Here is a 70,825-nt window from a genome sequence, read left to right on the forward strand (position 1 = left end):
AGTATCTTCTCCCCCTGCCACTAAAAAAAGAAGAAATATCTTCCTCTGGAGATGACAAGTACACGAGTAGGATACTAGTCAATGTCTTTGAATTGGACATAACTATCTACTAACTGCTCCCATATCATACCCATCAGTGTAATCAATGTTGTCATAGTTGTCAAGCTCATAGCCTGTTTCACAAAAAATAATAAGAAAAATAATTTCCTTCGCTTGGGATTAGACTACCTGGACCACCGCAGCTGTATTTGTATCAGTTTTTTTAAACAGCACTGTTAGCATAAGAAAGGTAGTATCATTGGACTGTGGCTACATTTTATCATGTTGGTACTCTAGATTTCATCACATACTGTAACAAAGAGTTATGTTAAATCCATTCACAATATTTTGTGCAGCTGGTTGGGGCATGTAGCTCTGCACCTGTCTTCTGTGTCATCACTGAGTTCCTGCCTGGGGGCTCTTTGAGAGCCTATCTGCGCAAGCTGGAGGGCAAGCAACTTCCTTTGGAGAAGATTATCTCCGTTGCCCTGGACATTGCACGTGGTCTGGAATACGTGCATTCGCAAGGAGTAATCCACCGTGACGTGAAGCCTGAGAACATTCTATTCGACGCAGAATGTTGCGCAAAGGTCGTTGATTTCGGAGTAGCTTTTGAAGACGTTTACTGCAACACGATGGAAGACGACCCAGGCACATATAGATGGATGGCGCCAGAGATGTGTAAGCGCAAGCCATATGGTCCGAAAGTCGATGTCTATAGTTTTGGGCTCGTCTTGTGGGAACTGGTTAGTGGTTCCATCCCTTATGAAGAGATGACTCCTCTCCAAGCAGCTTATGCAGTTGTTAATAAGGTATTTGCTCTCCTAATTCACTTACCTTCCAATTTGTTTCTACCGTAGTGAGGAATTTACCAAAGAAACATTAAGTTTACTCACTTGACAATTCTGCGCATGAACTGTTTGTTAACGAAATTCTAATTTCAGAACTTGAGACCGGTTGTTCCTTCGAGCTGCCCGACACCATTGCAACAATTGATGGAGCAATGCTGGTCCGCTCAACCCGAGAAGAGGCCTGAGTTTACTCAGATAGTTAAAACCCTTGAAAATCTCAAGGCGACTCTTGATAGATATGGAACCATTGAGAAGACCCCAACCCCCAGTTGCCAGGAAGCTCAGGAGCAAAACAAGAACAGGCTTGCCAACTGGATCCTAAAGCTCTCATATAGCCCACCGGATTTCTCAGGGCCCCCGCCGCCGAAGCTGCTGTGATCGTGTGTCCTCTTCCTCCCAAAACGTGTTATGTGGAGTAGATCACAGCTCTGTAAATCAATTTTTCGTTGTATATAAACACAAACTACACGAGACACCTTTCTTTTTCTTTACAGATCACAATAAATATTTTGCTGGACTTTTAGAAGAAAAACCATCTCAGAAGAATAGACGAACTCTTGATTGTATGGTATCAGCACTGTTTTAAATAGCCCGTCATAGCACGCTATAGCATTTACAGAAGGTCTTGTGCTAAGAGACTTTGATCCAAACAAATGAACAAACGTTTTAAATAGCTCGCTATAGCTTCGTGTGCACGCTATAGCATTTAGAAAAGGTCCGCCGCTAAGAGGCTTAGCGCGCTATTTAAAACTATCGGTATTAGCCAAAACTTGACTACTACCGCGCTCTTATATTTCTTTACAGCGGGAGTACCATCTATTATTGTATGCTGAAATCACAATACAGGAGAAAACCGTTCAAAAAAAATTAAAAACCGTTAAAAAAACAATACAGGAGAAAAGGATTATGCTACAAACTCTTACAAAAAAATCTTATAATTAGGTTTGACGACTGTGATTAAACGGCCTTCTGCTGGTGTCGAAGCTTCAAAATCTCAACAAGGCTCATATACTAAGGTTCCTGTGTATCTTTTTTTTGGATAATCAGGTTCATGTCTCCCCCGCAAAAACAATAAAAATAAAAAAAACAAGTTCATGTCTATCTTGATAGAAATAGAATGCCCACAGCCCTCTTTAGAGTTGGTGGAAACACTTGTACGCGTGGCATGCGTGAGGTTCCCGTGCAGTAATGGACCTAGAATCTTAACGCTGGGGTGCCACGGTTTACATATATCATGTACACTGAACATAATTTATATGCATATCAATTCAAGATTTGTGAAAATGACACTGTAATAAAATAGTATAAATTGGTTAAAAATCGTCATAGTTGCAACAAATAGTCATAAAATAGCACTAAACTGCTAAATCATTGGTGTTAAGTACATAGTACAGGTTATTTTGCAGTTTTACAGGGGGTGCCTTGGCACCCATGAGTCTTGACACCCCTCTTGTTCCCGTGCCACTCTTTTGCCCTTCTCACCAGTGTTGGAGCTTCGGCGGGACAAACCCGGCCCTCCTCCCCCCTTTTGTAGATACTCCTCCGTACTGGTGTATTAGGCTAGTCATAATGGGAGTAACTTAGGTAGTAACATAGCGCACTTCGAGAAAAATTTTCTTATGTGGCATGTAGTTAATGAGAAGTGGTAACATAATATGTTACTGTAACATAGCGCTTCCCAAGACAAGATGAGTCTACAAGTCATTAAATGAAGCCACATATGGCACTACTAGTATGTTACTTTACACTATGAAGATAGTAATTTAGACTAGTGTCATATGCATGACACTAGTATAAGTTACTCCTCACTATGACCAGTGGCACGGCACGGCATGCCTACGCTTCTAGTTTCATATAGTCCCAATGGGGAACCTATATATGTGCCCAAAACACACTCCATTTTTCTATGTTAAAATCTCTAGAACTAGTCATCCTCAAAAAGAAAAAGAAAAGACATAGAATTGCTCAAGAAGTCAAGAGATTTTCCAACAAAGGCTGTTTTTTATTTACTTGTAATTTAGCATCAAGTGTATATGGCCTCTCCATGTCTACGATGCACACAACAAAATACAAACGCACACACAAATAATCACGACGATAAGCGAAAAGTCATACAAGACCGAAGCTTTGCTTGGACGGAGAAAAAAAATCAAAGCGATCAAAACAAAGATCGATGAAATAAAACAAAAATCATTGGCACCAACCATATCATGACAACAAAAAGACCATGAGATGGTTCTCTATAACCAACGCCTCCAGAAAGGGAATGATGCACAAGCGCCTTATGGCCGGATCCAACCACCAAAGGCTAGATCGATGGTTTTCACCCTGAAGATCAAGTCCGAGCAAAGCCCCCAACTTGGTAACCAGGCAACATCGCCATTGCTAGGCATAACCAACTAGTGTCAGACCTAAGATTGATGAAGTGACATGTCATGCAAGTGATGATCTTGCACGTGCCGGCGGTAGACGAGGGAGGAAGGCCATCGGTACCACCAAAATTCCCAGTTCAGGATGCTCTGGCAGTCCCATACTATCCTCCCAGATGGCAGTCGGTAACAGATATGAGCGATCTTATATTTCTTTACAAAAGGAGTATGAGACAACGGATAATCCTAAACACACGGCACCCATATGAACGACGAACTTCTTCCATCTATCTAAACCGCTCCCCCTGAATTTCAGCTAGGGTGGGGTCCTTCCCTCCCTCGTAATCCAATCATATTTTGCCAACTAAAACTAACCCTATAAAAAAGACCTCGTAAAGGCCGGTCCGAGTAGCATCAGTGATGAGACAACACCATCACACGCTGCATGTTGCCCCGTCGTCCTCGCTTTTGGCAGCAGATCAAACCATACATGGTGGAATGAGTCCGCAACGCAACGCAACGCAAGGGCAGACCTGTTAAGCTAGTAGAGAAGTTGTCCCGGGACACAAATCTCCCTACTAAAATTAGACTCATGCATACCCACTAGCTAGCTAGAGATGCTCCATATAACTACCGACCACTCCTCTGATTCGCTGTATTAAGATACTCAAATCGCAGTGCAGGGGTAGGTCGCTAGAGATCAAACCAAATATTGTTTTCAAATGATTACGGTCACACGTGTTGCACGAAGCACTTTGACCCTGACGGTTTTTACAATCAATGTTGCCATTCGAAAAGAAAAAACAACAAAAGAAACTAAGGTGGTGTTTGGTTCTCTAGTCATAGGACTTTTTCTAGTCCCTGAGACTTTTTAAAAAAGACTTTCAAGAAGGTGCTTCTAAGTACTTTTAGCAAAAAGTCTCACCCTGTTTGATTTGCTAGGGACTTTTTCTATTCCCAACATAAAAAGGTCCCTGGAACCAAACACCCCTAAAATTTGGCATCCGAACAAAAATGTTATCGTACTTGACAACTAAACATCCTCGCGTCACTAAATTTGTCATAAAAACATCTAGAGTTGCCATGTGTTCGTGCCACACGTGTGACATTTATCATCGATTGATCACCTCGGCTGTGGTCGATCGCTGCGTAAGAGATAGCTGGGTGGGTTGGTTCACCGGAGCAAAGATCATTGAGGCCAACGCCCCTACCCGAAGCGCTCGGTAAATGAAGGAGCAGCTGCATCCTTGGCGGTTTTGATCACCGAGGGAGCAAGCAAACAGTGTATTCCCACACGAGAATTCAATTCATAGGTATGTATGTATGTATGTATGTATGTATTCGTGGTAATTTCGCAGGCCGGCAGTTCACAGGTTGCAGCCATCTCCAGGTGCGAGTGTGATCGATCGCTCACGCGACCTCCACGGCGGTCCGGCCGCCGAAGTCGAGCGTCAGCATGGAGGCCCTGAACCTGCGCTGCTTCTCGCTCTCCGGGGACCCGGCCGCCACGGGGGCACCCGCGCCGGCGCCGGTGGTTGCCAAGAGGCGGTCCGGCGTGCCGAGCCACTTGGCCTCCATGTACCGGCGCTTCCTCCAGGGCGCCATGTGCAGGCTGCTCTCCCGCGCGCACCGCTTCGCGGCGGCGCACATGGCCGCGACCACGGCGCGCAGCTTCTCCGCCCTGCCCACGAACGCCTCCGGGAGCGCGGCCACCAGCGCGCCGTACCCGGCGCCGCCGCGCGCCATGGCGAACTCGGCCCGGAAGCTGGGCTCCACCACCACCCGCACCGCCCTGCCGCTCCTCGTCGGCACCACCACGTCCACGTAGCTGTGCTCCCCCGCGGGGAACTCCGCCGAGCGCGCCCACCTGGACCGGCACACGGCGCTGTCGTACCCGGCGTCGCGCAGCCGCGCCGCGACGGACCGGAGCGTGCAGCCCCGGCACCCACCGCCGGCCGTCGCGCGGGTCGCGCAGGAGGAGCAGACGCCAGCTGCCGCGGTGGCGGTGCCGGACCGCGCATGCCTGACGGCCTCCTCCGTGTCCGCCCGGATCCGGCTCTCCGCCGAGCTCATCTTGCCCAGCACCTCCTGCGTGTACGCATTCGTGACGGCGAGATTAATTTACATGCCGCCCGATGATGCGATGACAAACAGCCAAGCACACACGCCAACCAGTTCACGACGATCGACTCCATTAACTTACATGCAAATGGGAGAGCTGCTCCGCCCAGAACGCGCTGCTCTCGGCGGCGGCGCCGCCGCCGGCCCTCTCGTCGTCGCTGCAGCCGCCGTCGCCGACGGTGGTTTCGTCCTCGGGCCGCCGCTCCCGGTCGGCCTCCTCGTAGAACCCCAGCACCATGTTCGACAGGCTCATCTCGTCGCCGGCCTCCGCCACAACCATTTCCTTCTCTCGTGCTTGGTTGTAAATCTGGTGTGCGTGGCTCACGTTGCTCCGTGTGGTCAGCTGCGGGCTCCTTCCCGCCGGCTTATATACCCGGAGACGCGGCGGACGTGGCGAGGCGGCAGTGGATGGTACGGTGCTCGCGGCGGGACCCGCGCGGAGTGGATGAGGCAGTTCCAGATGGCGTGGGGCCCCGGTCGCTAGGGATAATTGAACAGCACGATCACACGTCGGTTCATGGCCTTGATCCTCTGCGGAGGAGCAAAAAATGCTAGATGCACGAACAGTTACGGGGCTTTACAGACTCCTTCCAATTTACTAAACGTTAATTTACTAAACGTTCACCGAGCAATGCTACACATACGCAATGTTTAGGGCTGCAAACAAGTCGAGTTCGAGCGAGTTGCACATGGCTCAGCTCAACTCATATTAAAATTCGAGCGAGCTCAAACTAAATGAAGCTCAAGATCGAGCTGTAGAACATGACTCATGCTTAGCTTGTAACAATTTCGAGTTGATCTCGAGCTAGTTTCGAGCTAAATGAGAGGATAAAAATATAAATCTATGACTATTATTCCAGCTAGATAAAGCACAACACCACATAAAAAAAGCACTAAAAATATTATTCCATCAAAATGATGATAATTTAAATTTCTTAGATGTAATTTGACTTATTCTCTCATGACTGAATGTCTAGAATCGACATAAGATAATGATTCGCAAAATATACTCCCATCATTGGGACCACCACCGCGGAGTATATAATTGGGAAAACCAAGCAGATGGTGGTCTTCAATTGAAGGTACCACCATCGCTTCATAGTCGGGAGAGCTCATCTTTTCTTGGACCAACAGATGGTGGTCTTCATGGATGAAAGAAAACAAAAAACAAAGGTGCATATGCTGGGAAACAACAGAATAGTTAACGCACGGCCGACCACTTACCATACGAAGGTAGAAATTTTCTCAGCAATTAATTAAGCTTCCATGCTTGCTTGCAAATAAACAAAGAAAAATCGTGAATGACATATATGGCATAAATTATCCTATTTTCATTTAATATCTAGCATGCTCATCTAACATAATAATATTATGCCGAGCTATCGAGCTAAAATCGAGCGAGCCAGTATTGGCTCAAGATTGGCTCATTTCTTGACCGAGCTACAAAAAATGTTCATACTCAGCTCGTTTCTTTTCGAGTCGATCTCAAGCCGAGCCAAAAAAAGAGTCGATCTCGAGCGGGTCATGATCCTCGAGCTTTTCTTGTAGCCCTAGTAATGTTACATTCAGATTCTACGTAAAAGTTGATGTGGGGTTTGTTAATTGGGCCAAGATTAGCAGCTGAGGCCCACCCCGGTTAAAATCAGGGGGGGAGAAGAGAATTTTATGGAAGGTTAAGTAAGCTTACGGAGAAGGTTTCGTAGGTGTAGAATTATTGACGTTCACCCCCCCCCCCTTGATTTTCATGGGGTGGGCCCGCTTCCACAACTAACCCCAATCATTAACGACCACGTTGAATCAGCCCCCGTAACACCCCGTAATCCTTCGTACGTGTAGCATTGTTGGCGGAGGAGCGCGGAAGATTTTCTTACATGGAGTAGCAAATGAGATTTTGCAAAGAAGTGAAGGAAGTGATGTACATCTTTGGGTAGGCCTCGGGACTGAAAACAATTACCAAAAGTCCTCGGTGATACTGATCAGACCGGGCTGAGGAAGATACAGAGAGGGTAGCCGCGGCCCTTCCCTGGAGGATTCAGAGTTTTCTGTGCAAGTATCTAGGGCTCCAGCTTTTGATCAAACAACTAACCCGCAATCAGTGGATGCGGTGTTGAACTTCCTGTCAAGATGGACGAGAGGCATGATTACAAGGCCGGACAAGCTGATCTTTGTGGTGAGGGCCAGGCCTACTCACCATCTTATCGTGGCTGATGCATCGAAGTTGGTGCTTGATAGCTGAAAGTGCGTTATATCGACTAGAGGGGGGTGAATAGGCGATTTTTATGAGGGTCTTCAAAATGTGGAAGTTATGAAGACAAACAGCAGAAATATGCCTATTACTATGCAGCGGAAGGTAGACTACACTAGGCAAGCCATGGTCAAGTATCAACAGAGTGAAAGCACAGTGACAAATGGCTGCAGTGTAATAAGGATCAGGTAGGAAGATATTATGAAGCCAAACAGATCATATACTCACGTTGTGAAGACAAAAGATAGAACAGACATGCAATGACTTCACAATGAGTAATCAGTAAGTAAAAGGAAGTGAAGATGAAACCAGTGACTCGTTGAAGACAATGATGTGTTGGACCAGTTCTAGTTGCTGTGACAACTGTACGTCTGGTTGGAGCGGCTAGGTATTTAAACCTTAGGACACACAGTCCCGGACATCCAGTCCTGAACACGCAGCTCAGGACACCAAGTCCTCACCGTATTCTCCTTGAGCTAAGGTCACATAGTCCTCGCCCAATCACTCTGGTAAGTCTTCAAGGTAGACTCCCAAACCTTCACAGACTTCGTTCACTGGCAATCCACAATGTCTCTTGGATGCTCAGAACGTGACGCCTAACCGTCTGGAGGATGCATAGTCCTCAAGTGTAATAAGTCTTCAGATCACACAGACAAGAAGACTTAAGTGATGCCCAATTCTCTCTGGCTCTGGGTGGTTAGGGCTTTATCCTCGCAAGGAATTCTCTCTCAAAGGCTTCGAGGTGGGTTGCTCTCAAACGACAAAAGCCGTACTCTCAATCTGAGCAGCCAACCGTTGATGGTTGTAGGGGGTGGGCTATTTATAGCCACTTGGCAACCCGACCTGATTTGTCCAAAATGACCCTGGGTCACTAAGGAACTGACACGTGTCCCAACGGTCAGATTTCAAACTCACATGGCAACTTTACTTGGGCTACAAGCAAAGCTGACTTGTCCGGCTCTGGACAAGATTCGCTCTCATTGTCTTCACTCGAAGACATAGGTTTTTGTTTTAGGCATCACTTCAGTCATTCTGACTGGTTCTCCTGGACCCCACTTAACAGTACGGTGGTTCCTATGACTCAACACAACAGAAAAAAGAACTACGTAAGATCTAAGTCTTCGAGCTCCATAGGCTTCATATCGTGTCTTCTCTTGTCATAGTCTTCAATGTGAATATCTTCATATACCACCTTTGACTTCAATGTCTTCATACATTTTTAGGGGTCATCTCTGGTAGTAAAATCGAATCAATGAGGGACTTCTACCTGTGTTATCCTGCAATTCTCACAAACACATTAGTCCCTCAACTAGGTTTGTCGTCAATACTCCAAAACCAACTAGGGGTGGCACTAGATGCACTTACAATCTCCCCCTTTTTGGTGATTGATGACAAACTAGTTGAAGTTTTCAACGGGGAATATAATCTATGAAATTGTAAAGGATAAGGAATTGTCTTCATAAGTTGCAAGGGCTCCCCCTGAAGATGTGCATATAAGTTAATTTGCTTTTGGAATGCAAATGCACATGGCAGGTTGTACTTGTGGAGATCCACTTCAGCTTATGATGACAATCCACTATGCATGTGAAAGTATATGAAGATAATGACATGCATAATGGAAAATGGACGTCTGCAGAATGAGCTAAGTGCGGAATTTATCGTCGCACATGCGGAATTTATCTTCGCAAAACAAGGTGGCAAACAAGTAGCAGACGACCATCTAGTTTAAGTGTTACAACTCATAAGAGCCAAATGTAGCAAAAAATGAGAGTTGTAAGCACCCGCCCATATGAGCCCGCTTGAAGACTATCAATATCTCATATGCTTCTCCCCCTTTTGTCAGTAATGACCAAAAAGATTTGAAGACATAGAGTCTCTACTCGTTCCCATGAGGAGTAGGTGAAGTAGCAGGGTTGTTGGTGTTGGTTGGCGGTGCAGAAGAGCTTGGAGGTGCTGAAGCATATGGTGGTGAAGTAGCATCGTATTCTTCCTCAATAATTCTGGCAGTGACTGTGGCAGCAGAGGAAGAGAACTCAGAATCTTCAAGGGATGGAGTTCCCAGCAGCACAGCTCTTCGAGAAGGTGTGGAGTCAAACTTGAATCTTTCAGTGAAGCCATCCTCTTGAAGATCAGCTTCAGAAAGCATCATCGTTAGCCCTTTCCATGTGCGGCGACAGGTTTCATGTGCAACGAATGCATTCTTGGTGGCAAGATTTCGGATGCGATTTACATCCACCAAGAGGCTTTTCATCTGTCTCTTTAACCAGCCATGATGCCTATCCACCTTTTGATGAAGGGCCACAAGAAGCTCTCGGTCGTTGAGAACACGAGTGCGCTTCTTGGGTCTTGAAGCAGTGGCACTGTCAGTGGCTTCAGTTGAAGCAGGATGTGGTGCACGTGTAGTGCCAGCCAAAGGATATACCCTGGAGATGGCTTCAACACCTTCAACGTTTTGAGTGAAGCTTTGGTGTTCTGCATTCTGAAGACTCAGAGGTTGCTTGGCAGATTCAGGATAAATGGCTTCAGCAGAGGTATCCACATCAGGCAAGAAGATCCGATGGTTGCGGGCTGAGGGCTGATACAAGATGGCGGAGTGAAGTTTGATCAGCCTCATTACCCAAGGAGCATAGAACTTTAAACCAAACAGATCTGAGCCTGATGCAGCTAGTTGGCGTATGAAGAAATCCTGTGCGTTGAAGCATTTGCCATGAAGGATACAGAATATCAGAGTCTTCATTGCACCCTCGATCTTGGCATTTGGAGAGTGTCCTTTAATGGGCCAGAGAGTCCGCCGGATGATGTGATAGATGGTCCTGGGCAGGTACTCAAGGTCTTCAACGAAGAACTCTGTGGGATAAGGAGCATCGTGGGGCAATGGCTTCATCATGGAGAGCATCTGACTCATATTCGGTTCAGGCCTCTGGAATATGCTCTCAATAGCTTCAGTGTGTAGCCGACAGCCTTGCTCGAAGAATTCGCCTGGAGTGGGCAAGCCAGTGAGCTCAATGATATCAAATGCATTGGCTTCGTGATGAACGTTGCCGGTCATCCACTCCAGGACCCAAGTCTTCGGATCTCTGTTGTATCCTTTGATGTGTAGTGTGGCATAGAATTGTAGCAGGAGCTCTTCGTTCCAATGCTCTTCATCAGTGACAAACTGCAGCAGACCCACTTGTTTGAAGCAATCCAACGCTTCCTCTAGACAGGGCAGACCAGCAATAGCTTCAACATCAAGGCACTTGTGCGGGAAAATGCGACCTTGGTTGTACAGTATGCAAGAGTAGTAGCTGCGCTGAGGATAGCTCCAGAACCTACCTGATGAAATCCTTTCCCTTGAATAGGGGTTCTTGGAGCTATTAAAGAAAGTGTTATCTGCCCTGAAGCTATTGATGTTGAAGGAACCAGGTGCTGATGAAGAACCTGGGAACCTTGGCAGTCTTGGGATTGGCTTCTGAACCTGAGGCCTGTGCTGAACATGGTAGTTGAATTGTGGACCGACAGCAGATTCAGGAACAGAAGTGTCAGGATCAGTAGCTTCGCTGTCTTCGGAAGCTTTTGGTGGGGAGGGCTCCACATTAGCTTCAATGTTAGGTGTGGCAGCCTCACGATTTGCTTCCTCCACTTGACGAGCTGGAGGGTCGGACACAAGCACGTTCTCTTGGAGAACTGCTTCTTGGTGGAGCAAGGGAGTGGGATCTTGTGGTACTTCATCTGCGGCTGATGCAGCCAGAATGTCTTCAGCAGAGACTTGAGGCCTTGGACCTTTGCGAAGCCTGCGGAACGCAGACGACGCCTGTGGAGTTGGAGTTGGTTGGGCCTCATAGTCTTCTTCCTCTTGAGGGCGATCCGCCCATGAAGCATCCTGTGCAATTGGCGTCAGTGGACGACCAACGCTGATGAGTTCGCTGTGTTCTAACTGAGGAAGGGCTGCATCATCTTCTACATTGTCATGATGACCAATGTCTTCAGCAGCGATGGGGTCGGCTGCTGGAATGTCTTCAGCTTCAGGAGCCTCTGTGGAAGCAGGCTCATGAACCGTCAGTTGACGTTCTGCGTCAGGGTGAACCATAGAAATGGGTTCAACTATCAAGGGCTCTGTGGGAGCAGCCCGAGCTTTCTTGATCTTTCGCTTTTTCTGAGTGGGGGCAGAAGGAGAGGCTTCAGAGTGTTTCCTCTTCCTGGCTTCAGCCTCTGCAGTTCTTGTCTTCTTGAGTTCTGAAGCTGTTGACCGGCTCTTTGGCTTCGAGCCAGTCGTTGCAGTTGGGAAGACAAGTGGAACTGCTTCCTGCCTTGGTGCCTCTGGTTCGGCTGGAACAGTCTTCTTCTTTTTCTTTGCGGCCATCTTGGGGTCGATGCCAGGACGCCCAAGTGCCTTGCGCTTCTCAGACTCATTGTAGGCTTGCACACATCTGTCAGCCAGAGTCTTCATCCGCTCACGTGAACCCTGAGCTTCTGCACACTTCTTCAGAAAGTTTTCCTTTAGCTCATGCATCATTGTGTTGAAGTTCTTCACTTCCTGCACGCTGAGCTTGGCCATGTGCTTCTTGAACTGAGCCTTTTCATAGTCAATCTTCTGCTTCAGTTCAACAATGCGCTGGGCAATTGCAAGTTCTGAAGAAATGGCGCCTTGGAAGGCGACACTGAGGCCAATAGGTAGCTGCAGATCTTCAAAGCTGATGTTTGGCGTGTCAAACCACTCGTCAATGAAGCTGTGGATGATGGCGACATCAAAGAGAGGCAGATTATTAAAGATTTCTGCTTCTTCTTTGCTCTTGATGAGCTGCTCAAGAGCGTCATCTGCAAGATCTTCATTACTTGACAGATCAATGGCTTCGCTTCGCAGGATGGCAGCAGCTGTGAGCTCTTTGCCAGTGTGAGACAGAGGCATCTTGGCCTTCTGGTGCCTTGAGACACGTGATAAGTCTTCAGACTGCACACTGTCTTCAGGAGGTGCAGTTGCCAATGGCTTCGCCTTTGAGATTTTTGGTGAAGGGGCCGGCTTTGAAGCTTTTGGCTTCTTCAACTGTTTTGGCTTCGGCACTACAGGCACTACAGGTGCTTCATCAGACTCAGTGTCAGCTGCAGGCTCATTCACTGCAGTCCCTTGAACCAAGATGTAGGTGATGAGGCCTTCAAGGTTGGCATACGGACCGATGACATTGGGCTCTGCTTCTCGTGTGCCATCTGCCCTTGGTGCTGAAGGACCTGGGTTGAAGTCTAACCCAAATTTCTTCTTGTTCTGCTTCGCTGAGTTTTGGGCAAACTGGAAGTTGCGCTTGAACAGATTGTCGTCACGACACCAGAGTAGTGACGACAGATGCGCATCATCAGGCTGTGGCCCACGAACCATGCATGGATAGAAGCTTTGGGCAATAGCTTCATCTCTGGACCTGGGTACAAGATTCTTGTATAAGATGTCTCCCCACGGTCTTTTGATTGCACTTTTCTCAGCATACTCTTGGGTTGTGAAGCGGTATTTGAACCATTGTTCTGCCCAATAGTGTCGAATCCATTGGATTCGGGTCTTGCGCTGACCATAATTCTCTTCAGGATCTGTTTTATACATTTTTGCCAGTTCATCAGGCAGATCTTTGGATGTTCCTCCACGTCGCTATCTGCCCCCCTTCCTTGCTGCTGTTTCTGAAGCCATAAACCTTAACTTGGAAGGCTTCAAGACGTTCAAAGGCTTCAAAGGCTTTCTTTTGCTGGACCAACAGGAACTGGCTTCAGGAGAATTTATGTGATGATGTAAGAACTCTGCAAATGAATGCAGACTATGAGAACCAAAGGATTCTCCCACGGACATGTACCTGTGACAGCATTAAGGTGCAAGGGAAGGGGAAGAGGTCATATGCATTCTCAGAAGATTTTGAAAATAAATCAGTTTAGAAGACATTGACCTCATCGTGCGAAGACATTCACTCATAGATAAGAAGTTGGTTCCAGATTTGTACGAATCCACAGATCAGTACAAGTGAGGAATCTAACTACTTTGTGAAGTACAAGTGAATATACTAGGCATGTTATGAGATGTAGATTGAGAGAGATCTAGTTTGTGTGAACAGAAACTACTTGTGGTAGAAAGTGACAGATCAATAGGATCAGTGGTGCTGTAAAAAGAGAGTTTTATTTACCACACTGAGAACCGCTAGACGGAGTGGGAGATGAGGCCGAGCAGTTCACTCGTCCGTGCCCTAACTTGGTGACGGAGGAGACCTACGGCGACGGCGGAGAGGACGATGTCCGCGGTCGGCGTGAAGACGGCGTCGGAGAGGTTGCGGCAGCGAAGCGCTTCGTCGCCGGCGTCATTGAGAGCTAGCGGTGGCGCTAGGGTTCGTGCGAGGGTGGAAGAAGAGATAGTTACCGCTGTAAGTGTGTATTTATAGGCACAGGGGCGGCACTGTGCTATTACACAGGTGCCCCTGGCGATTCGCATTTGAGTAATATGTGGCCATCATGCAGTATTTTGGGGGCAGTTCCATGTCCCACGCACGCCTGGATTGTCGGGTGGTCGTTCCTACTTCTCCGGATTTCATGTGGATAAATGAGCATTGAAAACAAACTTAAATGTCGTCTCTGTGTCTTCTGCTGACAAGGACGCAGAGAAGACATTCGACAGTTTCAATAGAATGCATATGACTTGGAGAGATAGAATTTTGAGATAGAGAGCATAGAGAGGTTAGGGTCCGATCACATTCACTTAGTTCAAAAGATTCAACGAGAAGACATAGCTATAAGTGAATGCTGTAGAGGACAGAACACTAGTATATATATATATCTATATAATCAACATAGTGAAGATAATCATGAAGACATGTTGAGATTGAAGCCAAACCAAATGTGAAGACATTGCAAGGCAACGCCATGAGTGAAACACTTCAAAATAGAACGTTTGGTGGTGGCGTTACCCACCGTATAGGAAGTATTAGACCCAGACACGGCGCACAATTATCGTGGCGCTCCGAAGTCAAATTCCACATTAATGTATTCACACTTAGAATGTGTGTCTTCATTGATTGAAGATATACTTTACTTCGTGTGATGCACATCTAAGTCATCAATATGCATAAGGGTTAGGATGTGTGCCTAATCACAGGACATTTGAGGATTCTAGGATATTCAGCTCACACCGTAACTTGCAAAACCTCTTCTCATCCAAGGGCTTGGTGAAGATATCTGCCAATTGCTCTTCAGTGTTGACGTGTATGATCTCAATGTCTTCCTTCACAACATGATCTCTGAGAAAGTGATGACGAATTTCAATGTGCTTTGTCTTCGAGTGCTGAACTGGGTTGTTGGCAATTTTGATGGCGCTTTCGTTGTCGCAGTAAAGTGGTACTTGATTCAGATGAATGCCATAGTCCTTGAGTGTTTGCTTCATCCACAGAAGCTGAGCGCAGCAAGATCTAGCAGCAATGTATTCAGATTCAGCAGTGGAGAGAGATACACAGTTCTGCTTCTTTGAAGACCAACATACAAGTGATCGTCCCAGAAAGTGACATGTGCCTGATGTAGACTTGTGATCAACTTTGTCACCAGCATAATCAGCATCCGAAAATCCAACCAAATCAAACTCTGAGCCCTTTGGATATCATAATCCTAGAGTTGGGGTGTGAGCCAAATATCGAAGAATTCGCTTCACAGCTAAGTGATGCGATTCCTTTGGTGCCGCTTGAAATCGAGCACACATGCAAACACTAAGCATAATATCTGGCCTAGATGCACATAGATAAAGTAAAGAACCAATCATGGAGCGGTATACCTTTTGATCGAACTCTTTACCATTGTCGTCAGGACCCAGATGATGTTTGGCTGGCATTGGTGTTGTGAAGCCTTTGCAGTCCTGCATACCGAACTTCTTCAGGCAATCTTTGAGATACTTCTCTTGAGATATGAAGATGCCATTTCGTTGTTATCGTATTTGAAGACCAAGGAAGAACTTCAGCTCCCCCATCATAGACATCTGATATTGCTCTTGCATCATATAGCCAAACTCTTCACTGTACTTCTGATTGGTGTAGCCGAAGATAATGTCATCCACATATATTTGGCACACAAACAGTTCACCATCATATGTCTTCGTGAAAAGAGTGGGATCTAGGGAACCAGGTATGAAGCCTTTGCTCTTCAGGAAGTATTTGAGTGTGTCATACCAGGCCCTAGGGGCTTGTTTGAGGCCATACAGTGCCTTGTTGAGCTTGTATACCATGTCAGGATGTTTTGGATTTTCAAAGCCAGGCAGTTGTGCAACATACACTTCCTCTTCAATCTTGCCATTGAGAAAGGCACTCTTCACATCCATTTGATATAGAAGTATGTTATGATGATTTGCATAGGCCAGCAGTATGCGGATGGCTTCAAGCCTAGCCACATGAGCAAATGTTTCATCGAAGTCAATGCCTTCCACTTGAGTATATCCTTGAGCAACGAGACGAGCTTTGTTTCTGACAACTTGACCATGCTCATCTTGCTTGTTGCGATATATTCATTTGGTGCCTATTATGTTGTGCTTCCGTGGATCAGGACGCTTAACTAGTTCACATACATTATTCAGCTCAAACTGTTGAAGCTCTTCTTGCATAGCTTGAATCCATTCAGGTTCCATGAAGGCTTCTTCAACTTTCTTGGGTTCTGATATTGAGACAAATGCGAAGTGCCCACAAAAATTTGCTAGTTGAGTTGCCCTTGAACGAGAGAGTGGACCAGGTGCATTGATGCTATCAATTATTCTTTCAATCTGCACTTCATTGGCAACGCGAGGATGTACAGAGTGAAGACTTTGCTCTTGCTGTTCATTGTCGTTGTTGGAAGGAATGTCTTCAGGCTGAGCATTGTCTTCATGTTGATCAGGTGCTGAAATGATAAGTTCTTCTTCAGGATGAGCTTCAGAAGGTATAATTTCTCCAGTTCCCATTAGCTTGATTGATTCACTGGATGGAACTTCATCTAGCACACTTGGCAGCTTCTCTCTTTGTGATCCGTTGGTCTCATCGAACCGCACATCCACTGTTTCAACCACTTTGTAATGAAAGAGATTGAAGACTCTGTAGGAGTGCGAATCCTTTCCATATCCAAGCATAAAACCCTCATGTGCTTTTGGTGCAAATTTTGAGGTGTGATGTGGGTCCTTGATCCAGCACCTTGTGCCAAATACTCTGAAGTAACTGACATTTGGCTTTTTGCCAGTAAGTAGCTCATAAGATGTCTTGTTCAGTAGCTTGTGAAGATAAACACGATTGATTGTATGACATGCAGTATCAATGGCTTCGGGCCAGAATTTTCTTGGGGTCTTGTATTCATCTAGCATCGTTCTGGCCATCTCAATTAGTGTTCTGTTCTTGCGTTCGACGATGCCATTCTGCTGTGGCGTGTACGGGGCTGAGAATTCATGTGTGATGCCCAAGGTATCAAGATATGTATCAAGGCCAGTGTTCTTGAATTCAGTGCCATTGTCACTTCTGATGTGCTTTATCTTGGCGCCAAAATTGTTGATAGCTCGATTGGCGAAGCGTCTGAAGACATCCTGCACTTCAGTCTTGTAAAGGATTATGTGCACCCAAGTATATCTAGAATAATCATCAACAATAACGAAGCCATAGAGGGTTGAGTAGTAGTTAGAGTTGAGTAATGAGTGGGACCGAAAAGATCCATGTGAAGCAGTTCGAAGGGTTGAGTAGTAGTCATGATTGTCTTCGAGGGATGTTTGGCCCTCGTCATCTTCCCTGCTTCACAGGCACCGCATAAGTGGTCTTTCATGAACTTGACGCCCTCGATGCCTATGACATGCTTCTTCTTCGCAAGGGTGTGGAGGTTCCTCATGTCAGCATGTCCAAGCCTCCGATGCCAGAGCCAGCATTCTGAAGCCTTTGCCAGAAGACATACTGCAAGCTGTGGCCCTGCTGAGAAATCTACCACGTACAAATCATCTTTTCGATACCCTTCAAACACTAGAGACTTGTCAGATTCCATTAGTACAAGGCAACGATATTTTCCAAACATTACGATCATGTTCAAATCGCAAAGCATTGAGACAGAAGTTGAAGCCAAGGTATTCAATAAGCATGACTTTATCCATGTGTTGATCCCTTGAGATTGCAACTCTACCTAGACCCAATACCTTACTTTTACCAGTGTCAGCAAATGTGATGTGGCTCTTGTCGGATGGACGTAAGGTTGAGTCCATAAGAGGACTTCTTTTGCCAGTCATGTGATTTGTACACCCACTGTCAATAATCCATTCTGAAGACGCTGGTGTCGTACCCTACAGTGCAGTTAGGGGATAGGCTTCACCAAGAGCATTGTGAAGCAAAAACATTTGACGAACCAGTGGGTTATGAAAGCTTAGATCCAGGTTAGGACTAATAGGGAGTGTAGCAAGTGATTCAGGTACGAAGTACATAGTAAGACCATTTGGGCATTTGATCTTGCGCCCTACAAGATGTTTAAGGTCCCCAGCAATAGCGTCAGAAGATTTTGGTTTTCTGCTGGAGACATTTCCCTGCAAAAGAGAGTTAAGCCTTCTTAACCACCCACATCTTCAAGGGTGGCTTAGAAGCAATAAGTCTAAGTGCGGCATCTGAGAATTTTGGCTTTGAAGCCTTACCAAATAATCTTGCAGGTGGACAATAGTACTCATAAGAATAAGCAGAATAGTTCTTGGTCGTATGAACATGGCGGTTTGATGAACCGCTCTCATATTCATATGCCTGAGTATGGTTTCCCTGCAAAATATTTGTGTTAGTGCGACTCAGGTGAGTCCTCTGTTTGTATGAAGCCTTTGGACCGTATGAAGCCTTTGGTCTGAGGTTTGTCTTCTTCAAGTGAGGTGTCATGAAGACATTCACAGGAAGATTTTCCAGACACTTTCGAAACCCAGATCTTCTTCATAGGCGGTCCATTCCTGCAGTTAGTACCAACGTACTTGGCAAACACTTCACCATTCTGATTCTTAAATAGTATATAGTTTGCATCAAAGGATTCATCAATGATAATGGGGTTAGCACAAGTGAAGCCAGATAAATTGGATGGATCTGCTGAAGGTTCCTTTGCAGCAACCCATGTGGTTTTGGGGTACTGCTCAGGTTTCCAGTAAGAGCCATCTGCATTTATTTTCCTTATGAACCCAACACCCTCTTTCCTAGGGTTTCGGTCAGAATCTGCTTTTTGAGGACATCACATAGTGTCTGATGCCCTTGAAGACTTTTGTACATCCCTGTTTCAAGCAATGTCTTCAACCTAGCATTCTCATCAGCAATAGCGGTGGTATCCTCAACAGAGGGGTTAGTTACCGCATCAACAGTTGAAGATATTGCAACAACAGTAGCAGTAGAACATTCAGCAACAGAAGTAGCATTATCACGCTCAATGCATTTAAGACATGGTGGTTCAAATCCTTCCTGAGCGGGACTGATTTGTTTGGTGCGAAGTGACTCGTTTTCCGTTTGAAGATCTTCATGAACCGCTCTCAATTTCTCAAGATCTTGCTTCCTTTGAAGATAATCATAGGAAAGCTTTTCATGAGTTGTTGAGAGAGTTTCATGACGACTTTCAAGTTCCTAATACTTAACATGAAGATTTTTTATGTCTTCAATTAAGGATTCAGATCGAGTCATTTCGGCACCTAACAGATCATCGCTTCTGTCTAACAGTTTTTGAATGTGTTCCATAGCTTTCTGTTGTTTAGTTGCAATTTTAGCAAGTGTTTTGTAGCTAGGTTTTGAACCACAATTAGAGTCATCGTCACTAGATGTTTGATAGTGAGTAGTGCGCGTGTTTACCTTGGCACCGCGTGCCATGAAGCAGTAGGTAGAAGCGGAGCAGTCCTTGTCATTTGCATCGGTGTCGGTGATGAAGTCATTGTCTTCAGTGTTGAAGATGGACTTGGCAACGTATGTTGTAGCCAGACTAGCGACCCCTGAGTCGGATTCCTCTTCAGACTCCACCTCCGCCTCTTCAGAAGCAGACTCCTCCTCTGAATCCATTTCCTTGCCAACAAACGCACGTGCCTTGCCAGATGAGCTCTTCTTGTGTGATGAAGACTTTGAGGAAGACTTGGAAGAAGACTTTGGGTATTTCTTCTTCTTCTTCTTGTCGTCAGAGTCATATTCCTTGCTCTTCTTCTTCTTTTTGTTCTCATTGTCCCACTATGGACACTCAGAGATGAAGTGGCCAAGTTTCTTGCACTTGTGACATGTTTTCTTCTTGTAGTCATGAGCAGGAGCTTCATCATTCCTTGAACTTGATCGGGAAGTCTTTCTGAAGCCTTTCTTCTTGGTGAATTTTTGGAACTTCTTGACAAGCATAGCAAGTTCCCTTCCAATGTCTTCAGGGTCATCAGAACTGCTGTCAGATTCTTCTTCATATGAGGAGACAGCTTTTGCCTTCAAGGCACGAGTTCGCCCATAGTTTGCACCGTAGATCTCTCTTTTCTCCGAAAGCTGGAACTCATGTGTGTTGAGCCTCTCAAGTATGTCAGACGGTTCGAGTGTCTTGAAATCAGGACGTTCTTGAATCATCAGGGCCAGGATGTCAAACGAACTATCAAGTGATCTCAGCAGCGTCTTGACGATTTCGTGTTTGGTAATCTCAGTGGCGCCGAGGGCTTGAAGCTCATTTGTGATGTCAGTGAGTCGGTCAAATGTGTGCTGGACATTCTCATTGTCATTTCGCTTGAAGCGGTTGAAGAGATTGCGAAGAACACTGATTCTTTGATCTCTCTGGGTTGAGATGCCTTCATTGACCTTGGAGAGCCAGTCCCAGACTAGCTTGGATGTCTTCAAAGCACTCACACGGCCATGCTATCCTTTGGTCAGATGACCACAGATGATATTCTTGGCAGTAGAGTCCAGTTGAACAAATTTCTTGACATCAGCAGCAGTGACACCTTCTCCAGCCTTGGGAACGTCATTCTCGATGACATACCATAGGTCGACGTCAATGGCTTCAAGATGCATACGCATCTTATTCTTCCAGTAGGGATATTCAGTTCCATCGAAGACGGGGCACGCAGCGGAGACTTTAATTATCCCTGCAGTCGACATAGCTAAAACTCCAGGTGGTTAAACCGAATCACACAGAACAAGGGAGCACCTTGCTCTGATACCAATTGAAAGTGCGTTATATCGACTAGAGGGGGTGAATAGGCGATTTTTATGAGAGTCTTCAAAACATGGAAGTTATGAAGACAAATAGCAGAAATATGCCTATTACTATGCAGCGGAAGGTAGACTACACTAGGCAAGCCATGGTCAAGTATCAATAGAGTGAAAGCACAGTGACAAATGGCTGCAGTGTAATAAGGATCAGGTAGGAAGATATTATGAAGCCAAACAGATCATATACTCACGTTGTGAAGACAAAAGATAGAACAGACATGCAATGACTTCACAATGAGTAATCAGTAAGTAAAAGGAAGTGAAGATGAAACCAGTGACTCGTTGAAGACAATGATGTGTTGGACCAGTTCCAGTTGCTGTGACAACTGTACGTCTGGTTGGAGCGGCTAGGTATTTAAACCTTAGGACACACAGTCCTGGACACCCAGTCCTGAACACGCAGCTCAGGACACCAAGTCCTCACCATATTCTCCTTGAGCTAAGGTCACATAGTCCTCGCCCAATCACTCTGGTAAGTCTTCAAGGTAGACTCCCAAACCTTCACAGACTTCGTTCACTGGCAATCCACAATGTCTCTTGGATGCTCAGAACGTGACGCCTAACCGTCTGGAGGATGCACAGTCCTCAAGTGTAATAAGTCTTCAGATCACACAGACAAGAAGACTTAAGTGATGCCCAATTCTCTCTGGCTCTGGGTGGTTAGGGCTTTATCCTCGCAAGGAATTCTCTCTCAAAGGCTTCGAGGTGGGTTGCTCTCAAACGACAAAAGCCGTACTCTCAATCTGAGCAGCCAACCGTTGATGGTTGTAGGGGGTGGGCTATTTATAGCCACTTGGCAACCCGACCTGATTTGCTCGAAATGACCCTGGGTCACTAAGGAACTGACACGTGTCCCAACGGTCAGATTTCAAACTCACATGGCAACTTTACTTGGGCTACAAGCAAAGCTGACTTGTCCGGCTCTGGACAAGATTCACTCTCATTGTCTTCACTCGAAGACATAGGTTTTTGTTTTAGGCATCACTTCAGTCATTCTGACTGGTTCTCCTGGACCCCACTTAACAGTACAGTGGTTCCTATGACTCAACACAACAGAAAAAAGAACTACGTAAGATCTAAGTCTTCGAGCTCCATAGGCTTCATATCGTGTCTTCTCTTGTCATAGTCTTCAATGTGAATATCTTCATATACCACCTTTGACTTCAATGTCTTCATACATTTTTAGGGGTCATCTCTGGTAGTAAAACCGAATCAATGAGGGACTTCTACCTGTGTTATCCTGCAATTCTCACAAACACATTAGTCCCTCAACTAGGTTTGTCGTCAATACTCCAAAACCAACTAGGGGTGGCACTAGATGCACTTACAATAGCATTGATAGAGAGTGCAAGGCATTCTTCTGGGCCGGAACAGAGGAGATCCACGGCAGCAAGTGCCTAGTTGCTTGGAAGCACGTATGTTGGCCGAAGGAACTTGGTGGACTTGGCGAGATCAATACGCAAGGAATCGCCCTCCGGCTCAGATGAGAATGGTTAAGGCGTACTGATACATCCAAACCTTGGCATGACCTGGCCATGTTCGTGGACAAGGATATGCAGGCCGCTTTTGCCAGCTTAGTGCACTAGAAGCTCAGAGATGGAACCGCGTGTTGTTCTACAAGGATAGGTGGATCCAGGGGCTCCGAATTGCCGAGATTGCGCCACTTGTGTAGGGCAAGTCAAGACTTAGACTGTTACTAGAAGATTGGAGAGGGATGGGTTGACTGCAAGCAAATGGATAAACGATATCAAGGGGGGCTGTCCACCGATGGCTTGGTCTAGTTCATTTATCTTTGGGAGATCACAAGTGACTCGAACCTTGATCCAAACATGGGAGATCAGGCGATCTGGAAGTGGTCTGCCTTTGGCCAGTAGTCGGCGGCATCTGCTGTAACGCCCTCGATGCGGCTATATCTCCCACGTGTCGAAGCACGACTTAGAGGCATAACCGCATTGAAAGCAATGTCGCAAGTGAGGTAATCTTCACACAACCCATGTAATACAAAAGGGCAAAAGATACATAGTTGGCTTACAATCGCCACTTCACACAATTACAAGAATAAAGCATTACATCATCCAAATACAATCAAGGCCCGACTACGGAACCAAAATAAAAGAAGAACCCCAAATGCGACAAGGTCCCTGATCGACCCCAACTGGGCTCCACTACTGATCAACTAGAACGAAACAACACAAAGGACAAGATCTTCATCGAGCTCCTCCTGAGCTTGGTTGCGTCATCTGCACGGACTCATCGGCACCTGCAAGCTGGTTTTGGAAGTATCTGTGAGCCATGGGGACTCAGCAATCTCACACCCTCGCGATCAAGACTATTTAAGCTTATGGGTAAGGTAAAGGTATGAGGTGGAGCTGCAGCAAGCGACTAGCATATGTGGTGGCTAACATACGCAAATGAGAGCGAGAAGAGAAGGCAAAAGCACGGTCGATAAACTATGATCAAGAAGTGATCCTAGAACAACCTACGTCAAGCATTACTCCAACACCGTGTTCACTTCCCGGACTCCGCCGGAAAGAGACCATCTCGGGGAAAATGGACGGAGTGGTACGGGACGAGGAGATCCGGGCTCGAGCGACATGTTTGGTTCGGTGGACGTGGCCGTACAGGAACGGAGCCATGCAGATCTGGCGGGGACGAAGTCAACAGCGACGTCGGCGCTACTCCGGCGACGAAGGAGGTCGGAACTCCGGCGTGGTGGTGCAGACGGCCGGATCCGGCGACCGGCGGCCGGATCGGGGCGCGGGTGACGCGTGGCGTGGGCGGTCGAAAGAGCTCGACCCGGGGTCGCTGCGTGGAGAGGTTGAAACTCCGGTCGCTGGGGTTGACGAGGTCAGGCTCCGGCGAGGTCGCCGGACGACGAGAAGACGAGGCGGCGAACGGGCGCGAAGAGGCGGGGCTCGGGCCTTTGGGCGGAACGGCGGCGTGCGCGGATGCTCGCGGGCTTCGGCGGCGTGAGAGAGTGGCCGGTTAGCGGCGATGGGCGGCACCGGCGAAGGTGGTGGAGTCCGGCAAGCGGCGGGGGCCGGCCGGCGTTGGGCGAGAGGAAGCGGGTCGGGCGGCAGCGAGATCCGGGCTCGCGCGGGCCCCGGATAGGCTCCGCGGGCCGCCGCGGTGGCGCGAGGAGAGAGAGGGCGCGGTGGTGATGTGGCACGTCGTGAGTGGATGAGAGGGGCAGCCGCGCTGACGTGGCAGCCTCTGGTTGGCCGAAGTGATGTGGCGTCGGGGTGGACATGTCCGGCCGGCGCGGGAGGAAGTGTCCGGCGGCGCGCAGAGGAGTTTTTAGGGTTTAGACTGCGGGATTTTCGGAAGGGATCACATATTTATAGGTAGAGGGAGCTAGGAGAGTCCAAATGAGGTGCGGTTTTCGGCCACACGATCGTGATCGAACGACCGAGAGGATGGAAGGGGTTTAGGTGGGTTTTGGGCCACTTTGGAGGGGTGTTGGGCCGCAACACACACGAGGCCTTTTCGGTCCCTCGGTTAACCGTTGGAGCATCAAACGAAGTCCAAATGGTACGAAACTTGACAGGCGGTCTACCGGTAGTAAACCAAGGCCGCTTGGCAAGTCTCGGTCCAATCCGGAAATGTTTAATCCCCACACACGAGAAGAAGGTAGAAATGACCACCGGAGGAGATAGGAGCGCTGGAATGCAAAACGGACAACGGGGAAAATGCTCGAATGCATGAGACGAACACATATGCAAATGAAATGCACATGATGACATGATATGCAATGCATGACACACAAGCAATGACAAGGCAACAACAGCGAATAACTGGACGACACCTGGCACATCGGTCTCGGGGCGTCACATCTGCATACTGTATTATGAATGAGGGTGCTAGCAGACTTGGATGCGCCAAAGGCCTATGGAAATGTTGGGCTCCCATGGCCTGTAGGCTGTTTATGTGGATGGCCCTGCAACACATACTTTGGACGTCGGACAGAAGATTTCGACATGGGCTACAAGAGGCGACGTTCGACTGTTTCCTCTGCGGTCAGGAGGAAGATTCGGTGGACCATATCATGCTTCAGTATGTCTATTCGAGACAAGTATGGTTCCAATGCTTCAGGTGGGCTCAGATTGATATGCATCTGCTTCCTTCGGTGACAAAGCGACTGCAAAACTGGTGGCCCATCTCCCGGAAGCGCATTCCTAAGGTTTACCGGAAGGGATTCGACTCGTTGGTGATCCTGATTTGCTGGAATATTTGGAAGCAAAGGAATAGGCGAGTCTTTGGCGGCCGAGACACAATCAATGAATGGAAACTATCCATGAGGATCTACCAGGAGCCGTGACTTTGGTTAGCGGCAGGAGTTCGAAGTGTACAACAATTGTGTGAGTAGTTGTATAGTGTGGGTGTGGGAGTGTTAATTGGCATCACCAGTTGTGGTGAGAGCCAGGAAATCCTTCTTGTAACTAACTCTTTCTTTTATAAAGCTTAGGTACGCTCTTCGCGTGCTCTCATTTTTTTTACAAAGAGCAAAGTACATAGGGTAGGCAGGGGGGCATTGCCCCCCTTGCCCTAGTGAAGGTACTGCCTGTGTTGATTCAAAGCCTACATGATTTGAGTTCTTTTTTATATATTTTTGAAAGAAAGGGGTCTCCCCCCTGTCCCATTTTTATTGATGAAGCAACAAAGAGAAATAGAAAACATGTTCTGGCATATCTATCAACACACCCTCGCAAACTACCCAGGCAACCAAACGGATTTCTGGAGGAAATACTTGAGTCGACCTCAAACTAATACAGATAATACGAAACTAGAACATCTTTTTCAAGCATTATTACAGACCCCAGAAGCAAGAGGACGAGGACTGGGATGTCATCTCAAAGCAGGGCAGAGATCATCTCCAAGCGATCCGAAGAAGTTCCCCGCGGTGCTTGTCCAGTAACGAAATGCAATGCCTGAGCAGCGTCACCTGTGTGCCGTCACAAAGTACCAACCATCAAAGAAGAACACCCCTTAGCTTGACAAGAACGCAGTTCAAACTTTTCCATGTACACCCCTGAAAACAAAATTCATTCCTCAATTTTCAAATGCTCCATAAGGAGGCATCAATAACCAGATTAAGCACACGTTTACTCTTATGTAAACGCCAAACAGCAAAAAATGCATCAAATGATTTTTTGATTGCATCACAAGACAAACAAATGATGTTTTTTCAAGAAGTTTGTGTGGATGATGGATCTTCTATGGAATGTAGTAAAAAATCTTAAAGATCAATCATATGAATCAAACAATCAAAATAGAAAAATTCCCTATGGATTATAATCCTCCAAAAAAACCTTTGAATCAAAGAGGCCCTAAACTTGGAAGCGGCTTTGTTGATCAAAATGGTTGGTTATCTTTTGTAACTAAGTTTTCTGCTCTAGTTCAATTGCATTCATGTTTTGCTGGAAAATATGGTTCTGTTGGTTGTAGTTGCACTTTCACGCGCTTCAGAGCATTTAATGTTGTTGCCATTCCATATTTGAATGTGGCACAGAAGGCTTCATGCCTGATATATCGTCCGCCGGCAGGAGGGCTGCAATCACTTGGTAAATGTGTGCATTCAGTTGGAGGTTGTTGACAAGTTTTTTACCCAACATAGATGGTGACCTAGCCTTTATTGGAGTTCCGAGCCGAGTTGTGTGCCTTTTGAGACGAGAGTTATGTTTTCTTCACATGTCATGGACTTTTAATCATGGCTTGTTCTTCATTTCATTTTTGTACTCTTGTTCATTGTGTGCATCTCGATGCAGATGTTGGAAGTTTGAACTCTTTTTATGAGTGTGCGTATGACCTATTGTAAAGAATCAATAAGAGGGTGCCATTAAAAAGGAAAAAAAGTGAACGCATCCGTACGATGCCCTTTCTAAACACGAATCCCTCCTTTTGTTCACATGATTCTACAAACGCAGGAAAGACAAAAAAAGATCAGGAGTTGTATGTGAATGTATTTGTAATGGAAGGAGTAAAGCAACATTTCCAAAAGAGCTACATGTTCGATAACCGGCGCCACGACACAAAGTCTAGACCAGGGCACCAGGCATATACTACCTCTGTCCAAAAATACGTGTCGCTCAATCCATTCGAGCGACAAGTATTTATGGACGGAGGGAGCACATAAAACCAGAAGACAGACATGGAGTAAAAGCATTGAACTATAGCCAATAGACCGGCAGCAACGATGGCGCGACAGAGAGTTTGCTTCATCAAGGCAAAGTTATCTTGAGAGCATCACTCCGGGACACCATCCCCTCGAAGCATTTGCGTGGCTTGCTACCCGCTCTAGTAGCTTTATCTCCCCCACACCGGCTCCCTTTGATTTTCCTTGCTTATTATCTGCAGAATTGACCAAGCGTAGATAAAATGGCAGGTTTTATGAAGAATCCCAAACGGATCAATCATCCTCCTGCGTTCAAAACAAGTACTATCATTTTTGCAACCCTAGACGGACCACCTCAATAAGTGTGTAGGTTGATCGTTTTGCACGTTATAGGAAACGTTATCCTGCGCAAAGCCACAGCGACGCAGCGCGCTGGAGAGAATCCCCCGGCGCCGTGGGAACTGAAAGTGAATCTCCGTCGCCCACGTTCGATCTCGATCCCCCGCGTCCCGGCCCTCGTGGCCCCGTCCGTCCAATAATGCTGCCTCGGCGGACCCCCGTCCACGGCGTTTGCGTGCAGCGCCGGCTCCTCCTGCGGCGCACTCCATGATCCATGATCCGTCTCGTCCGGTCGACCGCGGCGTGTGCGTGCACGCCGCGGTGCCGCCGCACGCGATCGCGACGCCACGGCGCGTCGACGCACGAGACGAGAGGCTTCCACGGGCCTCTGCGCCCGTCGCGGCACGGCTCGCCGCCACCGGGCCCGCGGGCCGGCGCCGTCTCCTCGCGCGATCGACACGCTGTGGTCGCTCCTGGATCGGGCGCGTTATTAGGGCCGTTGGCCCTTTAGGAGGGGCAAAAAATCGTCCTCTGAAGACGCACCGGCGCTAAACCGCGCACTGGGGACGTGATGCCCCTCAATCGCGGCCTCCCACGGGTTTCTAAATTTTTAAATTCGACGCAAACACAACGCAAACACGGACAAGTTCGTTCAAATTTAAACATATTTTACAAAAAAAAACTACCGCGGCTACCCCTGCCGTCTTCCTCGCCGCCCGCCCACGCCGTTCTACACCGCCGCCGTCGTCATCGTCGCCCCCGCCTACGCCTCCGCCGCCCCTGCTGCATCCCTCCCCCGGTTGGCGCGGCGGGTTGGACGGTCCGGGGACGTCGTCGTCGTCGCTATCGAGGACGATGACACCGTCCCCGTCCTCGCGCCCACATTTGCGGGCGGCGATCTCCTTCAGGGCCCGGCGCTGCCGGACCATCTCCTCGCGCACGTAGTCGTCGCGCGACCACCGCATGGCGTCCTCGTCGGAGAAGCCGCGCCGGGCTATCTCCTCGTACTCCGGGGGGAGGCTGGACTCCACCTTGGGCTCGACGAGGGCGCCGAAGATGCGGGTACGCACGTTGACAGGCGTGTCCTGGGGCTCCGGCTTGACGGGGCGGAGGTGGAGGCAGGGAGAGCCGCCGGAGCTGCGGGTACGCGCGCTGACAGGCGTGTCCTGGGGCTCCGGCTTGACGGGACGGAGGCGGAGGCAGGGAGAGCCGCCGGACGAGGAGGAGGACGCCCCGGTCTCCATGCGCCTCGGCGTCCAGGAGCTTCCCCGACGGCGTGAGAAGGACGGGGGAGCGGGATACTCGAGGCGCGGCGTGTTGCCGCCCTCGATGTACTCGAGGACGGCCTCCAACGTGCGGCCGGCCACGCCCCACCATCGGCGCCGGCCATCGGAGTTGAGCCTGCCGGAGGGCACGACGCCGTTGGTGGCCTCGAGCTGCTCGGCGTGACGGCGGCGGAAGTAGGTCTCCCAGAGCGGACTGTCGGGGACGTACCGTGGCCCCTCCCTCGCCGCCCGCAGCAGGGACGCGCGGATGTGTGCGATCTCCGCACGTCGCGTCGCCCCGGTGGGTGGTGGTGGCACCGGCACGCCACCGGCGCTGATCCTCCAAACCCCGGACACCCGCATGTCCGACGAGACCGAGTACTCGGCCTCGAAAAGGAGGCGAGCCTCGTCCTCGTGTAGATGACGGCGCCCGAATCCGTTCGCCGCCGCGCCGTCGCCTGGGAAACGCTCGGCCATGCTTTCTCAACTGGTGACGGCGAGAGGAGGAAAGGGGGAGAAATGAGCGCGTCGTCGGTGGATGATCGGGTTGAGCCTCTCCGGCGCGCTTGCAATCGGCTTTTATAGGCGAAGGTGCCGCGTGGTAGGCTTGGCCGGCGCGTTACGCGTGGCGTGATTGCGTGGCGGCCGAGGGACGCGCCGCCCAGTCTTCACTGCGCCGCCCGTGAGGCATCAATGAAGGCTGACCGGCGCGGTAGCGCGCGGCAGTTTTGGCATTGATTCGCCGCGGGAAACGAGGCGATGAGGACGACGAAGGGGCGAGAAAAAGGTAGAGTCGCTGACACGGCGGGCCCGCGGCTCTTCGCGCCAAAAACGATTCGCCCGGCGCCCCCGAGCGACCCCCAGCGCGCCGGGTTCGGGTTGGGTCCGCCGGCGCCAATTTCGATCCAAGCCGGCGAAAACTGGGCTCTTGAGGATGCGACTCGGTCGATGTTTTTACGCCGGTGGATGAAAAAACGCCTGAAGGGCCTTCTTGGGGGCGCGGCTGGAGATACCCTTACGCTCGGCTCGGCACGGCACGGCACGGCACGGCACCGTGGTCTGCGCGTCCCCGGCACGAGCATTCACGTGGAAAACGCGTCGCGTTCCTCTCGTTCGATCCCGACCAAGGATTGTGTGACAGCGAGCGGTGCGCCGAGGGAAGGAAGGCCGGAGAATGCGTGTACGTCCGGATTCAGATTTTAGGCTTGACACATGGATGCTTACATTTTACTAAATTTATTCTAGGATTTAATTAACAGCTTTGTTTTTCAGTGTTAATCAAAGTGTCTGTACTTACTGACATGTCGACCTAGTCTCTTCGACTGCGTGTCTGCGTCTACTTGTTTGTCAACATCTGCATTTGTATTGTGTTTCAAAAAGAAAAAAAGTGTCGGTGACGTGTGTACTTGGGTGCGTTGTGAAGGCTTGTGGCTCGGTGTGTTTGTTTTTAGGCTGGGCTTGCCTTGAAATTTTTTGGCTTGTCAAAACTTTGATCAAGGTTTCACTAGCCAATGATTCGGCCAACATTCGCAACAAGAGTGAATATAGCGGGCAAAGAAGCATCGGTATTGCCAAAAAAATTGACCATGGTCTAACAAAAGTCGAGTTTAGTCAAGTTTTTGGTCTTGACCAAAATATTGGCAAGGTAGTTTTTGGCCACAATTCAAACACACCTGAAGGCAGCTTTTGGCAGTATTCTAAACACGCCCTCACGGCCCCGGGCGCCAGATCAGATAACAACGTCTTCTGACGAGCAGAACGAACAGCTCAACTGATGGGAGCTACATTACCCAAAAGGGTCTCTCCTGACGGATCCACACCAGCCTCTGATAGCTACCGGCCTTCTAATCTCTGAACCCAAAGGCCTAAAAGAACTGAACCCAAAAGGCCAACTTGATACCCAAGACGAGGAGCACAGTAACTATCCTATCATTTGCAAACCCGTCCCAGACAAAAATGATAGTACTATACTGAACTGAACCGTATGCAAATTAAAGTAAACCCATCTTTATTTTAAAAATGTTTATTTACACCCCAAAAAATTGTTGTAATCCTCTATCAACAAGTCCTGACAAAATTTTCGAGCCTTTGGGAGGGGAACATGAATACAAGTTAAATAGGAGTAAACCAAACCGAGTCGATCTTTCAGTTGTATGGGAGCAAAATTTCGCCTGGAGAGATTTACAGTCGAATGGGTTCCTTCCCGCTGGAGGCTTTCGTTCGATGGGACCGTTTTGAGCCTGATTTCCGTGAGCGCCTCCCTGCTGGCTTCTTGGAAGCTCTCCCAGGTTCCTTTGATGCGCTGTCTGGGAGCATCTTTCGAGGTTGCTGCACACGCACCACGGGAGGGGGCGGTGGAGGTGGAGGCGGAGGCGGCGGAGGCTGGCTCCGTAAGGCAGCCAGCCTTTGCTCCATGAGTTCTCTGTGGTATGCCTGCAAAGTAATGATGACATACACAAGAAATAAGGGACAGATAACAGACGACAATGGCGTTCTGGAATAAGTGCATTGCAGCTAATCCTATTTGTGCATTACTAGAAGCCAGACTGCAAAATGTCTTATTATCAATCATTTTTTGGGTTCAATCATTTTTTGGGTTCTACACTCCATTACCTTTTCAGGCTATCAGTGATATATAAAGTAACAACAGGGTGTGCAGAAAAAGTAAATGTGCCACGCAAAGCATTAACTCAAAAGTACCTGAACAACAAAATCGCGCCTCTCACAATCCAGGAACATGTCTGCAGTCCAATTAACTCTTGACCTTATTTTATCCCTCACTGTGCTGAAGCTTATCTGATCTCTTGAGGTGAAGCGGTCAACTTCATTAAACCAAAGGCATGTGAAGAGATTGGTGATGGGTATGTGCTCTCTTATTATTACACAGCCCTCAGGGACATCTGTTCAAGGTAAATGTATCCTTATGTTATCATGAGAAATATTGCTATATCAGAATTTCAGTGAGAAGAACCAATTACCGCTTGTAATAGGAAGCTTAGCTGATGAATAATGGGTTAAGCCCTCTCTCTTGTAGAACAATATTTGGTTGTCGATTGAAGCATTATCATACTTCCCACCAGCCTTGTTCGCCTCAGCTTCCTCAAAGACGTCAAAGCGTCTATAATGCCTGGAAATAGCTAAGCTCACATTTTTCCTCCATAAGAATCTGCAACATAGCAGTGATACAGAATCAGAAAATAACATGTCAAAATCCTGGTGAGAGTAGACTCTTAGAAAAAATATTGGAGTAAGAAGAATATGGTGCAGCTTGGAACTTAATAGTACAACATATAGAGCATAAGTGGCACTGAGTTATGTGCAGAGTAGTTACAACAAGTAGCAGACAGAGCTCAGTGAGAGAACATGATGTTTACCTCTCTAATAGCTGATAAGGATCCTTCACAAGTTTAAGTTTCCCATCGATCCAGAGTGAATACCGCGCATTAGGAAAGAGCCGATGAAGTAATAGTTTTGGAATCTGTTTGAGGAAAATATCACAAGGGATTCAGTTAAAAAATTATCACAAGGGAAATAAACGATTAGAACAACAAATCGCGAATGCTGATTCACATTAAGCATGGCATCCTCCTCTCCTGGTTGTGCAATCCAAATTTTCACATACTCATCCAATGCAGAAAAGAATGGGAACATGTTCGTCTCGGATGGATCAGTTATCTAGACAAGAATGCATGTAGGTTTTAGCAGATTGTGTAGAATTATCTTTACAAGTAACTTTTAGTTTACATTGCCTGCCATGCTGAATTTTAACTTGTGCGCAATCTCCATGCCAGAAGTAACTGGCTCTCCAAAGATTCGATTAGGAAAATCAAATAACCAAATATACAGTACAGGTACCTTTCCATTCCGCCTTGCATCCGAATAAGGAAGGTTGTGGACAACAACCACCCGCCACAGCCCGATTTTTTCCGTATTATCAACAGCAGTGGTGTTCTTTATTGCAGCTTCTGTTTCTTCATCCAGAAACATGAAGAAGCAAACAGTATCTTTTGAAAATTCACTGATGTTTTCTGGTTGTTGCATTATATCATAATTCCCTGAGAAAAGTTCACACAAAATGAGCAATTAGCACCGACATGGAAAGATGATGACATGTAAATATAACTGGCATAGAAAGAGGACGCAGTTACCGAAAATAGCAGAAGCAACAACTGTCCCCTGGCACTGCCGCATCTCAGACAGATCAGCTTCATCTACATCAAATCCAGTATTGATACCAGGTATCTTCCCCCTCACAAATCTTAATATAAAGAAAAGGTTAGTGATACAGCACACAGTCATTACATAAACGTACAAGAGTTAAAGCATTTGAGTCATACAAGGACATACCCACAATGTACTGCCATCGAGTCTTTTATGTCAAAAGACATATCTCGTTGTTCCAGAGATGGATAACCACCAAACAAAGAACCACTGTTGGACTCTTTGAGTACCAAATTGTCTTCGGACAAATAATTTAAACTTTGAAGGATAGGTGATGCTGTTGGAGCAGCTGGCATCAATGCCAGGGCCTGGTCAACAGGCACATAACAAACAGGACATGCTACACAAGTTTAAAATAATATAATCAGATTCAGAACTTTTTTGTAACTCTGAATTGGACTGGTGAGGAACTTACGCCGTGGTCCAGTACGTTTCCTATCAATAGGTGGAGGAGAAAATGAGAAATTTTCACAAGGATGGTGCTCCAGGTGAATAGCTGGCGGGAAACTCCGTGAAAGACCCTGAACCTTTTCATGACTGATGTCCGGCTGTTTTACTGTTGGTGATGTTGTATTCAAATCATTTCCACTCAAAGAAGATGTCCATACAGGATTTACAAAGCTCCGGACATGATCAGATAATCCCAGCATGGTCTCGGTGCCAGGTGCTGCAACTTCATCTACAGCCAACCAAAAGAAGATTTTGTGGTTCAGTACTCAAAGATACATAAGTAAAAACGTAGAGATAACACAACAGTTAAAAGGTTATGCCTTACTTTGTTACAAACTAAAAAGTAGATTAGATCAGTTTAGCTATTACTCAAAACATAACGTTTAGCAGACAACTTTCCAGGCAAACAACATATGAAAAGAAATACCATGTTGACTTATCAGGGTTAGAAAAACAGATATTCAGTAGAATCGCCAACAATATGCATATTGGTAAGAAGGACCGCCAGCTCATGAAAAATTAGCACAAGCCAATGAAATCTTAATAATACACTGGAATGATTAGATCCAGAAGAACCTATTGTTATCAAAACCATGCTATTTGTACAAATTGACTACTAGATGAAACGAATCTTATTAAAATTCATAAGGCATACATTAGCCTGTCAAAGTCAAACAATACGCATATTGGAATGAATAAAAATGTAAAGGAGCAGCTGACTAAATGATGGTGGAAATAAACAATTCTAAGGTATACTAAGCCAAAGGCCTGCCTACAAGTTACCAGAAAGGCACAGATTTTGACAGCACTGTCAACATTAGCACTTTTCAATTTGTAAAGCATCAACTCGAGGAATACCTATATCATATTAACTGTATCACACAATAAAAATCCAGAACAAAGTCTGCAGCTCAGTTCCAAAGAACTGACTGAAGTGACTTGAAACTGAAGTGATTGTCTAGCAAACCAAAGATCATCTAACAATATCTAATGCAAACTTGTCTAGCTTAACTATAACAGAAATATTGACACTGCTTGCCTGATTTAAATTACCAAATAATACCATGCTAATCCATTTGCATCACATCAGTCAGCCAGAGTCAAAGGTGATGCAAAATGGTTAAATATTCACACAATAAGCAATCCAAAGGAATACATGCTTGCCAGCCAGCACAGGAATATTCAAGCATCCATCCATATACTATTTCTTTTCCATTACTCAAGGTCTTGCTGGCATTTCCACTTCACTAAACCTTTTACAATTTGAAAGTCAACTATGAGCTCAAATCTTCCTGTGTACATAAAGGCCCCCAACACTAATACTTAACGATGATATACTCATGAACATCCTATAACTTGCGAATAAGAAAAGTGAAGTATGCACAGGTAACAGGAAGTCAGGAACCCTCGTGTTTTGTACTCCGAGTGATGGGAAACACCTACATGAATGAATCATACAATAATACTGTTTGCAAGTAGCATCGTACCATTGCGATGAACTCATTGATCAAATGATTGAAAAACAAGATAACAGTAACTGGCAAGCATTTCATCAAGTCACGATAGCAGTCACAACAAGGTTTATATAGGAATGAAACATGAGGCAAAAGCAACACAACCACCACCTTTACTGACAAGTGATGAGAAGAGGAAGCAGACGACGAGAGCGACGGCGACGAGGAGGAGCAGGAGCATTCGGCGGCGACGGCCCGCGAACATGCAGATCCGGGCGAAGAGGAGGCGCTCGCCCCCGCGGCCGCCGCCGCCGCCGGGGCCGCCGCCGCCGAGGGACATCTTCCCGGGCTTCCGGACCCCCACCGGCGGCGACGGGGAGGGGGACTGGCCGTTGGGCTGCTGCAGGGACCCATAGCTCCCGGACGTCCTGAGCCCCAGCGACGCCCCGCCGCTCATGCCTCCGCCGCCTTCGGGGCCACGGCGCCAGTTCTCATCGCCCCGCTACGCTGGGCCGGCGCAGCGGCGCAGATCACGGTCGGGACGCCCCACCCACCGAACCACCACCGCCCACCAACCTCTCCTGTCCTGTCCGGCCCGATCCAATGCCGCGACGCGCCAACAGCACCCCAACCAACCGCAGCCGCGGCGCAGTCTGAATCCGCCGCCGGGGCAGTCCAAGCTCGTCGCGGGGGCCGGGATCGCGCTGAGATCTCCGGCTCGGAGCAGAGAAAAGGAGCTCCGGACGGCAGGAAATCCCGTGACGGGCTCGGCAGAGGGGAAAAGCCCCGAGATCCGCCGGCGATTGGGGGGAGCGCGAGGACGGGGACAGAGTGGAGCGAATGCGGGAGGGAATCTGCCGGCGGATCGAGGGGGATTGGGGATTCGGCGAGGGAGATCGGTGCGCGTGGCCGTAGTGGGAGAGATTTTTGAATTTATTTCGGGGAGACCAGCTCCGGAAATGGAAGGAGGAGATCGGTGACGTCAGGTTAGTTGGGTGCTTCCCATTATATAAGTACATGCCTTTTCTTTTAAAACACAGACGAAAAACGCTAGTACATATGCATATACACTCAACTATATAAACACGCTCCACTCCTATGAGAACCTCGGAGAGACTTAAGCGGCATATCATCTTGTGATTGACGGAGTTGTCATATACGTCTCCGTAGTTGACGGGAGCGTCTCTTTTCATTGAATGCACATCGCCGAATGGCCTGAAATAAATCTAAGAAAATGCAGCCACCAATATTAAGTTTAGAGCTTAAACCTGGTGTGTTGGTTCCGTCACGGAAAACTTAACCACTTGAGTTACGCTCAGTTCACATATACCTACGTTAGTCTAGCGTGCACCATGGGTTACAAGAGGGTTAGGCGAGATTGCATACATCAATGTGGTGTGGCATAATTTATGCGTCCGTGGGCACGTCTGATATTCGTTTTCAGTCTGAGCATGCCCTTAGGCGTATGTTTTGTTCATTATCGTAGCTGTGAAGGGCCATTTGTTCATATGAGATTAGCATAGTTGAGATTAAGAAGGAGCACCCTCCTAAACATTCCAAAGTGATTTAAGATGGCTCGAGGAGAGAAAATATGTGCTTATGCATCCTACTTCCTCCATCCCAAAATAAGTGCCTCTGATTTAGTAAGAAATTTGTGTCATTCCATATTTCTTTAGCTACATGGTCTACATGTTATGGGGTAAGTTTTTTGTCAAATCTTGCCACGTGTGTGACATCATCTTGTTTGTCATACTTTCTGTGACAACTGTAGTTTGTCAAAGGCTAGTTGTGCCAAAGATAGTCATGAACCAACGATGCCCTATAACTTCAGTGAATTTTATGCAGTCAACGCAATAATCATGATTTGTTTGGCATACTAGAAGAAGTACACAAATGACGTGATGAGATTTTTTATAAGATGCAATTCAAACATATTGTATATACTATTTAAAAATCTCAACATTGCTATTACAAGTCGACATGACCAAATTTTTGAATAAGGTGCAATTAAAACATATCTATATACTCCTTTTGTTTCTATTTACTGTGCATATTAGCTTTGACCGGAGTCAAACTTTTTAAAGTTAGGCCATGTTTATATGAAACAATTTAAACTTTCACAATAACAGATATACATGATATAAAAACATATTCAATGATGATTCTAATCGTATTGATTGGTATTGTGGATGCTAATATTTTTTGTATAAACTTGGTCAAAAATTACAAAGTTTGACTTGAGACAAGGCTAATATGTGAAGTAAATAAAAACAGATCGAGTACTACTAAGTTTTTTTTTTAAATCTCAACATCTCTACAAAACTTAGCATTTAGATACTAATCTAAATAAAAATATATATTTTTAAATTATTATTATAGACGTCATGTAGTGCCAAGGACTTTGCTAATGAACCAAGTAAAGTGTGTTGGAAAATCCGAGGTGCAATCAATCACACGACACACCAACACGACAGATAAGATTCATTAACGAGGTACAATGAACTCATCTACTCCTCGACGCATGTCTACGAGCACTACTCTCGTGTACTAAACGGGCGACAAGAAGTTGATGATGCCATCAACAACATCTCGACCGCTCACCATGGCTAGTACGGTCACCCTTGCCATGGACGTTCGAATTTGTGTTTCTCTCGTGACATGTGTTCACTATATGCCGGATTACACATGTTTAACTTTTTTTTTGAGAATCTACACATTGTTTAACTTAAACACCTATCAATCCACAAATTACAGGTCCAATTATAACAGGGGACAGAATTATAACAGGAGTAACTTGCACGCATATTGGATACAGAATCAACCGAGGTGAATGGACAGAAGAAATGAACGTGTCCACTTCAAGTCTTTAACGTAATTCATAAACGTTGAAATGTGGAAGCTCTTAACGCGCTTTCCGATTACATGCTGATGGAGATCGGAAGCAAATCCGTGGAATTTGAGGACCTGTGGGCTGTGGCCAGTGGATGGCTGTTACGGATGGAGATCGGAAGCAAATCCGTGGAATTGGCTATTACGGATGCCGTTTTGTGGCTCAAATCCTCATGGAAGCTTGATTTAGTTTTGCTATATTGCAGATGTGGTCTGAATCCTGAACAACGCACTTTTGTTTGTTTGTGGTATCAACAAACATGCAATGTACTCCGTATCTCGTCAGAATAAACAAGCAGGCAACCCTTAACAACTTCAAAGTTAGTACGGCAAGAAATTAACTGTCCGATATATAGATGAAACTGCCAACTTATCTATATCAACCAAACTCTAAAAGCACATCCTGGAGCTATGGATTGGTATCCCTAGTCATCAACAACACCATTCACCAAATAGCATGGCCAGGTAAATATTTCTCAGGCACGGCGCCTAGGTCTCAAACAAAACAAGCCCTCAGGCTTCAGATAATAGAATATTTATATCGACGGAAGCATAGCAAAGACACAACTCTCGCCGAACCGTGACAATAAAAGGCCACTCGGGATCAAACCACTCTACCCTGTGAAGATAGCAAGCTGGGGAAACTGGAGTAAACAAATTCCTATAGTGGAGCCTAGGGTCCTCAAATGTATGTGTGATCAGTAGCGGATGATGTCGCTCAAGATGCTAAAGAAATGGTTGAGGTCTATCTTTTCCTCTCCGGCATAGATGGCTTCTGCGCTTCCCCCTTGTGGCCCCTGCGCAGCCATCTCGACAAGCGTGTACAGCTTCTTGATCGGCATCTGCAATCGTTGGAGGATTGTAAGAATTTGGGCAAATATAGGCAACCATTTAAGTGGAGGGAATACAAAAATGTTAGAAAGAAGATTACATCGTCCAGCGCTTCTGCTGCTGTCTCAACATCTGCTTCATCGAACACATTCAAATGTCGCAACACCTGCAGGGTGGCCATATAAGGTTGATACAGAGTAAAATTCCAAATTACCAAGGCCATAGAATATGTATTACAGAGGACATGACAGCAATCATCTACTGTTCAAGAATATGCAATGTGAAGCGGTTACAGTTTCTTGCATTTTAACCATAGACCTCAATGTATGTCTTCAGTAATTATCTTACCTTTGCAGCATCCTCCTTTGTCAGTTTGGGAACCTCGTAGGTCACCGAGAACACACCAGACATACCAATGGAGTCTAGAAATGTTGTCTCACTTGTTGTTCCAATAACAAGCAAGTTTTTGCCCTGCAAAAGATAGGCAACATATGCGAGTCAAAGACAAAGTCAAGTCAAAGATGTCTTTGCAGCCAAGAAAAGACTGGGTTCCAGGATACTACTGAAGAAAAAAGTGTGATTGTGCAAACCTTAGGAGGAACCCTCTTGAGGAGGACCATAAGAGTTTGCGATATCAGATTTGAAAAACGTGGTCCGATGGCAACAAACTCCAGTAACCTAAATGGTCATAAAGGAGCACCAAATACTTCAATCAAAATGAAAGGACAAATGACAGCATACTTTTGTGGCATTGAGGTTCTAAATACCTTTCAATGTCGTCAAGAATTATGATGCTGAACTGAGATTTGTAAGCATCCTCAAAAACCTGTAACCATCACAACAAAAGACACCTTATGTGTAAGCATACAGGAAGCAAACGGCATAACTAGAAAAGGCGTACACAGGAGCAATAAACAGGATACACGATTCAAATAGATTCTTCCATGTATCAACTTAACTACCAAATTCATTATATTAAGAACATCCCTGACCTTGCAAATCTGTGCACACTTGCTGCTTTCACTGAAACCAATCATTGTCTCCGCAGATATCTATAGTGAAAACCGCAATTAGAGATATGCGGCCCTATAGTTTGCAACTGAGGATGGAGGGAACCAGAAGTAAAGGAACTTACAATTTTGACATAAGCAAAATCACTGTCAATACCAACAGTAGCGGCCAAAGCTGATTTACCACTGAAAAGTAATTAATGTGAAATAAGCTTCCAGCAATATATTCAGACAATGATGATGTGTTCTAGAGACTTTACCTTCCAGCAGAACCTTGCAATAGACAGGTCACAAGTGGGCTACCTCTGCTAACTTTAACTTGTTCCACCAAAAGCATAGCTCTCTGAAAAATGTGCTGGTGTGCCTTGCCACAGTCAACAATACCATGTAACCTGTACAAAAAATCACATAAAGGTAACATTAAAATTGTAGTAACTGAGACAACTGAAGATAAAATAAGAGATACACGAGGGTAAGGGATTTTAAAATCATATACTCCCTCCGTCTCAAAATAAGTGTCTCAACTTTGTACTAATATTGAGACACTTATTTTGGGACGGAGGGAGTACGTGTTAAGCTCATCATTAAAAGATATTCTTATATGCCTGACAAGCTATAAGCATGTAGTTTGTTACAGACAAATATCAAGTCTTATATTGCCTGAAGGAAATTTATGTTTCCTTCTAAACTCGCTAATGAATGTATTATAAAGCCCAACCCCTGAATTGCTGCATTAAGGGAGAAGAGTGACAGCACCCACGGGCCATAGCCAATGTTGAGCATATTACAAGGAAAAATTCCAAAGCACAAATAATAAGATATACTCCAGGAATACCCCAAGAAGAAACTAATGATCGCCCTTTGAAATTTGTGCTGATGGAAATCATTCTGTTAAAAAATTGTTTAAGAAATCAGAACACGCACCTGCATCTTTCGAGGTCATCAGTTGAAGCACCAAATGCGGGAGTAATTTCATGAAGTCCATTCACAAAATCATCCATAGTAACCTTAATGCTTTCCTCGTCCAAAGGTTTAGTGAGATCATCCATGCTTATCTGCCGGTTCAAAGCAAATGAAACTGCACTTTTAACAACACCTTCCAACTCTGCTCCACTGTAGTTCTTTGTTCGTGCAGCTTCATTGAGAAGATCATGTGTCATTTGGATGTGATTTTCACAATTACCAATCATATACAATAAGAAACATATACTGATAAATTTCCCACATCCCACAAATCCCTAGTTAGTCATACTAAAATGTCCAACTGCAAAAAAAATGGCAGTAAACATTGAAGGAAGCATAGCTATTTGCTAACAGCACTCATTTTTTAAGAAGGAAAAAAAAGAAAATCTTTGAAGTACGGATAATATCAGTAGCATGAAATGGCCAGCTAAAAACACAAAGAAAAAATAGTTGATATAATAACACAAATGCTGCAGACAATATTACTTTGCAAAGAACATACCTAGCTCTTGAAGATTAACATCTGGAGAAAGGAAAGAGCTCTCCCTCATCTTGCTTGTATGAATTTGAAGAATTTGCAAACGACCATTCTCGTCAGGCAAGTTTATCTCGATATGAACTTCCAGTCGTCCTGGTCTGCAACAGATGTATGAAAGGGCAATGAATATATGTGAATAGTAGAACAGAAATGAACTAACAAAAGAGAATATGGTGTAGTCATCTATCTGCACAGCCTCTAGAGTGACTAGCAACCTTCTCTTTGTGAATCGCCCAGTAACATACATGATACATCACTGGGAGTGATGAAGGGTACAAGATGCATGGCAACCAATGTAATTCCAATAATCAAAGGCCTCATATATTATTGAGAATTCAGCATGAATGCATTTATGATGAAAGACTTGCTACATTAGTTTGTCTCGTCAGGAAACTTATTTGTTTCAGTACCACAGAGTTGGAGCTACCAATGACATGTTTGCTAGACCAGTTTGTCATCAGGCAACATGGGTCAGAGCATATACCTCAATAAAGCTTCGTCAAGTAAATCCTTACGGTTGGTCATTCCAATAAGCAACACGTTATTCAACGCCTCAACACCATCTATCTGTAAAGTTGAGAGCTCGGACATAACTCAGTAATAGATATAAGCAAAGAACTACAGTCTAAACTTCAAATTCTAGTAAAACATACCTTTGTAAGCAGCTGGTTTACAATGCTATCATGTACGCCTGTACCATCTCTGCTAGATCCTCTAGACTGCACAACCAGAGTTTCATCAATACATGCAGGTTGGCAATTTTGAATAAAACTAAACCAACATTGTACATGATGTATTATACAGTATGATGTCACATGCACAAAATAAAGTTGCAAGTTAAAGAGTTCTAGAATAGATATTTAATGTGGAATCTTAGGCCTAACTGAAGAAAAATAAAAAGGATATGAGCATATGATAGGTTTCATGTAAATCTCTGTGACACAGAAGTTATGAGATACTCCTTTGGCAGGGGCTAATACACAATTACACACTATCACAGCACACACTTCAGAACTATTCATGTTGACAGCACGCTCTTAAACTCCATTGAAACCCAAGTTGATAAGAATAAACCTGTATTATCTAGTACTAGTAACTAGTGATAATCGCAAGCTAATTATTTTGTTCTGTCATATTGACAAAGCCTAAGCAAGAGAAAATATATATTATGGTGAGAGTGATAGTCAACAGAACCCACCTTGCAGATAGCATCAATTTCATCAAAAATGATAACATGGAGGTCACTGTGATCACCTGTGAGGAGGTACAAAAATCAAGTGTTGATAAGGATTCACCTCACACAGAAATATGAGAAGAATTCAGCTCATGAGAAATCATACCTTGTGCCTTCTGGTCATTTTCAGCATCAAGAAACAAATCTCTCACATTCTTCTCTGTTTCTCCAACAAATTTGCTCAACACTTCAGGTCCATTCACAATCTGAGGTCAGGAAAAGGTATTAACCTCAAGTAAACATAATTGACAGGCATCTGGCATTGTAGTGTTAGCAGACTACATGTCACTGACTACTGGTGCTACAATAAATTAAGTATGATACATGAAAGTTTCTCGGTATAAAATGGACTATGATACACTGTTCCTTTATTGAACTGAACTTAAAACAAGAGAATTGAGAACGGAAATTTTAATTCAAAAAACATATATTTATCACTGCTGATAATAACAAAACTTCGTCAAGCCCGCGTTTTAAATGTAATATTCATAAATTCATACAGGATAAAGGGCCCTAAAAAGTTACAGTGTATCTAAGAATGAACTACTGTAGATGATAGGCACAACACAAATGTTTAGACAAGTAACAAAGCTATACTCCATGCCCAATAGAATATCCATACCTTCGGGTCCTTTCCATTCAACAGTTTTCCAATCTGACGGGCCATGAGGGTCTTGCCAGTACCAGGAGGCCCATATAGCAACATACCCTTTACGTGTTTAATGCCCAATCTAAAGTATTCAGTTGTGAGTACAACATCATATGTTACGGATGGTACAAAAATAAAGAAACAGGAACGATACTTACTTGCTGACAACATGAGGAGGAAACACCCTTGAAGCAAATGCCCTACGGAAAATGTCTGTGAATTCAGAACTTAACCCACCTATCCCCAATTTTTCCAAGTTAAACTCTTTATCTTTGAAAAGCTTGCTGCTAGCTGCTTCCTTTTGGTTGATAACCTACAGCAGATTAACGGGTCTTATTGTGTTGCTTTCAGAAGCCATACAAAATGCTCTTGTCACATAAACTATTAACAGAACTGCTGGTAACAACATATAAGTTATTCAAAGGAACCTTGATTCCTGAATTAGGAGCCGCCTCAAATATGATGTATGTATCACTTGACAGGAATCCTCTGTCCAACGGCGTGGAACTTTCTTGACCCTCTAGCAAAGCTTGATTGACACTGAATATGTAGTTTGTTCCATAAAATTCAAATGGCACTCGTTGCCCACTTGTCATGACCTGTAAACAACCCCACATGTCACCGTTATGCGCACACAAGTGGAAGCAGTATTCTTAATGAACTGCAGACATTCTCAATCTAATCATGCATATGAGATTTTTCGTGGACAACATAAAATACATATGTTTATACCGATGAAAGAAATAAAGATAACCTCTACTCACAGACATAATGCTAACTGATTATCCCATACCTGATCCAGAAATCTCTTCCGGAGTTGTTGGGCAAGCAAGACTGCATCCAGCTGCAGAGCCAGGCTAATGCATGTCAAACCACAGTAAATGAAGCATAACTAAAACTGTAGTCACAGACAGACGAATGAACTTACATCCTCAGCTCGGTTGGACCTTGCCTTAGTATACTCTAGCTCCAATGTGAGCAATGCCAGCTTGAAATCATCAGGAGGAGCAAAACTGGGCAGAAATATTATTCACCGCAACAGTAAGGCAACACAGAATCACATCCAACTAAAAGTATGATTCAATCGACAGTTGATCATCCTACCTGCTAACGGTAATAGAATCCCCAGCCGAAACCTTCACCTGTCGACGCTGAATGGCATTCAAGGCGATGCTTCCAGTAGCAACGGCATCGTGGGCAGTGGATACTCATTAAGGATCAAACATGAAAGAAAGAATATACTATTCTAAAATAAAATCGGCACAGAATATCATCAAAGCTCCATAGATTCCACATGAAAGCCTCTCTCTTAAAGTTGAGACAAGACAATGTGATTTTAACCGAGGTAAACACTTCAGAACAATAACATCGGGCATGGTGATTCCAGTAGAGAAAACCAAAATTAAACCCCTACACTGGGATGATGTTTAGTAATGATGCATGTTTAGGTTAAGTGGAATTATATAATTGCATGCCTATAATAAAAAAACGAATGCCTATTGACAATCTGATTTATCATTCATCAAGGCTCCCACATCCCAAATAAATGGCATACAGAGCACGCTGAACTCAGAATGTGATACTGTGGGTACCATTATCCAAATTATTTGCCTTAACAGACAGCGCATGGATTAGAGAAGCACAATTTCGCAATGCGCCCACAATAATCGCATGGTATTGGTACGAACTAGCAGCTAGAGCAAGTAAAACGGGCAATCGTGCCATCCCACATGCAGTACTAGCTAGCGTCGCCAGCAGCCCGTCCCAGCGAGATCACCACGAATACGAAACCAAAGCGCTCCAGCGAGCAAGACAGATGCGCGCGGTGCTCTAGACCCTCCGGGATTTCGAACTGCGCCGACCAGCGGATCAGATCAGCGCGCCGGGCCACCTCAAATTCAGAGAGATCTCATGGGCAGCACAGGCGAGATCGCGGGAGGGAGGAAGACGAACAAAAGGATATCGCAGGGCGAAGACGAGGACGTCGCCGACGAGGGCGAGGGCGGTGGGGAAGCGGCGGATGTCGGCGGGGGAGACGTAGGCGCAGTTGGTGAGCGCCAGCTCCTGGCTGGGCGTGCTCACCACCGCCATGGACACGCCGGCGCCGGCGCCGGCGCCGCCGCCCGCGCCGCGGCCCTGGTAGCCCCTCCCCGCCATGGCGGGAGAGAGATCTCGCGGGTGCGGGGGAGAGGGGTCGCGCGGGGGAGGGGAGGGGAGGAGGAGGAGGACTTCGTGGGAGGGAGAGTATGGTGCGAGCCGTGCGATGCGACGCTCTGCGGAGGCGGAAACAGGGCGAGGAGGGAGGTGGTTATTTTCCCAGGCTGTCTGGCATCCCTTTCGGCGTGAAGGTGTTCCAAGCGTGTTTGCTTTGAATTGGAAGTGGAATTTGAAATCGAGGAGAGATTGGACATGTGAGTTGAGAGTCCAACTCTCACCTTTTTTTCTCTCATCACCTTTTGAAATATCGTGGATGTCGCCTAGAGGGGGGGTGAATAGGCATTTTAAAATAATTATAGTTTAGGCTTGAACAAATGCGGAATAACCTAGCGGTTAATTTGCCAAGCACAAAACCTAAAACAACTAGGCTCACCTATGTGCACCAACAACTTATGCTAAAAAGATAAGCAACTATGTGATAGCAAGATATATGACAAAAAAAATATGGCTATCACAAAGTAAAGTGCATAAGTAAAGGGTTCGGGTAAGAGATAACTGAGGCACGAGGAGACGACGATGTATCCCGAAGTTCACACCCTTGAGGATGCTAATCTCCGTTTGGAGCGGTGTGGAGGCACAATGCTCCCCAAGAAGCCACTAGGGCCACCGTAATCTCCTCACGCTCTCGCACAATGCAAGATGCCGTGATTCACTAAGGGACCCTTGAGGGCGGTCACCGAACCCGTACAAATGGCAACCCTTGGAGGCGGTCACCGAACCCGTACACTTTGGCAACCCTTGGGGGCGGTCACCGGTACTCGTCAAATTGCTCGGGGCGATCTCCACAACCTAATTGGAGACCCCGACGCTTGCCCGGAGCTTTGCACCACAATGATTGAGCTCCGAACACCAACAATCGTCTAGGGCGCCCAAGCACCCAAGAGGAACAAGCTCAAGGGTATCAAGCACCCAAGAGTAATAAGCTTCTTAACTTGTAACTTCCATGTATCACGGGGAGAACTCAAACCGATGCACCAAATGGAATGGCAAGGGCACATGGAGTGCCCAAGTCGTTCTCTCTCAAATCCCACCGAAGCAACTAATGTTAGGGAGGAAAATGAGAGGAAGAACAAGAAAGAGAACAACAAGAACTCCAAGATCTAGATCCAAGGGGTTCCCCTCACATAGAGGAGAAAGTGATTGGTGGAAATATGGATCTAGATCTCCTCTCTCTTTTCCCTCAAAAACTAGCAAGAATCCATGGAGGGATTGAGAGTTAGCAAGCTCGAAGAAGGTCAACAATGGGGGAAGAACACGAGCTCAAAGGATAAAGTTCATTGGGGAAGAAGACCCCCTTTTATAGGAGGGGGAAAATCCAACCGTTATGTGCTCAGCCCGCACACGAGCAGTACTACCGCTCCACGAGCGGCACTACCGCTCAGGTGGAAGAAACAGGGAAAAGGAGCAACAAAACATGAACCTCGCAGGAGACAGCGGTACTACCGCACCCTTCGGCGGGACTGCCGCACAGAACGAAGGGTAAAGGGAAAGAGGGAATTGGGCGGTACTACCGCGGAGGAAGGGCGGTACTGCCGCACTACTGCCGCAGCGAGGTACCGCACAATCCGACACAGAAAAAGACCCCTCGAATCGACGCGGTAGGGACCTGGTAAGCCAACGGTAGTACTGCTGCGGAGTCACCGCCAGTACTACCGCTGCGGAGCGGTACTGCCGCTTGTGACTCCTCAGCGGTACTACCGCTGGGTACCACGGTACTTGTAGGGGAACGTAGTAATTTCAAAAAATTTCCTACGCACACGCAAGATCATGGTGATGCATAGCAACGAGAGGGGAGAGTATGATCTACGTACCCTTGTAGATCGACAACGGAAGTGTTTGGTTGATGTAGTCGTACATCTCCACGGCTTGACCGATCAAGCACCGAAACTACGGCACCTCCGAGTTCTAGCACACATTCAGCTCGATGACGATCCCCGGACTCCGATCCAGCAAAGTGTCGGGGAAGAGTTCCGTCAGCACGAGGCGTGGTGACGATCTTGATGTACTACCGTCGCAGGGCTTCGCCTAAGCACCGCTACAATATTATCGAGGACTATGATGGAAGGGGGCACCGCACACGGCTAAGAATATGATCACGTGGATCAACTTGTGTCCCTAGGGGGTGCCCCTGCCTCCGTATATAAAGGTTCAAGGGAGGGGGGCCGGCCGGCCAGGAGAGGCGCGCCAGGAGGAGTCCTACTCCCTCTGGGAGTAGGACTCCCCCCTTTCCTAGTTGGAATAGGATTCGTGGAGGGGGGAAAGAGGAGAGAGAGGAGGAAGGGGGGCCGGCCCCCTCTCCTTGTCCAATTCGGACCAAAGGGGGGGAGGGGCGCGCGGCCCATCTCTGGCCACCTCTCCTCTCTTCCACTAAGGCTCACTAAGGCCCATATACCTCCCAGGGGGTTCCGGTAACCTCCCGGTACTCCGGTAAAATCTCGATTTCACCCGGAACACTTCCGATATCCAAACATAGGCTTCCAATATATCAATCTTTATGTCTCGACCATTTCGAGACTCCTCGTCGTGTCCGTGATCACATCCGGGACTCCGAACAACCTTCGGTACATCAAAATGCATAAACTCATAATATAACTGTCATCGTAACCTTAAGCGTGCGGACCCTACGGGTTCGAGAACAATGTAGACATGACCGAGACACGTCTCCGGTCAATAACCAATAGCAGGACCTAGATGCCCATATTGGCTCCTACATATTCTATGAAGATCTTTATCGGTCAGACCGCATAACAACATACGTTGTTCCCTTTGTCATCGGTATGTTACTTGCCCGAGATTCGATCGTCGGTATCTCAATACCTAGTTCAATCTCGTTACCAGCAAGTCTCTTTACTCGTTCCGTAATACATCATCTCACAACTAACTCATTAGTTGCAATGCTTGCAAGGCTTATGTGATGTGCATTACCGAGAGGGCCCAGAGATACCTCTCCGACAATCAGAGTGACAAATCCTAATCTCGAAATACGCCAACCCAACATGTACCTTTGGAGACACCTGTAGAGCTTCTTTATAATCACCCACTTACGTTGTGAAGTTTGGTAGCACACAAAGTGTTCCTCCAGCAAACGGGAGTTACATAATCTCATAGTCATAGGAACATGTATAAGTCATGAAGAAAGCAATAGCAACATACTAAACGATCGGGTGCTAAGCTAATGGAATGGGTCATGTCAATCACATCATTCTCCTAATGATGTGATCCCGTTAATCAAATAACAACTCTTTTGTTTATGGTTAGGAAACATAACCATCTTCGATTAACGAGCTAGTCAAGTAGAGGCATACTAGTGACACTCTGTTTGTCTATGTATTCACACATGTATTATGTTTCCGGTTAATACAATTCTAGCATGAATAATAAACATTTATCATGATATAAGGAAATAAATAATAACTTTATTATTGCCTCTAGGGCATATTTCCTTCATTACTACCGCTGGGACCCTGACAAAAACCACACTCAAGAAAACAAGAACTGCCATAACTTCTGCATATGAGCTCCGAATTGAGCAAACTCAAGCTTGTTGGAAACAAGACGACGAGTAGCATCAAAACAGCGACTGGTTATAGTAAGAAGAGGCAGGGGAGATATGCCAACAAATAGAGGAGTGAAACCTCCAACCGAGAAGAACCGGCAAAACCTCCAACATCGAAAACATCATAAAAGAAGCATATGAACTCCGTTTTCGATGAACTCGAGCTTGTCATCAAGATGACCATAAGCTCTAAGACTCTCAAAGAGAACCAAACAAGAACCAAGAAAGATGATGCAAGGATGCAATGGTTTGAGCTCTCAGCGAACGATACGATCAAGCTACTCATCGAGAGCCCCCCTTGATAGTACGGCAATCGATCCTATAACCCGGTCTCCCAACTATCATCATGAGATCGGTAAAATAGAAAACCTATCAAGGGCAAACCTTTGCCTTGCACATGGTCCACTTGAGCTAGATGATGACGATCTTGACTCCCTCAGGTTGGACCACCTTTCTTGATTGGGTTGACTCGATGAAGACTAGTTGATTGCTCCCCCATACTCCACTATGGGTGAGCCACTCTTCCGCACATCTTCACAAGTCCATTGTCACCACAAAGGACGGCAAGCTTCAAGCATTTGATCTCTTCGTGATGCTCCACTTGAACTTGCACACCGCAACCTTTCTTGATTGTGTTGACTTGATGAAGACTAGTTGATTGCCCCCCCATACTCCACTATGGGTGAACCACTCTTCCGCACATCTTCACAAGTCCATTGTCACAACAAAGGACGACAAGCTTCAAGCATTTGATCTCTTCGTGATGCTCCACTTGAACTTGCACACCGCAACCTAACCCCATAAAGAACCCTCACGAAGACCATGGGTTAGTACACAAAAGCGTAATTGACAATGCTTACCATACCATGGGATCACTTGATCCCTCTCGGTACATCTTCTACGCTTTGTGGGTTGATCAACTTGATTCACTCTTTAACTTAGTCTTGGTCAACCTCTCAAAAGACCAATCTTTAGGTAATTCCTTGAATAGCACCTTGGTCGACACAAACTTTCCTTGAAACCAACACATGTACTCCAAGAAAAGCCTATGGACAAAACCTTCAAATATAACTCAAGGCAACCATTAGTCCATAGAGATTGTCATCAATTACCAAAACCAAACATGGAGGCACCGCATGTTCTTTCACTTTTATTATAGTAGAGGCGAAAATGTATAAATAGCAAAGGAGTTATTTTCATAATTACTTTAGAGCATCTTGATGTAGATGCAAAAAAATAAAGAAAAAATACATCTCAGTCTTCCGGAGATGTAAACTAAAACACCTCACGGTGCAAATATACATCTCCACTCACTGGAGATGTAAAAACGCCAGCCACACGCCAACCGCCAACTGCCGTTACATTTCCTTCCCCCAACCATGTTTCTTCCTCACACCACCCCGCCGCACCGCCACCGCCTGCCCGCAAGCCCGCCGCACCCCGCCGTCGTCGCCCCGTGCCAGATCCGCCCCCTCCGGCACCCCCGCCGCCGGTTTCGACCGCCGCCGCCACCGCACGCCGCAAATCGGGCGTTTTTCCACCGTCGCTCGATTCCACCGCCGCCGCCCTGTCCACATCACCGGCCACATCCCCGCACCGCTGCCGCTCGATTGCTCCCCGGTCGCTACCCGCAGCCCCTCCCGCATCCTGCCCCGCCGCCCGCAGCCCCGCCATGCTCCGGCCGCCACGTCCAGCTCGCTCCTGTCGAGTTTCACCCACCGCAACTCCTCTCGTTTGCCCCAAAGGACGCGTCTCGCTCCCAGTTATTTGTAGAGCCAAATGCCGCTGCAAACCGTCGCCTGTAGAGCAAACCCGAGGCACTCCGCCATGCTTGATGGTCGCCAGCGGCACAACTACTTTACATCTTCATTTGGATCATCGGTTGGACTTGCACTCTTACATCACGATTTTATATCTTTATTTGAGATTAAAAAACACCTTTTGAAGATGTATTTTTTTACATCTCCTGTTTTACATCTTCTACTGAAGATGCTCTTAGTGATTTAAACGCTCTTATATTTTTTTACGAAGAGAGTATATCTTATCTTTAGGATGCTGGATGGCTTAGGAACTCGCCCCATGTTAGCTCGCGCCCATCTCTCGATATGATCTCTTCTTGGTTTCCTTTTTTTTCATGCATCCTGGCGTTTTGGCCCTTGTTATGAAATGAAAAGAGAATTCGGGTGGGTCGGGGAGGGGAGCCACCAATCATCCATCAATGTAGAAGTACACTTATTCGCTGGCTAAGGGAGTGTATTCGCACCATCGTTCGTCCGTGTCATAATAATCATCATCATCGTGCGTTTGCCTGGATTCTTTGATACAAGTAGTTGCTTCATTGCCCAAAAAAAAAAAGTAGTTGCTTCAAATTCTCGCCCCCCTTCCCAATTATTTTCATTAGCCACGCAAAAAGAGACAATTATTGTCAAACGTGCCGTGGTGGATGCACTCCATTGGTGATGGTCCTCCTAGCTGGCCATGGCGAAGGAGGATGAGGCCACACAGCATCGGAGGCTTCTTCAAATTAACAGCTGTTAACAGTGATGTACTGACTCCGTCTTAAAACTAAGATTGATCTGTTTGTGTTGTCAAAAGAAGACACTGATTTGTGTGTTTATGTATCCACGACTCTCTAGTGTTGACGTGGCACATCGATCGGTCCTTGTCAAGCTGGCCGACTGGTCAATTTAGGGAATAAATTTTCAGAATTAAATCACAGGCAGGCATCCACAACATCACGAGTTTACCATATAATATCTCTGCGCTCGTTTGTAAAACGCGTTTGAAAGACATTGTTCCTAACAAAATTTGGCCACACGGACGGGTACAAACACACAACCCGAAGAGACTAGCTACCCACTTCGTGGTCCAAGAGACAATCCTTCCTCCCCGGACAAAAATGCCAACGTCCTCAGCTCAACTTTCAGCCCTGAGCATCAAACAAATTGCTTAACCAGCATACAGCCACTGCCCATGTAAATAACGCAAGAGTGCACATTCGGCAGGCCGCATGCTGGTTGGCCGAAAAAATGGCTCGGCTGCTCATGTGCTCAGTGATCATGTTGGTGCTACAACAACCACTGCAGGAACACGAGGATGATCTGTGTCAGTTTTGATTTTGCCAGACTTGAGAAACCTCTCATAAAATAAGTTTGTGACAATTGCAAACATAAAGATGAGTGAAGTACTCACGGAATATGTGCCGACCATGGCCTAACTCTTTGTCCCAGCAGAGCTCAGATATTTGAGCATGTACTCGTTGGAGGAACAAGTGTCCGCCAGATCCTGGTGCAACTTTGTTATAGACTTCTGCAATGACTTGAGAGCAGGAAGCAAGGTCCTGGAGTTCTGCTGGATGTAGCTTCCATCAACCTTGCAAAGCTCCTGTAACGAAAATATATATCAGGATAAGATATCCAGTGTTTCACCAAAATCAGCAGCTTCGGTAGAAAAAAAAAAAGGAAGAGGAGAATGGTACCTGAGCCCAGAGCAGGATGAACTCCAGATGGGGACAGCTTTCCAGGAGGTCAGCGAATGCATCAATCAATCTCTGAAGATACTTGAAGGGTACTGATGAGCAGATTGCTCGTACATTGGATGGATCCACAGCAAAGATGCATTTCTTAATCAAGGAGTCTTCGTTTAACCGGAGGCTCAGTACAAGGGCTCTCTGTTGTTGGTTTTCTGCAAGAGCCTCCTCCACTTTCTGTACAAACACGAAGCACAGGAATTTGTTATGGATTGATCAGCACCATCTTGGGACAATCAATTCTCAAAAAAGACATGAAGTAAATACCTCAGGAGTAACATCAATGTCAAGATCTGTTGGATCAAAAATAAATGATTCATCAACCGAGTACAACAGAACACCATCAGTGGTCGCTGCAGCAAAAGATCTTCCTGTTGGAGCAAATTTCACACATTTTGTCCGAGCTATGGGCCTTCCACGATTTGCCATGGATCCAGGTAAACCATGCCCCAGGCTACCTCTTGTTTGTTGATCAATTCCATCCTCAACATCACTATCTTCGTCGTCGATTAGATCTAGTGGACCAGCATCAGTCATATTTTTTGAGTTCAGAAAATCAAGAACTCCATCCAATGAAAGATTGCGAGTGATCTGGAATCTACGCAACAGCACCTGCACAGATGACATTGGCAAATACAGAAGACAATGAATAACTTCAATCATTAATGTGAACAACAAAAGGCATTCTTACAAAGTTACAATCATGTCAATCACTGAAGATAATGTCAATGGACACCTAACCACATGCATCTTAGCTGTTACCACAACACGAGGGGCAACATTCAGATGTGGCATTGGCAAATATAGAAGACAATGAGTAACTTCAGTCATTAATGTGGACAAAAGGCTTCTTACAAAGTTACAATCATGTCAATCACTGAAGATAATGTCAATGGACACCTAACCACATGCATCTTAGCTATTAGTATCTTTTTAGGTTCGTGAGGTTACCAGGAAAATATTTTTGGTGACCAAGTCAAGCAAACATTGGGTTACCAACTAATAATAGACAAAGTTTTTACCAAACTACAGTAATTGACACGAGTACATGACAATATGGCTTGATAACAAGATTGTAAAGAATGAGCATATATAAGATGGGAGGCGCCTCTAAGATAGTAAAAATAAAAGAAATGAGGAATCGAGGATAATTGGTTTGATGCCAACACTTGGCATTGCCAATACTTGGCAAGGCAACAATTGGCAATATCAAAAGTTGCCAAAAATTGGCAACTTCTTGTGAGGTTGGCAAGTAAAATGGTAGCCAACCAAGCACTAGCCAATATTTGGCATTTGCCAAATGTTGGCATGCCAATTTTTGGCATCAAAGCAATTATGCTCGAAATGTGTGTATGCTACAAAGTTGTTTTATCACAAGAAAGATTTCCTGACCTGTTCTCCAATATCGTACATGCAGATATATTTGCTGTTTCCTCCTGCTAAAATATAGCTTCCATCGGCAGAATAGCACAGCGTCGTGAAGTACTTTCCTATACTTGTATTAGCTGCAGATCTTCTATCTGTCATGAGGCGCCCACCAGAAATATCCCTGCGACCTTCAATTGTATACATCAATAAGCCATCAAAAGGATCCCAGAAATTGATTAGGCCATCTAGTGTGCTGCATGCAATCTGCCTTCCGTCAGGACGATAAGCCAAGGTAAGAACATCATGTGAGTGTTGAAACGTTTCCACAGCACCCTTGCTCTCAAATACATCCCAAAGACGAACGGTCTTGTCCCACGATGATGAAGCCAAAATAGCCTACCAAACATAAGCTAGTTACTCTTTCTGTGAATTTAAAAAATACATAGAACCAATAATAGAGCAGTTTCAGCACAATTTCCTTGTGCGAACTAACAAAGTCCATTTGTTCCAAAAACAAAGTGTAAGTTCTAACAACAAGGAATGAGAACCAAAAAACATCAAAGCATGGACTTACACTGATTGGTGAAAACATTAGACCATGAACTGGTCCTTGGTGGCCACTGAGTACATCCAACAAACGACCAGTCTTCATTGACCAAACATAAATCTGCATGTAACACGTTGTGGTTATCGAGGGACTAGAAGTAGAGCATAGTCCACAAAAGGATTGCCAGAAAAATGTTGACTGCATACACCCACCTCAAATGAATCAAGTGTTCCAGCACAAATTACTTCCCCACTCTGATCTGCCGTTAAAGAAACGAATTGTCTAGGTGAAGGGGTCGTAAATGTCTTGAAGTTACGATAACGGAACAGATCCCACGCTCGAATAGTCCCATCAAGGGAGGCACTGAGAAGAGAATGGTTATTGGCCATAAAATGAACTGCAGTAACAGCATTTGTATGCTCGGAAAATGTTATGAAACAGAACCCAGTGGCAGCCGTCCAGACCTACAGAGAGCCAGTCACGTGTGTCAAACTTGCAGTGCAGGAGAATGATACTTAACAATTAAAACAATATGGTTTCAAACCTAGAAAAACTTGTGATAGTTATCATTTCTGATTTTCAATACATAGATGAATAGGTGCCATTTTTCAATTCAAATGAATAAGATTGACGTAAGTAGTTCTTCAAAGAGGTTAAGAAAATCAATTACTTCCTCTCAATAGCACTTCATCAAGTATCTCGACCTACTTTATGAGCCCATAACTCGTATTATAATTAAAAAGGCTTTCAACCAAATATCAAACAAGGAAGTTTTCCCAGAGACCCCAAGCAGAAAGGGGACATAATAGCGACTGAAGTTTTATCTAAAAATACCCTCCATCAAAGTATCTCAACCTACTGTATAAGCACTACTTCTAAGTTGTAACATAGTTAAAAGGCTTTTGAATACCACAGCAAGCAAGAAGCCTCCCCACTCCCCACCACCCAGGCCCAAACAGAAAGAGGACATAACAAAGAATGCAAATGACATTACTACTTCAAACACACCTTGACTTTGTTATCATCAGCTCCAGTAGCAATTAACTGAGAATCTGGTGAGTATGCAATGCAGTTCACATCAAAGTAGTGACCCTGCTGCTTCAAAATGTAGGTCTCTGACCGCCACTCCCACACCAGCAGTTGCCCAAGCTTGGCGCACCCAAAAACTAGCCAATTCCCCAAGCTGTTGAAAATAGCAGTAGTGATCTTCTCCCTTGATATTGACAGCTGGCAGTGGCACACAAAGTCCGGCATCTGGTACAGCCCAAATACCCCATTAGAGAACCCAACCACCACCATGTCAAGATCCCGGTGGTAATCACAGGCTGTCAACTTAGCCGGCGCCTGCATGAAGAAGTTCTTCTTCTGCAACTCCCACTTTGCCAAATGAAGTGGAGTGGTGCTGGGCTCTTCCAGTTCTCCCAAGCTCTTCCTCTTCCTGCTCCCAACATCAATTTCCGGCTCACCATTCTGCTCTGATTCCTGCTCCGGTGTCCCGGGTGAAGGTGGAGATGCAGCATCATTGCCCTCCACCAAATTCCAAGTAAAGATAGCTCCGTCCTTTGAAACCGTGTAGACCCCGTGGACTCTGCCCGTCTTCTTATCGGTGGCGAAGAAGGCGCCAATGACAGCCGCGCGGTGGCCGAGGAAGAGAAAGGGCTTGTTCCCGGTGCCCCGCTTGACGGGCAAGATGCGGGCGGTGAGGTCCTTGCAGGCGACGAGGAGGGAGGCGGAGTCAGGGGACCAGTCGAAGGAGGTGACCCCGGCGGCGAAGCCGGGGAAGGTGCGGAGGAGGTGGAAGGGGAAGAACTCCTTGCGGAAGGAGGGCGAGCGCCAGATCTGGACGAGCTTCCCGACGGCGACGGCGATGAGCTGGCCGTCGGGGCTGAAGCGGATTGCGGAGGGGGCGGCCTTGAAGGAGACGCGGTGTAGGACGGCGCGGCGGCGGAGGTTGGCGTAGAGCGCGCGGCCCTTCTCGTCGCAGGCGAGGAGGAAGTCGCCCGAGGGGGAGGTGGCGAGGCGGGCGATGTTGGCGGAGGACTCGAAGGGGAGGGTGAGGGAGGAGGAGGCGGCGAGGTCGGTGGTCGCGACGCGGTTCCCCACCGCCGAGAGGAGCACGGAGGAGTCCCCCGCGAAGACGGCGTCGCCGCCGCGGTACGGCGCGCCCAGGAGGTTCTGGAAGCGGTAGTTCATGGCGGGGGCGGCCGGGGGCGGGCGGCCGGGCTGGCTTGGGGGCTAGGGTTTTGGGGTGGGGAGGAAGGGGACGAGGAGGGTGTAGTTGACGACGACAGGGTTTTGCCCTGGATTCGAAGTTTTGGTGGGCCGAATGGTTCGGCCGGACACTTGGAGATGGACAGTCTCTGGCCCAACTGTGGAGCGGGCCAAGATGAAACTGAACATGATTTCTCGAAAAAAAAAGGATGGGTCTGAACATGACCTGTCAGACCGAGTTTTTTTTCTTTTCAGGTAGTGAGGGAGAGTATGGTTTGAATTTAATTAAAAGAAAAGAATGATTCAGCTTCCATTACGAGCAGGTCAGAACGGATCCCTCAATTAGCTTACTCCCACATTTTGAAGTTCTCATGCATTTTGCATTTCATTGAAAATATCTTCATTTATTTCAGAACTAATTCAAAATTGAACAGTTATATTCAAAATGTCTTCTTTTTTACAGCATGCACAGTAAGTACCTTTTTTTCATTTCTTTGGATGATTTGAAGATTGCTCACCGCACATGCATGTTATCTTTCGCATGGGCATCAAGGAGTTTTTGCTCTAAAAGATTGCTTAGGTGGAGAAGTTTGTAGCTAGATAGGGAAGTTTTGAGCCCAGCCCTATAGCAAAAAATAATATAATAATTGTAAAAGAACGTATCTTTTGTGAAATCAAGTATTGTACTTGTATAAAAAAACTAGGCAAAGAATACGTCCATGATATTTCGGGCGAAGAAAACAAAGCTAATCTTGCTCTAATAATAAAAGGGCAACTGTTTCGTAGGGAACAGAATAGAGTGGCAGATCGATTGGAAGAAGCTGCAGCACCGAGAGAGCCGCATCTTTAACAGCAATAATAACAATCTTTTGCGTGCAAGAAGAATGAAGAACAGTCTCTTGGATTACACTCACATATTTATTGCTATGGCCAAGAATATAATGTTTAAACACTGAATTTACTCCAAGAACTTAAACAACAGCCTAGAATATTGAAGTACAACAAGTAGCAGAGATATCATCCTCCCACACTTGTTCCTTTGTTCTTAAGAAGATAAACATCATCATAGTACTCGAATTACATAACAGTTCCAGAAAGAATGACTGAAAGTTGGAAGTTGGGTCACAATCAGGAGTATTTGTAACAATGAAGAACTGGCAATGCAGTGGTGAGACATGTAGTATTTTTTCCACCTTGGTTTTTATATCCTTCTTTCTTCTTTGTTGTGAGTATTTTTTTTTGACTGTGAATTGTGGGGCAAAACCCCCACAGCAGATCAAAACTTTATTGAAAAAATAACAGATACAACAAGTTGATTACAAGGAGTAACCAGATTACAAGGAAGAAGAAAAAAGAAAGCCCTACAAAACTAGCTTAGGGTGGGAGGTAAGAGATCCATTTGAGCAGGTCATCCTTGTAAGCAGCTCTGATCCTGTGCTGCATGAGGCTAATATCCTGCCTAAAAGCAAACCTCCATTTATTGAAACTGGCCCTCTCAATTCTGAACACTTTGGCATTTCTGATGATCCAAATATGCCAGCAAGCAATGAATACCACTTCAGAAAAGAAAGGCCTAGCAAAACTTCTCCTTGCCTGAGTAACCAGCTCAATCATGGAGGTGCCAGCAGACCAATCAATCTGTAGATAATTCCAGATCCTTACACTGAAATTGCAATTGAAGAACAAATGATCTCTGGTTTCCCTAGCCTGCAAAGGGCATAGCCTACAGTGGACTCCATCCTCCATGTGCCAGTGCCTTCTTTCAACCATATCCTTGGTGTTTAACCTGTCCATAATAAGCATCCAAGCAAAGACCTTGATCTTGAGAGTACAGGAGGATTTCCATATACAACAGAGCAAAGGATTGAAGGACTCAAAGTGAAAGGAGTGTGAGTAAAACATCTTGGGCTTGTAAAACTTGGAAGAGCCCTGCCAGAACCAACAGTCCTTCGAGCTGGGGTCTCTTCTGTGTGAGTTCATTAAATCCTTTATCAGATTTAACTCATCAAAGGCTTAAGCCGATAAGGGAAGGTGAAAAAATTGGTGCAGATCCTGGGTGTTGAAAATTTCCTTAATTGAGACCCAGGGGTCCTTGGCAAAAGAGAAAAGCCTTGGGAATCTTGCCTATAAACTAGATGTTTCAGAGCCAAGGTTCCAGTTATCAGACCAAAAGAAAGCAGTGTCCCCTTCATTGATCTGCACCCAGGAGCAGTCCCTAAAATGCTGCATGACTTTGCAAATATCTCTCCACCAGAAGGAGCCACAATCATTTGTTCCCTGGGGCATTCTCTCAAAATAATATGAGTCCCAAACTAGGGATACCCAAGGAATTTGTCGTTTGTTCAAGAAATTACTGGCATGCTTGAGAAGGAGAGCCACATTCTGAACCCCCAGATTAAGAATACCAAGACCTCCTTTGTTTTTTGGCCTACATATGAGTTCCCAAGCCACCAGAGATGGGGCAGGCTCATCTCTATGCTTTCTCCACAAGCACTGTCTTTGAATTCTTTCCAACTGCTTGAGAATACCAACTGGGAGAGCAAGACTACCCATAAAGAAAATTGGTAAAGAGGATAGAGCAGAGTTTAGGAACTGTAGCCTTTCTCCTTGGTTAAGGAAAGAAGAACTGGCAGTCATTCTTCTCTCCATACAGTCAACCAGTGGCATGAAGTCTACCATTTTGGGTCTTGTGGTCCCCATAGGTAATCTTAGATAAGTAAGTGGCATTGTACCAGTTTTGCAACCAAAAGCAGTTGCTAAATCCTTCAGTACAGCAGGGTCAACATTGATTGGAATAATGAAGGACTTTTGATAGTTGACATACAGACCAGTGGACTGAGAGAACACCTGTAGCATATCCTTCAGAGCCAGGAGTTGAGCCCTGTCTGCAGGGAGGATGATCAAAGTATCATCAGCATACTGGATCACAGGGTAGTCTATATCATGGCAGGGTATAGGTAAATGCAGAATTCCCTTCCTGTACATATCATTAATCACTATTTGTAGCAGGTCAGCAACTATGACAAATAGCAGGGGAGATACAGGGTCACCCTGTCTAACTCCTTTCTTACAAACAAACTTCCTCCCAGGGACTCCATTGAGCAGTAGAAGAAGTACCAGTGGTAAGAAGCTGTTTCATCCAAAGAATCCACTTATCATTAAAGCCCTTATATCTGAGAATTTGAAAGATAGCTTCATGCTCAATAGAGTCAAAGGCCTTTTCAAAATCCAATTTGAGGATTACTATTGGCCTCTTTGACTGGTGGCATTGATGCAAGTATTCGAAAGTCCAACCCAAGCAGTCCTGTATTGTTCTGGTCTTAATGAAACCATATTGGTTCTTATGGATGCACTGCATAATCATTGCTTGGAGTCTATTTGCAGCCATTTTGGACAAAAAATTAAGCCCCATACTAGTGAGAGAGATAGGTCTGTAGTCTCCCACTTCCTCAGGAGAAAGTTTTTTGGGCACAAGAGTAATAAAAGAACTATTGATGTTATCTAAGACAGCCTCTCCCTCATGAAAAGCCTGGGCTAGCTCATAAAATTCCCCAGAAATAAGGTGCCAACATTTCTTAAAAAACAAGCCATTAAATCCATCGGGACCAGGTGCTTTATCCACAGGCATATGCTTGACCACATTGTCCATTTCCTCCTTTTCAAAAGGCCTAGTGAGCACCTCAAGGCCAGACACTGGTGAGATAAGTGAAGACAAATCGAACCCCATCACAATCCCTCTAGAGGTGCCCATTCTATTCTTAAAACAACTCCAGATAATTCCAGCCATTTGGGAGTGATCAGAGACTACAGTTCCATCAGGTAGTCTTAAACTAGCTATAGAGTTCCTCCTATGCCTCTCAGTGGCCATAGCATGGAAAATTTTAGTGTTTTCTCCCCCCACCTTGAAGTATCGGATAGAGCATCGCTTCTTCCAGTACAGAAACTATAAGTGCAGAAGTTTTTCCAAATGGGTTTTGACAATTCTTCTGAAGTTGTTCTCTTGAATAACAAGAGGCCTCCACTCCTGTAATTCGTCCAGAAGGAAAATGACATGATTGCATTTGCTCATCAATAGCCTCAATTTGGAAATATTCATTTGCCATCTCTTAAGAAACATTCTCAAACATTTAAATTTGTCTGCAATTTTAGCAGTTATGTGTGTTTTCCGAGAGGGCTGCTTCCAAGAAGATTCAACACAGTTCATGAAACCCTCTAGTTCAAGCCAGTAGTTTTCAAATCTAAAGATGTTTGATTTTGGAATGGAAGTCTTGATGGACACTAGACAAGGCACATGATCTGATGCAGTCCTAGCCAGGGGCAGAACTTCAGTCATGGGGTAATCAGAAATCCAATCTACAGAAGTGAAAAACCAGTCTAGCTGCTCAAGAAGTGGGGTATCCTGCATATTGGACCAAGTGTAGGATCTGCCTTTGATTGGAAGCTCAAGGAGGCCCAGGTGACCAATAATCTCATTAAAAATGAACATGTCATTTATGTCCCCACCAGGTAAGTTTCTGTTATCCACAGATCGGAGGAAATTAAAATCGCCAAGTAGCAACCAGTGCTCATTGACAGGTATAGCCAGGTTGTATAACCAATTAACAAAGTTGTCCCTGGCTACACCCTGACAAGGGCCATAAACAGCCACAAGAGTCCAAGTTTCATTATTTTGCCTGGAAGTAAACTGAACAACCACAACAAACTGCTGCACTTCAATTATAATGCCACTAAAAACTGTAGAATTCCAGACAACAATAATTCCACCAGAAGCTTCAATTGAAGGAGAACAGACAAAAGAGTCAAATCTTTTAGGGCAGAAAGATTTGATTGTCCTAGAGTCAAAAGAAGCACATTTTGTTTCTTGCAGACAAGCTATTGAACATTGGCTTTCCTCAATTTTCTGCCTAACAGCTCTCTGTCTCGCTTCAGAATTCAGGCCTCTTACATTCCAACAAAGAACATTCCAGTTTCTACAGCTATTACTCATTATAGCAAAAGATAAAGACCAGAAACCACATGGCACACAATACCACATTTCTAAAAGAGCACAGTTTAGTCTGTCCCAACATCATCAAGCACCAAAGTTCCAGAAGCAGAAAATTGCCTAAAAATAAAGGTAAAGCAAAGTTAAGGGCTTGCGAAACCCAATATGCCAGGGACACTCTAATCATCATGTTTAGATGAAATTACAGCAGGTGGGTCCACCATAAGTGCATCCATAAATAGCAGAGCAGCATCAATCTGAAGCTCACGTCCAACTTCTTGGAGTCTACTGACAGGGGTTGCAGGAGGAATTTCATCAGAAGCAGGCTCTTCATACATCTGGGCCGTGAAAGGCTTGGCCTTGGGCTTCTTCCTCTTGGGCTGTAGTGCGAGCTCTTGGAATGTGGGCTTGAATCCATCACGCTGAGCCGAGCTTCTGGTGCAGCGTCGAACTGTGGTGTCAACAATTGGAGTTGGCGCCAGAGTCTTCCATGGCCTGCAAGCTTTAACCGCAGCAGAAGGGGGCACCTGCACAGGTTGCACATCAACAGGATCAGAAAAAAGCGCCCTGGCAACTGGCCTAGCTGGCTCCTCTTCCCTCCATGTAAGACGTGGCAGGTCCGAATCGCTGAAAGCCAAATCCCAGCTCCTCTTAGATAGAACAACCGGCGACAAAGGCTGCAGCAGCACTGGCCTGGGTACAGAGAAAGCTACACGAGATTGCAGAAGGTTCTCAAAAGACCTCCTCCAAATCATCTCCGGGGGCAACGGAGGCCCAAAAGGAATCGCAGGCAGTGCAATCTCCTCCGTGACAGTAGGAGGCTGATACACCACAATGGCCCAATTGTTCGCTGCATCTTCATTGACCACAGGCAACATAATTGCTTCAGATAGATCATCCTCCACCACAATGATGGGTGGATCCTGGTCAGTAGCGGAGCTTGGCTGGGCGGAGAGATCCACCACCATTGATTCTTGATCTTGAACATGTTCAGGATCAACATTGTCTTGGCCATTCCCCCAATTGTCCTCGGCCACTTCAATGATCACAGGCTCTGGCGGCGGAGGAGGGACTGCATTCCACCCCAAGGCGGGGTAGACAGGAAGATTAAACGGGGGTAAATCCGGGAAAGGAACACCCGGAACTGGATGCGGATTTCCATTGAGGGGCATCCAATCTTCATCCTGGGGCATCTGCTCAGCAAAGTTCGCTCCCAAAATGTATAGAGGCGCAGTCAAAGAAACCCTCGCCCCACCATAAGCCGCAAAATCCATGAAGACCACATCACATGGTACAAGGATATCCTCTGGGAATGAAGCAAAAACCAAAGAGCGAACCATATAGGGGTCCTCACTGATCCAATGGTGGAATTTGCCAAAAGTATTCACAGCTGCCCTAATGCATTCAGTGTTGCGAAGGTCCAATGGAATACCAAGAAACATAAGAAGTCCCTGACGAAAACCATGAACTCCCCGAAAATTTTCACCCTCGTCATGCTTCATAAATCGCACAAAACGGTCATTACCCAGCGGCTGAGGCGGAAGTTGCAGCAGAGAAAATCTGACGGCAGCGTCTCGAAGCTCAAAGAGCCCAACAGACCGGACCCAAGGCTGAGCTGACCGAACATGAACACCATGCCCTTGCAACCACTGCACTACTTCCTCTCTAGCAGCACCAATCTCATCTGGTTGAGGAATATGCATTACCTCCGCAAGCATGAACTCCTCATGGCAGCGCACAATTGGGGTATGTGGCGTCACAAAGGTTCGCGACAGACGATCTTCTCCACCATCAACGATGTGGTGACCAGCAGGTACGTACCGCAGGGGATCCAAATGGAAGTTGGCCATCGGAGTCGGGAGCTCCGCCTCCAATGACGGCGAGTGAAAGGGTGGGGGAGGGGTTGCAGGCGGCGAGGTCGGTGGTGTCTTGGGGCCGGGGCTGATGGAACTGGACGATGGTGTAAATGCGGAAGTGCAAGGGAGGTCCAAGTTTGGTAAAGGATTTGTCAGAGAGATATTCCCGCAGTGCGCCTCGGAAGATGGAGCGTTAACGGGTTTGGCTTGCCACACGAGCCCCAAGATTCTAGCAAATTTGTTGCAATCTTTTTTGACGTGACCAGACCGAAGGCAAGAGATACACCAAAGCGTAGATGTACACGCAGAAGCAAAATGACCCTTCTTAAGGCACTTCTGACACGTAGAAATTTCATCGACCATATCAGAAATTAAGTTATCGAAATCTTCCCTTGCTTGTTGAGACGAGGGGATATCCAGCTGCTCCCCAAAGGAAACCGGCGAAGCCCGGCCCACCTCAGAGGAGGATGATGACTCATCAAGGCCCTCCGAGGCCACGAAAGCGGGCCCAACATGGCCCGGCACGTCCTCATTCAAAGGAGCAGAATTCCCGCCCAAGATTGGTGGCGTGCGATCAGCATGGGGTCTATGATCATGCACCGTACCAAACGAGATAGATGGTCTCGCCGACGTCCACCGGAGAGTCGCCGGCAATGTTGGACGAATAGTAACCCGCTCATGAGAAGAGATTGAGTAACCCGCCTGTTCAACATCGCGAATGCAACTTTCCGTAGCTGGATAACGATAATCCTGGCAAGCACCATAGCTCTGAAAAACTGCAAATGAGAGCTTTTTGCCAGTTGAATGAGCAGATTTGAAAGAAGACTTAGAAGGCTTAGAACGCAGGGCTAAAACCCCAAGAGCAGCATGTCTCTTTGAGGGACTCACTAGGATCCACTCAGCATCACACTCCAAATTCCAGATCTTGAACTCACGACTCCAATTAGGACCACCGTTACTCCACAGATGAAAGTAACATTTGAATTGATCGCAAGAAAAAGACCGAAGGCGAAGAATAATCATGGCAACAACCTTGCAAGAGACTTGAAATCCAAATACCTTGTCCTTTATCAAAAACACCATGAAATCAATGCCCGAACCACCAATAGCTGCTTCCAGAGCCGCAGCCACAGAATCTTCGTTCAAACGAAAATTGTGGCGTCCAAACGAAACCACCATGGTGAAGATGTAGGAGTCCTCCATGGGGTGTACCGAAAAGCCCATAGATTTGAAAACTTTCTCCGCAAAAGCCAAACCCTTGGAGAAGTCCAAGCCAAGGGTGGAACCCTCCATGGAACCCATTAAAGATGGGTATGAACGTGTAGATCTCGGAACGCCGAAGAGATCCACTGGAAGGGAACTAGAATTTAGTGGCTAGTGGAGGAGATCGCCGGAAGGGGGTGGAGATCGCCGGGGTGGGGTTGTTGTGAGTATTTGATCCATGATCTATAGAGATTGGATGGAAATACATAGGCCCCTTATGCATTCTTTCTCCCTTTGATGCCCGAATTTATGAAATTAATTTGGATGTGTAATCTTTGAGCCTACATCAAGATATTGAGTGGCAACTTCTACTGCAGTAAAACATCTGGATTTGATACCATACATGAACACGATCAAATGTGTAATAGCTTGATTTTCTCAACAAAGAAAAGAAAACATTGCACTCCTATTTAATTATGAACATGGGTTGATTACTCATTGAGGAGACGCACAACGCTGTGGCCAGAGAAGCAGCAATGAAAATGAGACGAACAATGTTGGACATCAATTACTCTTATGAGGATTTGGAACCACCACAGATTAAGGCGAGAAAGGAAGCACCACATATTAATGTTGGGGAACGTAGTAATTTCAAAATTTTCCTACGCACACGCAAGATCATGGTGATGCATAGCAACGAGAGAGGAGAGTGTGATCCACGTACCCTTGTAGATCGACAACGGAAGCGTTTGGTTGATGTAGTCGTACGTCTCCACGGCCCGACCGATCAAGCACCGAAACTACGGCACCTCCGAGTTCTAGCACACGTTCAGCTCGATGACGATCCCCGGACTCCGATCCAGCAAAGTGTCGGGGAAGAGTTCCGTCAGCACGACGGCACGGTGACGATCTTGATGTACTACCGTCGCAGGGCTTCGCCTAAGCACCGCTACAATATTATCGAGGACTATGGTGGAAGGGGGCACCGCACACGGCTAAGAATATGATCACGTGGATCAACTTGTGTGTCTAGGGGTGCCCTCTACCTCCGTATATAAAGGATCTAGGGGAGGAGGCCGGCCGGCCCTCTATGGCGCGCCAAGGAGGAGTCCTCCTCCTAGTAGGAGTAGGACTCCTACTAGGAGGGGGAAAGAAGTGGGGAGGGAGAGGGAAAGGGGGGCGCCGCCCCCCTCTCCTAGTCCAATTCGGACCAGGGGGGAGGAGGCGCGCGGCCCACCTCTGGCAGCCCCTCTCTCTCTCCACTAAGGCCCATATGGCCCATTACTTCTCCCGGGGGGGTTCCAGTAACCCTCCGGCTCTCCGGTTTTCTCCGAAATCACCCGGAACACTTCCGGTGTCCGAATATAGCCGTCCAATATATCAATCTTTATGTCTCGACCATTTCGAGACTCCTCGTCATGTCCGTGATCACATCCTGGACTCCGAACTAACTTCGGTACATCAAAACTCATAAACTCATAATATAACTGTCATCGAAACCTTAAGCGTGCGGACCCTACGGGTTCGAGAACAATGTAGACATGACCGAGACACGTCTCCGGTCAATAACCAATAGCGGAACCTGGATGCTCATATTGGCTCCTACATATTCTACAAAGATCTTTATCGGTCAGACCGCATAACAACATATGTCGCTCCCTTTGTCATCGGTATGTTACTTGCCCGAGATTCGATCGTCGGTATCTCAATACCTAGTTTCAATCTCGTTACCGGCAAGTCTCTTTACTCATTCTGTAATACATCATCCCGTAACTAACTCATTAGTTGCAATGCTTGCAAGGCTTAAGTGATGTGCATTACCGAGAGGGCCCAGAGATACCTCTCCGACAATCGGAGTGACAAATCCTAATCTCGAAATACCCAAGCCAACATGTACCTTTTGGAGACACCTGTAGAGCTCCTTTATAATCACCCAGTTATGTTGTGATGTTTGGTAGCACATAAAGTGTTCCTCTGGCAAACGGGAGTTGCATAATCTCATAGTCATAGGAACATGTATAAGTCATGAAGAAAGCAATAGTAACATACTAAACGATCGGGTGCTAAGCTAATGGAATGGGTCATGTCAATCAGATTATTCACCTAATGATGTGATCCCGTTAATCAAATAACAACTCTTTGTCCATGGTTAGGAAACATAACCATCTCTGATTAACGAGCTAGTCAAGTAGAGGGATACTAGTGAAACTCTGTTTGTCTATGTATTCACACATGTATTATGTTTCCGGTTAATACAATTCTAGCATGAATAATAAACATTTATCATGATATAAGGAAATAAATAATAACTTTATTATTGCCTCTAGGGCATATTTCCTTCAGTCTCCCACTTGCACTAGAGTCAATAATCTAGGTCACATCACCATGTGATTTAACACTAATAGTTCACATCTTTATGTGATTAGTTCACATCTTCATGTGACCAACACCCAAAGGGTTTACTAGATTCAGTAATCTAGTTCACATCGCTATGCGATTAACACCCAAAGAGTACTAAGGTGTGATCATGTTTTGCTTGTGAGAGAAGTTTAGTCAACGGGTGTGCCACATTCAGATCCGTATGTATTTTGCAAATTTCTATGTCAACAATGCTCTGCACAGAGCTACTCTAGCTAATTGCTCCCACTTTCAATATGTATCCAGATTGAGACTTAGAGTCATCTGGATTAGTGTCAAAACTTGCATCGACGTAACCCTTTACGACGAACCTTTTTGTCACCTTCATAATCGAGAAACATATCCTTATTCCACTAAGGATAATTTTGACCACTGTCCAGTGATCTACTCCTAGATCACTATTGTACTACCTTGCCAAAATCAGTGTAGGGTATACAATAGATTTGGTACATAGCATGGCATACTTTATAGAACCTATGGCTGAGGCATAGGGAATGACTTTCATTCTCTTTCTATCTTCTGTCGTGGTCGGGTTTTGAGTCTTACTCAATTTCACACCTTGTAACACAGACAAGAACTCTTTCTTTGACTGTTCTATTTTGAACTACTTCAAAATCTTGTCAAGGTATGTACTCATTGAAAAAAAGCTTATCAAGCGTCTTGATCTATCTCTATAGATCTTGATGTTCAATATGTCAGCATCTTCACCGAGGTCTTTCTTTGGAAAATTCCTTTCAAACACTCCTTTATGCTTTGCAGAATAATTCTACATTATTTCCGATCAACAATATGTCATTCACATATACTTATCAGAAATGTTGTAGTGCTCCCACTCACTTTCTTGTAAATACAGGCTTCTCCAAAAGTCTGTATAAAACCAAATGCTTTGATCACACTATCAAAGCATTTATTCCAACTCCGAGAGGCTTGCACCAGTCCATAAATGGATCGCTGGAGCTTGCACACTTTATTAGCTCCCTTTGGATCGACAAAACCTTCTGGTTGCATCATATACAACTCTTCTTCCAGAAATCCATTCAGGAATGCAGTTTTGACATCCATCTGCCAAATTTCATAATCATAAAATGCGGCAATTTGCTAACATGATTCGGACAGACTTAAGCATCGCTATGGGTGAGCAGGTCTCATCGTAGTCAATCCCTTGAACTTGCGGAAAACCTTTTGCGACAAGTCGAGCTTTGTAGACAGTAATATTACCGTCAGCGTCAGTCTTCTTCTTGAAGATCCATTTATTCTCAATTGCTTGCCGATCATCGGGCAAGTCAACCAAAGTCCATACTTTGTTCTCATACATGGATCCCATCTCAGATTTCATGGCTTCAAGCCATTTTGCGGAATCTGGGCTCACCATCGCTTCTTCATAGTTCGTAGGTTCATCATGATCTAGTAGCATGACTTGCAGAACAGGATTACCGTACCACTCTGGCGCGGATCTTACTCTGGTTGATCTACGAGGTTCAGTAGTATCTTGTTCTGAAGTTTCATGATCATCATCATTAGCTTCCTCACTAACTGGTGTAGGTGTCACAGAAACAGTTTTCTGTGATGCACTACTTTCCAATAAGGGAGCAGGTACAGTTACCTCGTCAAGTTCTACTTTCCTCCCACTCACTTCTTTCGAGAGAACCTCCTTCTCTAGAAAGGATCCATTCTTAGCAACGAATGTCTTGCCTTTGGATCTGTGATAGAAGGTGTACCCAACAGTAACTTTTTGGGTATCCTATGAAGACACACTTTTCCGATTTGGGTTTGAGCTTATCAGGATGAAACTTTTTCACATAAGCATTGCAACCCCAAACTTTAAGAAATGACAACTTTGGTTTCTTGCCAAACCACAGTTCATGCGGTGTCGTCTCAACAGATTTAGATGGTGCCCTTTTAACGTGAATGCAGCTGTCTCTAATGCATAACCCCAAAACGATAGTGGTAGATTGGTAAGAGACATCATAGATTGCACTATATCCAATAAAGTACGGTTATGACGTTCGGACACACCATTATGCTGTGGTGTTCCATGTGGCATGAGTTTGTGAAACTATTCCACATTGTTTTAATTGAAGACCAAACTCGTAACTCAAATATTTGTCTCCGCGATCAGATCGTAGAAACTTTATTTTCTTGTCACGATGATTTTCCACTTCACTCTGAAATTCTTTGAACTTTTCAAATGTTTCAGACTTATGTTTCATCAAGTAGATATACCCATATCTGCTCAAATCATCTGTGAAGTTCAGAAAATAACGATACTTGCCGTGAGCCTTAACACTCATCGGACCGCATACATCAGTATGTATTATTTCCAATAAGTCAGTTGCTCGCTCCGGAGAACGGAGTCTTAGTCATCTTGCCCATGAGGCATGGTTCGCAAGCATCAAGTGATTCATAATCAAGTGATTCCAAAATCCCATCAGCATGGAGTTTCTTCATGCGCTTTACACCAATATGACCTAAATGGCAGTGCTACAAATAAGTTGCACTATCATTATTAATTTTGCATCTTTTGGTTTCAATATTATGATTATGTGTATCACTATGATCGAGATCCAACGAACTATTTTCATTGGGTGTGTAACCATATAAGGTTTTATTCATGTAAACAGAACAACAATTTATTCTCTTACTTAAATGAATAATCGTATTACAATAAACATGATCAAATCATATTCATGCTTAACACAAACACCAAATAACACTTATTCAGGTTCAACACTAATCCCGAAAGTATAGGGAGTGTGCGATGATGATCATATCAATCTTGGAACCACTTCCAACACACATCGTCACTTCACCCTTAACTAGTCTCTGTTTATTCTGCAACTCCCGTTTCGAGTTACTAATCTTAGCAACTGAACTAGTATCAAATACTGAGGGGTTGCTAGAAACACTAGTAAAGTACACATCAATAACATGTATATCAAATATACTTATATTCACTTTGCCATCCTTCTTATCTGCCAATCACTTGGGGTAGTTCCGCTTCCAGTGACCAGTCCCTTTGCAGTAGAAACACTTAGTCTCAGGCTTAGGACCAAACTTGGGCTTCTTCACTTGAGCAGCAACTTGCTTGCTGTTCTTCTTGAAGTTCCCCTTCTTCCCTCTGCCCTTTTCTTGAAACTAGTGGTCTTGTCTACCATCAACACTTGATGTTTTTCTCGATTTCTACCTTCGTTAATTTCCGCATTACGAAGAGCTTGGGAATTGTTTCCGTTATCCCTTGCATATCATAGTTCATCACGAAGTTCTACTAACTTGGTGATGGTGACTAGAGAATTCTGTCAATCACTATCTTATCTGGAAGATTAACTTCCACTTGATTCAAGCGATTGTAGTACTCAGACAATCTGGGCACATGCTCACTAGTTGAGCGATTCTCCTCCATCTTTTAGCTATAGAACTTGTTGGAGACTTCATATCTCTCAACTCGGGTATTTGCTTGAAATATTAACTTCAACTCCTGGAACATCTCATATGCTCCATGACGTTGAAAACATCTTTGAAGTCCCGATTCTAAGCCATTAAGCATGGTGCACTAAACTATCAAGTAGTCATCATATTGAGCTAGCCAAACGTTCATAACGTCTGCATCTGCTCCTGCAATAGGTCCGTCACCTAGCGGTGCATCAAGGACATAATTCTTCTGTGCAGCAATAAGGATAAACCTCAGATCACGGATCCAATCCGCATCATTGCTACTAACATCTTTCAACACAATTTTCTCTAGGAACATATCAAAATAAACACAGGGAAGCAACAACGCGAGCTATTGATCTACAACATAATTTGCAAAATACTACCAGGACTAAGTTCATGATAAATTTAAGTTCAATTAATCATATTACTTAAGAACTCCCACTTAGATAGACATCCCTCTAATCCTCTAAGTGATTACGTGATCCAAATCAACTAAACCATGTCCGATCATCACGTGAGATGGAGTAGTTTCATTGGTGAACATCATTATGTTGATCATATCTACTATATGATTCACGCTCGACCTTCCGGTCTCCGTGTTCCGAGGCCATATCTGTATATGCTTGGCTCGTCAAGTATAACCTGAGTATTCCGCGTGTGCAACTGTTTTGCACCCGTTGTATTTGAACATAGAGCCTATCACACCCGATCATCACGTGGTGTCTCAGCACGAAGAACTTTCGCAACGGTGCATACTCAGGGAGAACACT

At 45.7% G+C, this 70,825-nt stretch overlaps 5 protein-coding genes across 7 annotated transcripts in view; 1 reads left to right on the forward strand and 4 right to left on the reverse strand.

Annotated features, from left to right (window-relative positions):
- The window catches only part of LOC119287265 (fibroblast growth factor receptor 4-like), a 4,163-nt gene extending 2,686 nt beyond the window's left edge, over window positions 1–1,477 (forward strand). For both annotated transcript variants that reach the window (XM_037566793.1, XM_037566786.1), the window contains exons 3-4: window positions 396–851; window positions 984–1,477. In XM_037566793.1, the coding sequence (XP_037422690.1) occupies window positions 396–851; window positions 984–1,268 (741 nt within the window). In that variant the 3' untranslated portion in view covers window positions 1,269–1,477. The remainder of the gene's footprint in view (window positions 1–395; window positions 852–983) is intronic.
- Window positions 1,478–4,483: 3,006 nt separating this feature from the next.
- On the reverse strand, window positions 4,484–5,707 carry LOC119287282. The gene is made up of 2 exons (XM_037566801.1): window positions 5,463–5,707; window positions 4,484–5,347 (listed from the first exon to the last, which is right to left on the reverse strand). The coding sequence occupies exons 1-2, from the start codon at window positions 5,658–5,660 to the stop codon at window positions 4,670–4,672; spliced, it is 876 nt and encodes a 291-aa protein (XP_037422698.1). The 5' UTR covers window positions 5,661–5,707; the 3' UTR covers window positions 4,484–4,669.
- Window positions 5,708–30,480: 24,773 nt separating this feature from the next.
- LOC119287291 lies at window positions 30,481–35,595 on the reverse strand. 2 transcript variants are annotated; one of them, XM_037566813.1, is made up of 9 exons: window positions 34,792–35,595; window positions 33,132–33,395; window positions 32,843–33,056; window positions 32,644–32,753; window positions 32,351–32,550; window positions 31,870–31,973; window positions 31,474–31,661; window positions 31,196–31,395; window positions 30,481–30,928 (listed from the first exon to the last, which is right to left on the reverse strand). In XM_037566813.1, exons 1-9 carry the CDS (start codon window positions 35,075–35,077, stop codon window positions 30,677–30,679), a joined length of 1,818 nt encoding a protein of 605 aa, XP_037422710.1. In that variant the 5' UTR covers window positions 35,078–35,595; the 3' UTR covers window positions 30,481–30,676. The 2 variants fall into 2 exon arrangements, with proteins under 2 accessions (XP_037422710.1, XP_037422718.1); XM_037566821.1 differs by having other exon boundaries at window positions 34,802–34,928.
- Window positions 35,596–37,841: 2,246 nt separating this feature from the next.
- LOC119287305 (vesicle-fusing ATPase-like) lies at window positions 37,842–45,006 on the reverse strand. The gene is made up of 21 exons (XM_037566830.1): window positions 44,698–45,006; window positions 43,839–43,934; window positions 43,663–43,747; window positions 43,528–43,578; window positions 43,163–43,333; window positions 42,893–43,047; window positions 42,708–42,816; window positions 42,192–42,291; window positions 42,050–42,105; window positions 41,505–41,570; window positions 41,336–41,418; window positions 40,816–40,949; window positions 40,275–40,485; window positions 39,611–39,742; window positions 39,476–39,536; window positions 39,333–39,392; window positions 39,108–39,166; window positions 38,931–39,018; window positions 38,689–38,811; window positions 38,441–38,506; window positions 37,842–38,351 (listed from the first exon to the last, which is right to left on the reverse strand). Exons 1-21 carry the CDS (start codon window positions 44,889–44,891, stop codon window positions 38,208–38,210), a joined length of 2,244 nt encoding a protein of 747 aa, XP_037422727.1. The 5' UTR covers window positions 44,892–45,006; the 3' UTR covers window positions 37,842–38,207.
- A 6,209-nt stretch (window positions 45,007–51,215) lies between these two features.
- On the reverse strand, window positions 51,216–56,199 carry LOC119287313 (periodic tryptophan protein 2-like). The gene is made up of 8 exons (XM_037566842.1): window positions 54,960–56,199; window positions 54,164–54,415; window positions 53,979–54,071; window positions 53,429–53,800; window positions 52,304–52,648; window positions 51,986–52,213; window positions 51,700–51,891; window positions 51,216–51,587 (listed from the first exon to the last, which is right to left on the reverse strand). The coding sequence occupies exons 1-7, from the start codon at window positions 56,142–56,144 to the stop codon at window positions 51,721–51,723; spliced, it is 2,646 nt and encodes an 881-aa protein (XP_037422739.1). The 5' UTR covers window positions 56,145–56,199; the 3' UTR covers window positions 51,216–51,587; window positions 51,700–51,720.
- Between the last annotated feature and the right edge of the window lie 14,626 nt (window positions 56,200–70,825).

The sequence above is a fragment of the Triticum dicoccoides genome, chromosome 1A, assembly GCF_002162155.2.
Source record: "Triticum dicoccoides isolate Atlit2015 ecotype Zavitan chromosome 1A, WEW_v2.0, whole genome shotgun sequence".
Lineage (NCBI taxonomy): Eukaryota > Viridiplantae > Streptophyta > Magnoliopsida > Poales > Poaceae > Triticum > Triticum dicoccoides.

Excerpts from the sequence above, each read along its gene's own strand:
- LOC119287305 (XM_037566830.1), bottom strand. The coding sequence starts at position 44,891 with ATGGCGGGGAGGGGCTACCAGGGCCGCGGCGCGGGCGGCGGCGCCGGC. Across the intron at positions 43,048-43,162 it reads CTCCTAATTCAGGAATCAAG|GTTATCAACCAAAAGGAAGC; the intron begins GTTCCTTTGAAT and ends AATCTGCTGTAG. Across the intron at positions 39,393-39,475 it reads ATTTTGCTTATGTCAAAATT|ATATCTGCGGAGACAATGAT; the intron begins GTAAGTTCCTTT and ends TTTTCACTATAG.
- LOC119287313 (XM_037566842.1), bottom strand. The coding sequence starts at position 56,144 with ATGAACTACCGCTTCCAGAACCTCCTGGGCGCGCCGTACCGCGGCGGC. Across the intron at positions 54,416-54,959 it reads CTGATGATAACAAAGTCAAG|GTCTGGACGGCTGCCACTGG; the intron begins GTGTGTTTGAAG and ends GGCTCTCTGTAG. Across the intron at positions 51,892-51,985 it reads TCATCCTGCTCTGGGCTCAG|GAGCTTTGCAAGGTTGATGG; the intron begins GTACCATTCTCC and ends TTTTCGTTACAG.
- LOC119287291 (XM_037566813.1), bottom strand. The coding sequence starts at position 35,077 with ATGAGCGGCGGGGCGTCGCTGGGGCTCAGGACGTCCGGGAGCTATGGG. Across the intron at positions 33,057-33,131 it reads GAAACGTACTGGACCACGGC|CATGTCCTGTTTGTTATGTG; the intron begins GTAAGTTCCTCA and ends AAACTTGTGTAG. Across the intron at positions 32,551-32,643 it reads TGTTGCTTCTGCTATTTTCG|GGAATTATGATATAATGCAA; the intron begins GTAACTGCGTCC and ends AACTTTTCTCAG.
- LOC119287282 (XM_037566801.1), bottom strand. The coding sequence starts at position 5,660 with ATGGTTGTGGCGGAGGCCGGCGACGAGATGAGCCTGTCGAACATGGTG. Across the intron at positions 5,348-5,462 it reads AGCAGCTCTCCCATTTGCAT|GAGGTGCTGGGCAAGATGAG; the intron begins GTAAGTTAATGG and ends GCGTACACGCAG.